This window comes from Hordeum vulgare, chromosome 2H (genome assembly GCF_904849725.1).
Source record: "Hordeum vulgare subsp. vulgare chromosome 2H, MorexV3_pseudomolecules_assembly, whole genome shotgun sequence".
NCBI classification, from domain to species: domain Eukaryota; kingdom Viridiplantae; phylum Streptophyta; class Magnoliopsida; order Poales; family Poaceae; genus Hordeum; species Hordeum vulgare.
In genome coordinates this window covers 601,780,164-601,851,896 of record NC_058519.1, presented here as the reverse complement: position 1 = coordinate 601,851,896, position 71,733 = coordinate 601,780,164, and the positions used below count along the sequence as shown (strand labels likewise).

The 71,733-nt window shown below is 46.6% G+C and overlaps 4 protein-coding genes and 1 pseudogene across 6 annotated transcripts; 2 read left to right on the top strand and 3 right to left on the bottom strand.

The window, feature by feature from the left end:
- Nucleotides 1-10,131: 10,131 nt before the first annotated feature.
- LOC123428718 lies at nt 10,132-11,835 on the bottom strand (annotated as a pseudogene).
- A 2,832-nt stretch (nt 11,836-14,667) lies between these two features.
- Nucleotides 14,668-25,144, top strand: LOC123427634 (ent-kaur-16-ene synthase, chloroplastic). Of its 3 annotated transcripts, none has more exons than XM_045111716.1 (14): nt 14,668-14,942; nt 20,836-20,891; nt 20,984-21,260; nt 21,369-21,549; nt 21,854-22,071; nt 22,156-22,276; nt 22,388-22,485; nt 22,583-22,794; nt 22,883-22,995; nt 23,085-23,180; nt 23,255-23,470; nt 23,562-23,703; nt 23,774-24,019; nt 24,528-25,144. In XM_045111716.1, exons 2-14 carry the CDS (start codon nt 20,889-20,891, stop codon nt 24,861-24,863), a joined length of 2,259 nt encoding a protein of 752 aa, XP_044967651.1. In that variant the 5' UTR covers nt 14,668-14,942; nt 20,836-20,888; the 3' UTR covers nt 24,864-25,144. The 3 variants fall into 3 exon arrangements, with proteins under 3 accessions (XP_044967651.1, XP_044967652.1, XP_044967650.1); XM_045111717.1 differs by lacking the exon at nt 14,668-14,942 and adding an exon at nt 20,198-20,557 and having other exon boundaries at nt 22,583-22,767; XM_045111715.1 differs by lacking the exon at nt 14,668-14,942 and adding an exon at nt 20,198-20,557.
- Nucleotides 25,145-25,632: 488 nt separating this feature from the next.
- LOC123430718 (translation initiation factor IF-2-like) lies at nt 25,633-27,668 on the bottom strand. The gene is made up of 3 exons (XM_045114564.1): nt 27,162-27,668; nt 26,047-26,991; nt 25,633-25,922 (listed from the first exon to the last, which is right to left on the bottom strand). The coding sequence occupies exons 1-3, from the start codon at nt 27,247-27,249 to the stop codon at nt 25,891-25,893; spliced, it is 1,065 nt and encodes a 354-aa protein (XP_044970499.1). The 5' UTR covers nt 27,250-27,668; the 3' UTR covers nt 25,633-25,890.
- Nucleotides 27,669-29,256: 1,588 nt separating this feature from the next.
- Nucleotides 29,257-32,122, bottom strand: LOC123427633 (ribosome maturation protein SBDS). Its single transcript, XM_045111714.1, has 4 exons — nt 31,706-32,122; nt 31,394-31,594; nt 30,429-30,602; nt 29,257-30,044 (listed from the first exon to the last, which is right to left on the bottom strand). Exons 1-4 carry the CDS (start codon nt 31,967-31,969, stop codon nt 29,592-29,594), a joined length of 1,092 nt encoding a protein of 363 aa, XP_044967649.1. The 5' UTR covers nt 31,970-32,122; the 3' UTR covers nt 29,257-29,591.
- Nucleotides 32,123-43,333: 11,211 nt separating this feature from the next.
- Nucleotides 43,334-45,574, top strand: LOC123427631 (vegetative cell wall protein gp1-like). Its single transcript, XM_045111712.1, has one exon. The coding sequence runs from the start codon at nt 43,465-43,467 to the stop codon at nt 45,298-45,300; it is 1,836 nt and encodes a 611-aa protein (XP_044967647.1). The 5' UTR covers nt 43,334-43,464; the 3' UTR covers nt 45,301-45,574.
- The last annotated feature ends 26,159 nt before the right edge of the window (nt 45,575-71,733 follow it).

Genomic DNA, 71,733 nt, shown 5'->3' with positions numbered 1-71,733 from the left:
AAGAAATACTTACTGCTCCTGTGCTGCATCACCCTTTCCTCTTCAAGGGAAAAACAAAGGCAAGCTCAAGAGGCAGCAAGGGGCGGCACACCGAGTGGTGCATCAAGGACATAAGCCTTCCGTGCAGCAATGAGGACAATCCTTAGTTTATGGAACCAGTCCGTATAATTGCTACTATCATCTTTCAACTTAGTTTTCTCTAGAAACATGTCAAAAATATAGGGGAGCTAGAACGCGAGCTATTGTTCTACAACATACTTTGCAAAGACAACTTAGACTATGTTCATGATAATGCGTTCAATTAATCATATTACTTAAGAACTCCCACTCAAATCAACATCCCTCTGGTTGTTCGAGTGTGACATGATCCAAATCCACCAACCCAAGTTCGATCATCATGTGAGATGAGGTGGTTTCAATGGCGAACATCCCCATGTTGATCATATCTACTATGTGACTCACGCTCGTCCTTTCGGTCTCCTATGTTCCGAGGCCATGTGTGTACATGCTAGGCTTGTCAATTTTAACCCAAGTGTTATGCATGTGCAAAACTGGCTTACACTTGTTGTATGCGAACGTAGAGTCTATCGCACCCGATCATCACGTGGTGCCTCGAAACGACGAACCTTCGCAACAGTGCACACTTGGGGAGAACACAATTTAATCTTGAAACATTAGTGAGGGATCATTTTATAATGGTACCGTTGTCCTAATAAAAAGAAGATGCATAAAAGGATTAACATCACATGCAAATCATAATAGTGACATGATATGGCCATCGTCATCTTGTGCTTTTGATCTCCATATCCAAAGCACCGACATGAAATCCATCATTACCGGCATGACACCATGATCTCCATCATCGTGTCGCCATTGAGTTTGTCGCGCCAACTATGCTTCTACCACCATTGATAGCTCATAGCAATCAAGTAAAGCAAAAGGTATAAATAATTAAAGACAACCCTATGGCTCCTGTCGGTTGCCGTACTCATCGACATCAAGTCATGATAATTCTATACAAAACATGATCATCTCATACATCACATATATCACATCATGTCATTGGCCATATCATATCACAACATACCCTCCAAAAACAAGTTAGACGTCCTCTACTTTTTGTTGCATGTTTGACGTGGCTGCTATGGGTAACTAGCAAGAACCGTTCTTACCTACGCAAAGCCACCAGGATGATATTGAAGTTGCTATTTAACCTTCTACAAGTACCCCGTGTGTCGAAGCTGATTCAATTAAAGTGAGAGAGACAGACACCCGCCAACCATCTTTATGCAACAAGTTGCATGTTAGTCGATGGAACCGTTCTCTCATACGTGGACGAGTAAGGTTGCTCCGGGACGCTTCATCCCGGAATACCGCTGAATCAAAAGAAGACTATGGAAGTGAGCAATTTGAACATCAATGCCCACAAACTCTTTTGTGTTCTACTCGTGCATGTTATCTACGCATAGACCTTGCTCATGATGACACTGTTGGGGAATGTTGCATGGGAAACAAAGAAATTTCCCACGCTCACCAAGATCAATATAGGAGTTGAACATCTACGAGAGGAGATATTGCATCTACCTACCCTTGTAGATCGCTAAGCGGAAGCGTATATAACGCGGTTGATATAGTTGAACGTCTTTGCGATCAAATCACGATCCGTCCAGCGATCCTACCACGATCTGTCCCGATCTAGCACTGAACGGACGGCACCTCCGCGTTCAGCACATGTACAACCCGATGACGTCTCCGCCTCCTTGATCCAGCAAGCAAGGGCGGAGAGGTAGATGAGTTCTCTCGCAGCATGATGGCGTGGCAGTGGTGGTGGTGGGGCTGCCCCGGTAGGGCTTCGCCAAGCGCTACCGCGATGATCTAGAGGAGAAACTAATCTCGAGGGAGAGGGAGAGGCTGCGCCGTGGCTTATGGTGCGGCTGCCCTCTCTCCTCTCCACTATATATAGGGGGAAGGGAGGAGGGGTGGTGCCCTAGGGTTTCCCCCAGGGTCGGTGGCCAAGGAGGTGTCCACCTTCTACAAGGGAGGTGGGGCGCACCCTAGGGACGAGCCTCTCTCCTGTAGGACTCCTCCCACCTACCACCATTGGGGCGCATGGGCCCTTAGGGTCGGTTGCCTAGCCCACCAGGGGCTGGTGCGCCACCTCTTCACCCCATGTGCCCCTGGATGGGTGGGCCTCTCCCGGTGGACCCGCGGAACCCTTTCGGCACTCCCGATATAATACCTAGAACACCTGGAACCTTTCCGAAACCCGAATACCTCTTTCTCATATATCAATCTTTGTCTCTGGGCCATTCCGGAACTCCTCCTGATGTCCGGGATCTCATCCGAGACAACAACTTTCGGTCTCCATCATACATAAATCATTAACACCAAATCTTCATTGAACCATAAGTGTGCAGACCCTGTGGTTCGAGAACTATGCAGACATGACAGAGACACTCTCCAATCAATAACCAATAGCGGGAGCTAGATGCCCATATTGTTTCCTACATATTCTACGAAGATCTTTATCGATTGAACCACGATGTCATGGATTCAATCAATCACGTATGCAATTCCCTTTGTCCATCAGTATGTTACTTCCCCGAGATTCGATCGTTGGTGTCTCCATACCTAGTTCAATCTCATTACCGGAAAGTCTCTTTAATCGTTCCATAATACAAGATCACGTGACTAACTTCTTAGTCACATTGGATGCAAGATTCTTGTGATGTTGTATTACCGTGTGGGCCTAGATATACCTCTTTGTTATATGGAGCGACAAATCCTAGTTTTGATCCATGCCAACACAACAGACACCCTCGGAGATACCTGTAGAACACCTTTAGTCACCCAGTTACGTTGTGACGTTCGATACACACAAGGCATTCCTCCGGTGTCAGTGAGTTGCATGATCTCATGGTCGTATGAATAGATACTTGACATGAATAAAGCAGTAGCAATAAACTCACAGGATCATATGCTATGCTTACGATTGGACCTTGTCCATCACATCATTCTCCTAATGATGTGATCCCGTTATCGAATGACAACTCATGTGTATGGCTAGGAAACCTTAGCCATCTTTGATCAACGAGCTAGTCTACTAGAAGCTTACTAGGGACACTGTGTTTGTCTATGTATCCACACATGTATCTGAGTTTCCAATCAATACAATTATAGCATGGATAATAAACGATTATCATGAACAAAGAAATATGATAATAACTAATTTATTATTGCCTCTCGGGCATATTTCCAACATTGTCTTCATAGCATGTATAGAATTGTATTAGTGAGATTTCGATCGAATCTATAGAAGTTTCAAATGTACGAAAGCATTATGTTGCAAATTTTCAGAATTATAAATTGGTACATCTCATTATGTAATTTGCATAAGCAACGCGTTCTATGTAGCGTTAGATACTAATGCAAAAACACACATATATATAGTATGGGGTGTCGTATGTGGGTGGATAATGACAACATATATGCAAGATAAGTGCAGTGATATCTGTATGAAATGTGTATATATAAAAATTAATTAAAATTGTAAAAGGTTATATTTAGCATATTTTGAATTGTACAATGCTTTACGGAGTAATATATTGCGTGAACAAATCATGAAATGTAGTTGCATGTATGTTCGATATGAAGTGCAGTTTGCATAAGTTGTATTCACACCCTTTTTAGTACATAAGTGACCACATAACTAGTAAGGGATCATCCTCAACTAACTAACAAAGCATGCATCTAATGATTAAGAACTGGAGAATTAGTTCAAGGTTATTGTCATTTCTCTACAATATTCTAGAAGGATGAGGCATAAGATGTTGTTCTCCAAAGCATGCACAACCCTCTGACGTCATAATTGACTAGGCACTCCACATACAAATTGTCCATTCAAGAGAAAATAACCATTGGACACTCATTTGAACGAGATTAAACGGGATACATAGAAATTTACCTCGACTTCATCCTGTGCGCGTTAAGCTCCATTGGGGTTCTCTCGCCTAGGACGAGTGGGGATGGCAACAATAGACATAGATACACAGTAGGTGCGGTGGGTGATGATCATTGCAGGCCCACATATGCGTGGACTAGGGCATCATCGTTCTGTATGAGTTTGAAGAGATCGAATCTGAGATGAGTGGCAACAAAGACCCTGAGCAAAAAAGAGTCGAGACAAATAAGTTCGTGCGCGAGGCAAGTGGACTTGTCATTACAGAAGTAAATGCCACGTAACCCTTGAAGAAATGACGTGTGTGATGGGCGTAGAAAAAAAGGTAAATAGCAATTTAAGTAGCAAACAACGAAACTCGCGAAGACTCTTCTCACGTGGTAACTTTGAAAGAACAAAACTTGATATGTACATATGTTTGTATGACACAAGTTTCTGACATATACATAACTTCAAAGACAAGCATAAGTTGGAAAGAAAGAAAACACATGTTTTGTTGAATGAAATTTGAGAAAACAAGACCTACAAGGTTGGCGTTGAGGGAAAAATTAAATGGCAAAGAAACAAATGTAGCTGGAAGAATGAGATCATAACGATATTTGTCTGTAAGAAAAAAAAAGTATACATTAATGAAGGAACATGTGCAAAATGGCTTATGTGTTGCAATGGGAAGAAGGATGTTGATCATAAGCTTGGAGTTAACACAGACATGTATTAGAGCAACTCCAACGGGTCGACCCAAACGGACAGCGATTTCACCCGCTTTTTGTCTGTTTTGGTCGGCTGCCCGCCCGGCGTCCGCCCTGTTTTAGATATGGGTCGGCAGCACGCCCAACGCGCCGACCCATATGTATCGTCGTGGCCGGCTGGCCGCCCTATTTTGCATGATTTTCATAGTTTGAATCAAATAACATAATTTGGACCGAAAATAGCATAGTTATTACAAGACGAATAAAAATAAAAATGTCTCACATAGTTTTGCTAACGAATAAAAGAAGATAAATCTATTGGTTGCCAACATGAGCCCACATATGCTCAACCAAATCATTTTGCAGTTGCACGTGAGTTTCTCAATCACGCATGTCTTGATGAAATTGGATGAACTGTTCAAACGTTGCTGCTCCTCCATGCTCAGGCACAACATTCTCACCCTGAAACTGAAACCCTTGATCGTACACACGTTCCGGGCGCTCGTTTTCTACGATCATATTATGCATGATCACACAAGCAGTCATCACCTCCCACAGTGTCTGCGTGCTCCAGGTCAGGGACGGCCCTGTGTTTCGGGATGCCCTAGGCGAACTCAACAACATGGGCCCTATGTCCTAAGATCATATATTTTTACTTTAAAATTTAACTATAATAATTGACTCATTCCATCGACAATAATAATAATAATAAAATTTAATTCTTCAGAAAAAGTTTCTTCGGGCGTTTCTTGATGCAAAGTCATTAAGGGCACAATCAAGATCAACATTGTCCAAGATATCCTTCTCAATGCAGCACATATCCAAGCCATCCAATCTATCTTGTAACATAGTAGACCTCAAATAATTTTTCAGTAGTTTCAGTTTAGAGAAACTTCTTTCAGCTGAGGCTATAATCACAGGCACTGTTAAGAGGATCCGATATGCAACAGACATTTGGATAGCAATCTACAGCCATAAAAAACTGGAGAATCTCAAGCGCTGACATCAAACCATCTGGCAAAGTTGCCTGCAACACTTTTAACTCACAAACAAAATCATCAAGATCAACATCACATGAGTTATCATCAGAAAAAGCTTTTGCAAAAGTAGTGCAACAATTCCGCAAATTGGTATCATCCAAGGACTTCAGATTTTTTGAATTGAATAAGAAACCAAATAACTTTTCAAATTTCTTCAGCTGATCAAAGCGAGTGGTCAATGAAAGAATTGGCTTGTCAACAATGACTAGTAAGTAAGTAACTCTGAAGGATTCCATAGCTGACAACTTTAATTCCTCATCTTGATCATTGGTTTCATCATAATGCCTCTTTCTTTTCCTTTGACGTTTTGTAGGAAATTCTGGCTCTATGTCCATATCAGATGCAATGGCTTTTGCTATCTCAATACTAGCTTGAAACCCTTCATCTCTATACTTCTGAAAATATGATATGAGACCTTGAATGTGTTTTATAGTAGCATCAATGCATACCATCTTTTCCTGCAACTTTTGGCTCACGATATTTACAGACAACAAAACATCATGCCAAATAACCATGCCAACTAAACTTTCAAAATTCTCAAGTGCAATAACCAAAGATTGAGCATCACTTACAGCTGCTGGGTCATCAGTAGAAGTCTCCTCCAGTTCCTTCAAAGCTGATCTTACATGGATAGCTTGGTACCTAATAGGTTGCACATTCTTTATTCGACTCTCCCAACGATTATTGGACAAAGGTTTGAGAGTTCGTTTTGTTCCTTTTGGAAGATTTTCAAGAAAAATATTCCACCTTTTAGTAGAACGTGGAAACAATACATATATTCGTTATATAATACCAAAGAATGTAATAGCATGTTTGCAAGATTTTGCCATATCACAAAGAGTTGACCTCAACATCTGAATTTGGGCCATCTTCATTGACCTCAACATCTGAATCGACATGCTCGGGATTACTTATTTTCCCTTGTTGTTCTCTCGCACTACCTATTTAAAGAAGGGAGCCCTTTAAAGAACCCTTCAATGGTTGAATTTTCAGCTCACTTTCTTTCTTTCTTTTTATTTTTTCAGCACCCGATAATTGCTTCTTCTTAGGCAACATGGCAGATCCTAAAATTATGAAGAAAAGAGGAATAGAAAATACAAAGAATTAGAAATTTATGCATCAAATGATTGAAACCCTAGGCATACATGGAAAAAGTACTTGAATTACTATTTACTAAATAAAAATGATGGATGGAGTACGTACGTACTAGTGTTGAATTCCGATGTTCATACTCTTCTAATACTGAATTTTGATGAATGGATGGACAGGGTCCAAGGCTCCAAGCCAAAGAAGCCGTGATAGTCCTGCTCAAATTCTCATGTTCATGCTCAACGGTGAAAAATTGGTCGTTAATGTTTCCTTTTGACTGACCAGAAAATCGGCTCGATGGATGTTGGGATGGATGGCTGTTGTTGTTTCGGATACGAGAGCCAAGACTGAATCGGACGTATTCTGCATTGGATACAAGGAGTTGTTGCTTTCATCAGTTGATACTTAGAGGGTGTTTGGTTACATGGACTTATTAGGGACTTAGAACTTATAAATTCCTTTAAATCCCATCTAAACCAAACAGAAGGGACTTATAGGGACTTAAAGTAGGCATTTGTGACTTATGAAATAAGACTCACAGGGAGGAACTTATAGAGACTTATAGTTGTAATATGGTCTTTTAGTCCATGTTAAGTCCTAGGAACCAAACAGATAGGAACTTTTTAGGGACTTACAACTTATAAGTTAGGACTAAAAAAAGTCTTAGGACTTATGAACCAAACAGGGCCTTAGATGATAGATCGATCGAGGGCCAAGACGAAGACGCCGCTCGCTGCAATACCTGCTGCTGATGCCTGATGGCCGGACTGCCAAGGACAAGCCGGCTGAGGCGCCGTATGGGTATGGCTGAGGTGTCGTATGGGTATGGCCGAGGCGCCGTATGGGTATGGCCGAGGCGCCGTAGGGCAGCGCGCCAGCGCCGAAGCGGAGACGAGGCGTCGAGGGCTCGAATAGGTTTCTGTTGTGAAGTTTTTGGTCGGGCCTAGCCATCTAAGTCTTCTTTTTTGTAACTTTTTTGCATATTTTCTAATGGGTTATATTGCATATACATATTATATTATGGGCCCCCTTCCTGCGTGGTCCCTAGGCCGTCACTCCACCGGCCATACGCTAGGGCCGGCCCTGCTCCAAGTATTAGCAGGATATCGAACGATGCCCCATCGAGATTGCAAAACATCAAAAGCACACTCGACATCCTTCCTAGCACTCTCTTGCTCTTGGGAAAATCTTTTCCTATTCTCTCCGACAGGGTCGGGTATTGTCTTGACAATAGTGGTCCACTGAGGATAGATACCGTCACACAGGTAGTATCCTTTGTCGTAGTTGCGACCGTCGATAGTAAAGTTCACCGGTGGCCTGTTGCCTTCGGCAAGCCTAGCAAACACCGGCGAGCGCTGAAGCACGTTGATATCATTGTGTGATCCGGCCATGCCAAAGAAAGAGTGCCAGATCCAGAGATCTTCAGATGCCACAGACTCTAGTATGACAGTGCAAGCCCTGACATGGCCCTTATACTGCCCTTGCCAAGCAGAAGGGCAGTTTTTCCACTCCTAGTGCATGCAGTATATGCTACCAAGCATCCCTGGGAAGCCCCTGCTGGCATCCATCGCCAACAAACGGGCTGTATCTTCAGCAGTCGGCTCTCTCAAGTACTCAGGACCAAACACAACAATAACAGCCCTGTAGAACTTATAAAGGACTCTAGGCAAGTAGACTCGCTCATACGGACGTACTCGTCAATGAGATCACCGGGCACTCCGTATGTAAGCATTCGGATGGCGGCAGTGCATTTCTGATAAGAGGAAAAACCTATCTTGCCAACGGCATCCGCTTTGCACTCGAAATAGTCATCATAGCCGACCACTCCCTCTCTAATACAGTTGAAAACATGCCTACTCTTACGGAAACGGTGGTGGAATTGTTGATGTTTGAACAACGGGTTTGCTGTACCAAAATAGTCCTTCCAAAGAAGGAAATGTCCACTCTCTCGGTTGCGATTCAACGCCGGAAGGTGGTCCGGAATGGAGCCACAGAACAATGGCCGCTGGCTGTTGAGGTGGTGATGGACCAACACGGCAGCCAACATCTCCTCCTCGTCATCGGACGACGAATCATCGGAGTTGCAAAGGAAATTGTGAAAAAGAACTCATCGGCGGTGTCCATTTTCCTTTACCTTGGCAAACTGTCGAACAGCTTGCGGGCGTCGACGAAGAAGACGGTCGGCGAAGGGAGTCGCGGCCCGCACGGACCAGCTAGTTGCCGTGCCGGCGTCCAACGAGTGGGCCGCGCCGGTGAGGATCTGTCCGGGCGGCGATGCGGCTTCTTGGTCGGGGGCGTGGGGGTGGGAAGCAGTTGGCTCCCCAACGACAAGACGACGGCGGCGGACGACGTGGGAGTGGGCGGCGTTGCTGAGAGCGGGCGGATGTGGGCGGCGTTACTGAGAGTGGGCAGGTGGCAGAGTCGCCGGCAAAAATGGGCGGTGGCATCGGCGACGAAGGAGGCGGGCGAGGGTTGATGTTGGATGGGGGGAGGCCAATGTGCCACCGACCAGCATGACCGGGGGGAGGAGAAGACGAGCGTGGGCGGGTCCGTCGCGTATCCGCGCCGACGCAAATCCGGCTCAAAAATGAATCGGGAACGGGTCGCCCGCGGATGAAAAACGAACATGCGTCCGTTTGGATCGACGCGTTGGGCCGCCTTTTGTGTTCGTACCGATCCAAACGGACGACGGCGCACGAAATAGGTCGCCTCATTAGAGTTGCTCTTAGGGACAGAACAACGCAAAGCGATGGATTGAGAAAAAGAATAAGGAGAGAATTCGAGGGACGTAAACTGAATTGAGAAAGAATAAGATGAAAGGATTGCAAGGAATAACACGCAGATGACGCAGAAGGGAAGGGTGATGAAAGGTAAGAGCGCAACGAGTAAACCAAGGAAGAAGATGAACAGTACATTAGATGGATCACTATTGACAAGAAGAACCGGTTTTTATAATAAAGAATGCAATGAAAAGGACGGAAAGGTATAGAGAGCACATACACGAAATGAACATGTTGGTATAACACACCCACGGCTACAGGATTCAAACCACCACAAATGGACTAACTCACAGCATCTTCAGCCGTTTGGCCCTAGCGCACCCCGATGAAAGCTTTTTTGGCGCTGCGCCGACGCTATTTTCGTTTTGGGGCGAACGAGTTTCTAGCTGCGCTCTTAGGTTTCGGTCCCCAGACGTCAACTTTTAAAAAAAAATTCTTTTTCGCTGTCAAAAAGACGTCACGAGTTCGGCGATCATCATGCCACAAGTCAACGAATAGCATGCCATAGTTTGGCGGTCAAACACATCAAATAGTTCGGCGATCAAAAGGAAGGGATAAAATAGGGATGAAACGGATCAAACGGCCAGCTCAACGTGGTGTGGCTCCTCTGCCGCGGGACTAGCCGGGTCCGTCGGCGACGTAGTGGGGCTTATCGTCGGTGTGGTTTCTGCGCTCGGGTTGGGAGTCATCGTTGGCGTTGCCCGTCGTGGTCGTCGTTGTGGTCGCTGCCGGCGCGGGCATCTGGCTTAAGATGAGGTCGCGCTGCACTATGTACCACGCCTTCAACTTCTCGTCCATCGTCGATGTGTCTGCCCCCATCAAGAACTCCAAGTCGGTGTTCCTCTTCTTCGAAGTGACATTGATCATCAACGCCGACCAACACGCGTCGAATTTCTTCTCTCTCCTAGCAACGCTGCTCTTGACGTCGGCGATGCATTGCTTGATCGAAGCTTGCAGCCGTTCGGCAGCGGGTGCCGCGTCCCTCGCCGCCCTCGCTTTTTTGGTGCCATTTGGGTGCCCTTCTGCCGCAGCCGGGGCAGGCGCGTCCGGGTTGTAGGTCTCCTTGGCCTTGTCGAGAGCGAGCAGAACTTCCCTTCACTTCTTGCACGACTCGATCCTGGATAAAACGTGATGGAACCTGAATTCTTGGTGCTCATTGTTGGCGCGATACATGGCAAACATCCAAATCATCTGCACAACCGCGGACAAAACATGTTGACAAAGTACATGGCGACGCGGTGAGCTAGGGTCGGCAAACTTTGTCCATACCTGACCCTCGACATTGACGTCGCTTTCTGGGCGAGCAGCGACCTCCTCGACGATCCCATGTCACTTGTTGCAGGCCGTCTGGATCATCAACCAGCGGTTCGACATGGCCTTCTCGCCGCGATCCATGTGGATGTTGGCGAAGTCGGGGTCGACCAGCTTGCGTTCGTCGAACGCCGTTTTGATTCTCCTCGAGTATGTGTCGGTGTTCTGATTCGCGTCGGTGATTGGGTCGATACTGACGGTCTTCCATGCTTCGGCAAGGCACTCGCCTTCCTTTGACATCCACTTGACGTGTGGCTCGGCTGGCTTGGCGTGCACCGCCCGCTTTCTCTTTGATCCCTTCTTCTTCGGCACTGGCTCCGGTTCCACCTCCACCGCCTCCTCCTCGGCGTCATCGAGCTCGTCATCAATGTCGTCGGTGGTGTCCATTGTTTCATCCTGCACGCCGAACTCCGAATGCGACGCGACAGCGACGGAGCCGCTCGTGATGATCTCGTCCACGTCGGCATCAACGTAGTTAAACTGCAGCGACGAAGTGGGCGCGAATGGAAGGACACCACGGCGCAAAGACGACGCAGACGAGGCCGCTGACGAGTATGCCGACGGCGAGTAGCTGTACTAGGTGTTGAGGCCGGTGTTGAACGCGGGTTGTGGCCGAAGCCGGTGGGAGAGGAACGCCGCGGCGCGCCATGCGGAAAGGTGGTGTTGGGATTGAAGCATCCATGCGCGTCACCCTCGGAGTAGCCAGGCGAGAGCACATACCCCGAGGGCGGCATCGACGGCGAGAGGTTGGCTGGCGACGCAACACCCTGATGACCCCTCCATGCGGCCTAAGGGTTGCGGCCGAGCGGATTCATCATCCCCGCGCGGGACGCCTCTTCCTGATCGACCGCCACCGTGTCCCTGATCTTCTTGACGTCGAGCCTCCTCTGTCGGTCTGTTGTGACCGCCTCTCGGCCTTGGACATCCGCCCTCCACTCGGCCTCCGAAATGCCCGCCGGCCTAGGCATCGGCTTCCTCGGCTTCCTCTGCTTCGTTGGCTGGAATTGGCAGCGGTGGCGGAGCGAGGGAAGATGTACTTCTTCTTCGGGGGCATGGCGGCCGGATGGCGGGAGCGGGAGAAGAATGACGGAAGGAGGCGGAGAAATGAAGGAAAAAGGAGGAGGAAGGGGGAGAAAATGACGGGAATAGGCCCGGCTGCCGCCAATAGAGCGGACCCGCTTGGCTTTTCGCTTCGACCGGCGCTCCGAGACGCCCTCCGGGAGGCTGGGTTTGGCTCAGCGCCGACTATTATTTTGATCTAAACTGATGCTGAACGAGGAGTTGAAGAGGCGACTAGGCCGATTTTACACAGCCGGCGCTAAATTGGCTGCCGGCTTGGCACTCCCTTCTATGATTTCGATACATCACTCTTGACGTATCCCTTGAAAAAATTGCGCGGTATAAACAGGATTCCAAATCTTCCATCTATTTTTCAGGCAATTTTCTCCGAAACACATTTCTACATCACCACACAGAAGTTATACGGGGCTGCGTGGTCGCGTACCCCGCACGCGCCCTTGCGAATTTCTCACTTACTGATAGGTCTCATACATCAGAGTAGAGAATTGGAGTGGCACACGAATGGACTACTTGGTATCGCCGGCCACACAGGAGCCGGCCGGGACAAAACAAATTCCCACCTTTCAAGGATCTCCCCCGTAGCGACATCGAATATACTACCAGTATGTACGTTCCACCCCCAAACATAATACTCCTACTTGCTTCATGGACCCGGTACGAGCATCATCGTCGCTAGCTAAGCTCGATTCGGTCATGGTCGCGTGTGTAACCAAGAGAAGACGCCCGCGCGTCGTACCATATGGACGGCGGAGGTACGCCGTACGCACCAGCCCTGTTTCTTTGATGCGGCTTGTCACAATGTCACGAGGTCGATATGCATGGCATTATCGACGACGTCACCTAATTTGCTGGAGAACGCTCACATGGCGACGTGCATGCAGTCCAAAGCACAACACGCCATGCTTTCCTACTGGGAAGTGATCTGCGCCGGCCGAAATTTTAGACCGGTCACACGCAGGCCGCACGATCCATCAACCCCACGCGTCCGCACCGTTGAATCTTCATGCAACATTTTTTATCCGATGCAGCAAAAAATGTTCCTACTCTTCCCATGTCGAGCTTCTGTCATCTCACATGCCCTACTCTTCCTTGTCGGAGCTCGTAACTCGGACGATGCCAGTCGACGTGAGGTCGATAACGGATCCTTCCTGAAAGGAGCCGACGTCCACCACCACGCGGTTGCGTCGACCGCAGTGTTGCACCCTACGGGGTGCTGGAGAGTGTGACTCCGCCTCTCCAACATCTGCCGCCGCGAGAGACTCCGTCACGTCCGTGCCCACTGCCTCGCCCGGCGGGCACGGCGCGCCATTACATTGTCCGAGGTCGGCCATGCTTCGTGCTCGGCGCGCCAACGGAGGGATTGCGCTTCTGCTACGGCGTTCGGACACCAGATGGATCGCACCGCCTTTGGTGAGGCAGCAACGCCGGATCCAACCACCGATTGGGCGGACGCAATGGATTTCCGGTGTTGCGAGCCCGAGCGTTGCCGTCGTGCCAACGCTTCCCGGGAGCGGCGGAACGCAACCCAGACGGCCATCTCCTCCTCGGGGTCGCGTGGGATGAGCTCATGGTCGACGGATCTGGAGGTGAAGGACTCCGATCTGCTGCCAGCCATGCCAGATGTGAGCTTGGGTGGCGGACGGGAGTGGAGGGGAGTGGAGTGAAGTAGCTAGGGTTTGGTCCGGCGAGCGGATGGGGACGGATATTTATGGGGTAGATGCGGGCCACGCGGGCGTGTCCGGGCTCCCCCATATCGACCCCATATTTGACTGAAAATGGAGGTGCGAGTCAGCCCGAGCGTTTGAGGCCAGTTTGAGAGGCCCGTCTGGGTCGATTTTTTATGATCGGGCGGCCTGTCCGAGCGTTTGAGGAGGGCTTGAGGGGTCCGGCTGTAGATGCTCTAAAAGCATAGTTTCGGTCTCATATGACTTTACGGTTGCCACAGTCTACAACCTTCTCCGTCGACATAGGCATAGTTTCGGTCTCATATGACTTTACGGTTGCCACTTTGTCGTTTTATAATCTTTGTGAGACTGTTTGTTTGATGACTGTGTGCATCTTAGCTATGCAGAGTTCGAGGGTTTTTTTCTGTTTTGTATCCGCTCGATGCTATATCTTAAGTTAATAAAGCACCCTCTATCGAAAAAGAGCATCTACAACCGAAAGTCTCAAACGACCTCTCGTACACTTATGGACACACCCGGTCAGTGATCGAACAAGAGAAAGAGTGAAAAAAGTGATACAACTGAATCCCATGTCATTTATATACGTCCGGATTGTCCCAAAACCCTCGTAGTAAGAACAAATATAGGAGGGATATGAACGCTCGCGGACGCGTTCACGCACGTCCGATCAGTCCGTCACGTAGAACGCGACCCATCACGGGTCATCCTTTTTTTATTCATTCATTCATTTCTTTCTTTTTCTCTCCGTTAATCACAACCGGAAATATGAAAAAGAAAATGAAAATTGTGTCTCCATAAGAACAAATAAAGAACACGTTTGATCGCTGGCCGGACACGTTCACAGCCGTTTAGAGTGTCATACTTGCTATACCCTGTTGTAGATGCTATAATATACATGCATACATACAGTCTATCTAAATCTGGCACGCTGAAGCGCGTACGGCGATCTCGTGCTGCCTATAGTAGTAAGCATCAATATACATATACAAAGATCTATGCTGGTTCGGGTGATATTCTTCCCATGTCGAACACGAAAGCAGCTAGGCCCTCTTCCGTGCTCCCGGCGCATGGCCGGTTCAAGGCGGGGAGTCACGCTCTCTTCCTCCCTGCCGCTTCTGCCTTCGTGTCAAGGACTTCTTGCTCGCACAGCCATGGCCAACGTAGCCCTCTTCGCCGCCGCGGCCTCGCGCGCGCCGCCGAGCACGTCCCCGGGATTAATGATTCCAGCTCCAGCGAAGCGCGCCGCCTCCGACTCTTCTCCGGTGGTCATCGTCCTCCTCCCCGGACTCGGGCAGCTTCTTCCTGTTTCGGTAAGGATTGAGCCTGGCTGCTTGCTTGATTGTTTTTATTAGATGCATATGGTGATGACTGATATGTGTAAGTGTGACCCTTAAATTCCCTAAAAAAATTCTCGCATCCGTCAGGGAACCGGTCCTCAAACATGAATATAGGAGGCCACTATATATCCAATCATAACCGCATATGTTTTAAATTATTTTTCAATAAATCAGATGAAATTCGTGCAAACACAATTGAATTTCATATAAATACAATGGATTTCATACTAACACCACGAATTTTCATTACATTTCGAACATTTAGAAAGAAAAATACGATCTGATCCTAAACCTATCCAACGGCGACGATTTACAGCGTCCAAGCCCATGTCGTCCTCCATCCGCCTTCACCATGAACACCGGTAATAAGACTCATAAAGTGAAGGTGTAGTCTCTGGTAAGGAAGAGGAGAACACGGGAGACGGGCCGGTCACATGGGACACAAGGCCCTGCCGCCTCCCGTGTCGTACTCATCCTCGAAGGAATCCGCGCCCTGTCTGTCGCCGGTGGACATGAGGTCCACGAGGAAAATGGTGGCGCCGACGCTGTCGTTGTTCCACCGGGCCGCCTCATGCTTCGTCGGCGTCGCATAGGAGGCGCAACTGGCATTGTTCTCCTCCACGATCACCTACAACTACGCCTCCACGACTTCCGCTTCCTGGTGAGCGGTGACTTGAGCGTGGATTGCATCGCGTGCAACTGGTCCTCCTCGCTCATGCGTTGGTCATCGATCTGGCCCAACGCGAGCCGATGCTGCTCCATCGCCCGCTCTAACGCCGACATAGGTTGTCCCTCCGCCATGGCGGTGTTCTAGTGCGACTGTGCCTGCTCCATGGTGAAGCCGCGGTGCATAGGAGGCGCGGGAGCCGGTGCGGTGTCGTCGGAGCCCATCTCCATCTTGGTGTTGTCCTTGTCATCAGAGACGTCGGACGAGCTGGCTGGCAAGCAGGCGTCCATCCTCCTGGCACCCTCCTGACACGATCACCACTAAAAAAACCCTATAGGCATATCACTAGTACTGGCGCAGGGTAGGAAACCGGTGCAACTGTCACTCAGCAGTACGAGGTCCTATGGCACGCACTGAACCTACGTTTTAGCAATAGCACGGCGCTTAGTACACCACGCTACTGCGAAGTGGTACCTCGCCGTGTCTCCCGAGCAGGCCATAGTAGCAATTGTGGGTGTAAAACAAGCGCTACAACTAACTTTGTAGTAGCAGTGTTGGCTGGCTACCCAGGGTTGCTACTGTATATACACGGGCCAGCAGGTGGACATCTCTTAGCAGCAGTGATGGCCCTTTGATCCATGCTACAACTATGAGCTTAACAATAGCGATGGACCAGTGACCCGCGCTGCTGCTAAGCGATCCTTATCCTTTCTGTGGGCCGCCCGTTATTCATTCCCTCTTCTCACTCTTTCTCTGTTGCTTCGGCTCCTCCTCCCATCATCGCCATCGTCTTCGCCTCCTCCTGTCGTCTTCATCGTCCTCATCTCTTCCGTCGTCGTCCTCCTCCCGTGTTGCCTCCTCCTACCATCTCTGCAGTCCTCGTCTGCTCTTGTTATCGCCGTCATCCCCGCCTTCCTCCCACCGTCGCCACTATCACATTGACTAGCCTCGCCTCGTCCGCCCCGCCATCCGCCATCTCGTGGCTCGCCACACCACGCACCATGAGCTCCTCTACCTCTCACCTCATTATTCTGTTCATTAGTTGCCAGATGGATGATTGAATGTTGGTTAGATGGATGGATGGATCATGGATATTGAACGGATTGATGGATTACTTTTGTGCTAAATGTTGATTACATATAATTTTGTGATAAATGTGATGATACAACTTTTTTCAAAGAATTCACATTTTATCATCACAAAAAAGAATTTATTTATTGCCAAAATGAAAATAATAAGAAAACACCTATGTGCATTGGAGACAGTGATGTGGCAATGCATGGGGTAGGATCGCTAATCGTGTAATTGTGTATGGACTTTGTGCTATGGCTATTTGAAAAAAATGCCTAAGTGCGTGTCTCTGTTGCTGTGTACGTGGTGCTACAGATGAACACATTTGTCTCTTTTTATTTCAGGGAACTCCGAGTGGCCTATGTTTTGCTTAAAGACGAAGAAATTTCATCTAAGGACAAAGCATGGTTTTATTATTTAGGCTAAACTCTAAATTTCACCTAAAGACGAAGCATAGTTTCATCATTAAAGTGGATGGATGTAAATGATCAAGTCATATGATGACACACAATTGTCAATGAAGGCAATGCCAATCAATGTAAATTGGACTTGATAGGCATTGTCTTCATTTGGCACTTGCGTGTCGTTCCAACATCATATTTTCCTACTAATTTAACTTGGTCATTTGGGGATCCATCCATTTTAATCTAATCTTTTTTTCTTTCACAACCACTTGGATCCATTCAATTTGTAGTATAAATACTAATGAACAGAATAATGAGGTGAGAGGTAGAGGAGCTCATGGTGTGTGCTGCGACGAGCCACGAGACAGCGGACGAGGCGAGGCTAGTCCATGTGATAGCGGCAACGGTGGAAGGAAGGAGGGGATGATGGCGACAACAAGAGCTGACGAGGACCGCAGAGATGGCAGGACGAGGCGACCGGGGAGGACGATGACGACGGGAGGAGATGAGGACGACGGAGACGGGAGGAGGAGGCGGAGACGGCGGCGACGATGGGAGGAGGAGCCAAAGCGACGAATAGAGAGTGAGAGAGTGTGAGAAGAGGGAATGAATAACAGACGGCCCACATAAAGGATAAGGATGCTAAGCGGCGGGAACTGGTCCATCGCTATTGTTAAGCTCATAGTTGTACCACGGATCAGAGGGCCAGCGCTGCCGCTAAGAGATGTCCACCTGCTCGCCCGTGTATATACAGTAGCAGCGCTTGGTAGCTAGCCAACACTACTACTAAAAAGTTAGTTGTAGCACTTGTTTTACACCCACGGCTGCTACTATGGCCTGCTCGGGAGACACGGTGAGGGACCACTTCGCAGTAGCGTGGTGTACTAAGTGCGAGATCACATGCCCAATCACATGTAAAAAAAGGTCAGAATGCTTAAGTTTTTACATGCCCGATGAGAAAAGAATATCCGTCCGGTTGTCCATGCAAAAAAATTGAGTTTTTTTCCTATCTGACCGACAATCCGATCCTCTTCCACGCTCAAGGTGTCATCGCCGCCGTGTATGCAGCCTCTATCTCCGCCGCCTTCTCCTCCTCCTTATCTGCCGCCTCCAGCTCCTCATGTTGCCGCTATAACATCTTGTCCCGAACAACATGCACGATCATTCTTGCGTCGGCATCTAAAGACTCCACCTTCAAGGACAACATCAAACACAAACCCTACCTACGAATAGCATGTACACTAAGCATGAACGCATTGTACCTACATATCATGCAAGAACCAATATATCCTGCCTATGAAAAGGATGAACACTAAGCTAGAACACGCACTGATCGAATCGAAGCATGAGTACTATCCTGCCTATGAACAACAATAGTAACACACAAGAAGGAATCGATTGGGTTCGAATCGATTAGATTGGAAACAAATCAAATCAAATCCAATCGATTCCTTGTCATGCCTAATGATGAAAACCCTAATCTACATCTACGAGGAGATGAGAGATTTGTAATTTACCGGGGTGGGTGGAGTTGGGGCATACGCCGGTAGGGGAGAAAACCCCAGCGGGAAGGATGGCGGGCGAAGGAGGAGGAGTCGGCAATGCCAACGACCGACGACATTGCCCGTGTGTTCGTGGCCACGGGCACGGTCGAGGAGGAGCGAGCCGTCGTTCATGGGACTGTCGCGCTGCTAGGAGAAACCCCTCAAATGGGGGTTAAAATACGGCCAGACGGGTTCCGCCCCCTTCGGCGACGCAACCAAACCCAGGACCAAGAGGTTCGAATACGGCACGAAACTAGAGTAGTCGGCACCCGCATTGGCCGGACAAGTGGTCCTGGAGCAGAAAGGTGACGACGAGCGGAGGGCCCTCATCAGATCGACCGTGGAGTTCGTGATGCCGACAACCTTTCGCTCTTGGATGCGGTTGCTGTAGGCGCTGATGGGGGTGAGCGGACGGCGGGCAAGACATCGGAGGAAAGGAGAGCAACGGGCGATAAGGAAAGTGAGGAAGCATGGTGTGAAAGGAGAGTGGATGGTGGCACAAGAGATTGGGGGGGGGTGTTATGAGACATCTCATTCCCGCGCTCTCCGAGTTGTGACACGCGTATCCGCGTTGAGCCTGGCCGCAAAGAAATTGTCGATTATGCAATAGCTCGCGGGACTGATGCAGACAACAAAACATCTTATTTTCGTCTCGCGTGGGTCTAATTGGGTCAAATGGTAGCAACCAAATGCGCCCTTATGGCATCTCGGAACCAAACAGCCGGACCCCTCATATCCTCCTCAAATGCCCGGACAGGCCGCCCAATCACTGGAAGATCATGATGTCGGGCCTCTCAAACCGGCCTCAAACGCTCGGGCTGGCCGACACCCCTCATATCCATCCCAAATAGGACGGATATGAGAGAGCCCGGGCATATCCTCCTGGCCTGTACTGACCCGCATTGACCCATATATATTCGTCATCATTCGTTCACCGGACCAAACCCTAGCCATTTCACTGCACTCCCATCCGCCACCCTATCTCACCTTCGGCGATCTTCGGCCTTATCCGGCATGGAGGGCAGCGGATCCGACTCCGACCAGCCCGCGCCCATGTGGAAGACGCATCTACGCGCGCATTTTGAAGAAACGGTAGCGGAGGAACACGTGTGCCCTCGCCCGCGAGCAGAATCGGGCGGTCCGTGAAATGGCCATACTACCATCGAAGGAGGAGGAGGAGGAGGAGGAGAAAGTGAGTGACGGCGAGGACAACTCCGATGATGAGTAGATCCGGTTCGATCCGTACTGCATCTTCGATCGGTACTTCGGTGAGAAGGGCAACAAGGCTCGGAAAGGCAAGGGCACTGACATCCATCATAGCCAAACATATCAAATTTTGATAGTCCAATGGTATATTAATAGTGATGGAGGAGCCCAAACGATGTGTATAATGCATTGATGTATTATTAGTTGCATGATGATCTGTATGAATTTAAGATATAAAATTTAAGATATCCGGCTATAGAATGCATTATTTAAAACGTGATCTATCAATATCCGTCGATGAAAGCGTTTACGAGTATTTGAGAGGCCGAATTTGCTAGTTGCGGGTAGGTGCTCTTGGTTCACTCTATCCTCCGTAGACCTCGGTAGCGTCGTCGTCGCCTCCGAAACCCTCGTCGCAGCCGCCGCCGTCAAAATGTCCTCGACGTCCACTCCCCCCGCAACAATTGGTACCAATCCCTCGCCCTCCCCTCTCAAATTGACGACCATGGTTAGCCCTTGTGGCGGCGCGCGGCCGGTGGTCCGGAGGCGGCAGCGCGGCACCATGGGTTCAGACCCGCGGCCGGAAGCGCATGCTTCACGGAAGCAGCAGCGGTGGCGGCACTAGGATTGCTTGAGCATTTTTTAGGGGAAGAATAGCTCGAGCTTTCCTTCATCCCGTTCTCCATGAAGAGAGAGGCAAGTCTAATTATACAACTTAGCATCCAACTAATTAACCTCAGTTAGCTGCACATGTATGAAAATACACTTAAAAAAATTAGCGCTGGTTTAACGCCATATTTGTATGTCTGAGAGTGAGAGTAGTACCGTCTATGGTATTTACACAGGTAATGTCCCTGGTCAGAAAAAAATAAATAACACTAGTGATGTCCCAATTTCCTCAAGCCTTCTTTTTTATAAAAAAGATGAATTTTGAGATGTGCCAATGATATGTGAAGTACACATCTCCTATGCAGAAACAGAATATGCAGAGAGGGGATCTGCCGGAGAAAATACAAGCCTGCAAAACATGGTATGTAATGTAGTATGTCCATCACTACCGATCCTTGTTTCAGATAGATGCTTGAGGGTCTTGTCACATGACTCCTGTCTCATCAAAATCAGGAACGGAAGGCTAGAATAAGGAAGCAGCTCCTGGAACCTGAGTTGTTGCCATCTTCCTACGACACCGCGTGGGTGGCTATGGTGCCCTTGCCGAGCTCTCCTCGAGTTCCATGCTTCCCACAGTGTGTTGAGTGGATACTACAAAACCAGCAGAGCAATGGATCTTGGGGTCTCGTCCAAATGGACTCCTCCGTCAACAAGGATGTCCACTCGTCCACATTGGCTTGTGTGCTGGCACTTAAGAGGTGGAATGTTGGGAGGGAGCATATCAGGAGAGGTATGAAACAAAGATGAATTTACCTACCATTTAATGTTGTTTGACTGTTGTATTTTCATGTTTTACCAAATCAATGTGACCTTGATGTGATGAAAATGGTACTGACAGGACTACGTTTTATCGGAAGAAATTTCTCCATTGTTACGAATGAGCAGATTGCTGCTCCTATAGGCTTTAATATCACATTTTCGGGTATGTTTAGCCTTGGGACTGAGATGGGTTTGGAATTTCCGGTTGGACAAAATGATCTTGATAGGATTCTTCACCTCCGGGAGGTGGAACTCAAAAGGTTCGTCTATGACAGTTCTGGCATGAAAATTGTGTTGTATTTCCTTTCTGATCATGTTTACACTTCAGGGATAGCTGATTCTGAAAGCCTCAAAAGGGTTTTTAGACTGGCTGAACATTTTTCAGTACGAAGTTATATTTTTAATGATTTTCTAAGAACCATGATTTCAAGGGGAAAAGGGCCACATGTCATTCACATTTGTATTTTCCTTAATGAAATTGGCAACCAGAATGTGAGTGTGACATGTATTACCTGTGATTATTATTTAAAAAATCCATATCTTATACATATGGACTTGATTCAGACTTGTTGGGGATAAATCTGATGGGAGAAAAGCATATATGGCTTATGCTGCTGAAGGGCTAGGAAACCTGCTGGACTGGAACCAAGTTATGAAGTTCCAGAGGAAGAATGGGTCGTTGTTCAACTCTCCTTCCACAACTGCTGCTGCACTTATCCACAATTTTGATGATAAAGCCCTTCAGTACCTTAATTTGCTTGTCAGTAAATTTGGCAATTCAGGTGGGTCCAGCTACCTTTCTTTGTCAGGAATTTGTAAGGTCTTGGACTGTGGCTAAATAACTAATGATTTTTAGACATTTGCAGTGCCAACAGTTTATCCAACAAACATATATTCTCAGCTTTCATTGGTAGATTCTCTTGAAAACATCGGGATATCTCATCATTTTTCTAGTGAGATAAAGAGCATCCTGGACATGGCATACAGGTAATGGTTGTGAATAAAGTTCTAATATTTATATTTCGTATCTTGTAAACTTCATTCTATCCATTTTGCTATCTTTCGTATCTTGTAAACTTCATTCTATCCATTTTGCAGTTTCTGGTTACAGAGAGATGAGGAAATCATGCTAGATGTAGCAGCATGCGCAATGGCCTTCCGTCTTTTGCGAATGAATGGATATGATGTTTCCTCGGGTACTTCCTTTGGGTGTGAATTTCCAACCATACAAATGTTATCTTTCTGTTTTTTGTGTATTTGTTAATTTAACTCGCTAATTTCAATATAATGCAGATGATCTGTATCATATTGATGAATCCACTTTCCATCATTCACTTCACGGATATTTAAATGATACAAAATCTATATTGGAATTGTACAAAGCCTCGAAAGTCAGTGTATCAGAAAACGAATTTATCCTAGATAACATAGGCTACTGGTCAGGAAAGTTATTGACAGAAAAGTTGTTCTCCGATCAGGTGCAAACAACACCAATCTTTGAAGAGGTCCTTGCATGAAATTTAAATATCAGAAAGTGGACTAATTCTAGCTTTTATTGGGTGTTTACTGTTTCTATGTTTTTTGTAATTTCAGGTTGAGTATGCTCTTAACTTTCCCTTTTATGCCACAATGGAACGTATAGGCCACAAGAGGAACATTGAACACTTTGATGTTTGTGGTTCTCAGATGCTAAAAACAGAACATCTGTAAGATTCTCATTTCTCGAAAAGAATAGTGTGTAAAATCATATAAATAAGGATGTTAGACACCAATTCTAGACATTTTGGTGAATCAGGCCATGTCATGTCAACCAAGATTTCCTGGCTTTGGCTGTTGAAGATTTCAATTTTTCTCAATCTATTTACCAGGATGAACTCCTGCATCTTGAAAGGTAATGTAACATTTATGCTCTCTGGCCTTATTAACTTTCTTTCTTAGATATTTTAAAAATAATTGTGGCAACAGTTGGGCGAAAGGAAACCGGCTGGACCAGTTACAGTTTGCACGACAGAAGCTGACATATTGTTATCTTGCTGCTGCTGCTACCATATTTCCTCCTGAACTGTCTGATGCTCGCATGTCGTGGGCCAAAAATGGTGTGCTCACCACTGTTGTTGATGATTTCTTCGATGTTGGAGGATCAAAAGAAGAACATGAAAACCTCATAACATTAGTTGAGAAGTAACCCCCTCGGTCCTTCATTTTGTAAGTAGTTGGTGTCTCGCGCATTGCTAACAAGTCATGATCCCTGATTTGCTAATGCTTGTGTCAGGTGGGATGAGCACTCCAAAGATGAGTTCTACTCTGAGCAAGTGAAGATATTGTTTTCTGCTATCTATACTACAGTCAACCAGCTTGGAGCAGTAGCTTCTGCAATACAAAACCGTGATGTTCGAAAGCACCTGATAGAATTAGTGAGTTTCCATTGTGTTTGCCTGTTTCTCGAAAAAAAGTTCAGCATTGATATGTTGAGTCCATCTGCAGTGGCTACAGCTGTTGAGGTCTATGATGTCTGAGGCAGAATGGCGGATGAGAAAACATGTGCCAACAGTTGAGCAATACATGTCAAATGCAATTGTTTCTTTCACACTGGGGCCCGTTGTGCTCACGTCGTTGTACTTTGTTGGGCCAAAGCTCTCGCGATGTGTTGTCAACGATCAAGAATACAACGAGTTATTTAGGCTGACGAGCACTATTGGTCGTCTCCTCAACGATATCCGAGGTCTTGAGGTATTTGGGTTACTTTTATGCTCAACTTCATATCTACGCACGTCACATTCCCATATGTATTCTATATTTAGTATAGCTGCATAAACATATGTTATTTTAAACACAAGAGGCAAATTCCTTTCACCTTAATATAAATATAAACATGGTTACCCGAACAAACTGTAAAGAAATATCTTGTGAGATTGAGACACTATAGTAATCACCGAGGACTGCAAGTTCTAAGAAACATCAAGATTTGCAGTCATTCATGATCTTGTCAAGAATTTGTTCTTGTAAAGCACACATCTAAATGCTTGTATGGCATTTTTAGGAGTTCCAAACGACGGTAGAAGACGCACTGATGTCTTCTCTTAGAAGCTAGAATTCATTTAGTAGTAGTGTATCCTGTTGTTTTATACTAATAATAAAGAGAATTAGTAATTACTCATCAGTGTTGTCATGTACTCCAGTTTAGACCTGGAACCTGTAATTTGGTTACTCTGACAATCTTTTGATCTATTTGTTACAGAGGGAGAGCAGGGAGGGGAACCTGGATTATATCTCACTACTTGTTCTCCACAGTGGTGGTTCTATGTCCGTTGAAACGGCTAAAGAGACGATATGGAAGGCCATAGCCTCATGTAGAAAAGGCTTGCTGAAGCTGGTTCTTAGGGAGAACACGGTTGTTCCTAGGCCTTGCAAGGAGCTGTTCTGGAAGATGTGCAAGATAGTTCACTTGTTCTACTCCCAGACCGATGGGTTTACCTCGCCAAACGAAATGGTGAGCGCAGTTAATGCAGTTATCTACGAGCCGCTAAAACTCCAGACCAGCAGTCCATCTGTGCCCGTGCAATCAGAAAAATAAGGGTCTCGTGTATTTTTTTGCCGTGTTCTGATGGATCAACCAATCAGGAGATGCTCTCTTGAAAGAAAAAACATGTATCAAAGTGTATCAAATACAATATCCGTCCCAAATTACTCGGTCTTGGATTCTAAGACAAGTAATTTAGGACGGAGGGAGTACTATATTTGATTTTGTATGGCGTTGATGTGAAGCTTGGTGTGTGTTCTGTGGTGTTTCCTGTGTAAACCTTATGCAAGTCTCCCGGCATATATTGCTACTTGTTGGCGCACTTTCTCCCTTGATGCAAATTTGTGCTGGTCGCATGTTCTATAGAAGATGGCAGGCCTGTCAACTGATAACAGAACAGGCCTGTTTATACGGGTCTTGCCTGTTCTGTTATCAGTTACTAACAGTTGACAGGCTCTGCTGCATCTTTGAAAGTCGTTAGCTCTTTGTATTTTATTATCAGTGCTCCCATATGGACTTCCTGCATTTTGTCCTGTGATTACGGAGCCGTTTTACCGTGATCTTGTATTTGCACCCTTTCTAACCTTCACACATATTTTTATCTTTTTTTCCAAGAAGGATAGCACTCTGGCCTCTGCATCACAAGATGCACACATGTTTTTCATCTGCATATGCTCAGTTCGATCTCCTCTTAAGAGCTGATGAACGAGCCGTCGAGCTTGTGCGCAGACAGAATCCGACTTTCTAGCACTACTTGGGGCTAGCTAGCGTGAACACCAAGTTAGGCATATGCGGTTGGCTTAAACTAATTTGGTCAAGAAGGTTTAAAGTTATAAGACTGCAAGAGGGGCACGATCAAGCATCTTCCTGCTGCCCAAGAAGCTAGCATAATGCACATGTCAAGGAATCGCCTTTACACGGTATCAGTCTTGCCATGATCAAAATCACACTAATCTCAGCTACCTACTAAACCTGCGGTGCTGTGTGGCCTCGATAAAAATGGAACGTGAATATGACCCCAAGAAAAGATGCTCCTCATGCATGATAGCTGAAATTTGGCTCGCCGATGCGTACGTATCCCTCATACAAGGTTGAACGCGCAACTGTCGTAGCCTGCAGAGATCGTGACGGATAGAAACCCATGGTAAGAAATCAAGATCGATCATGAGGAACAATTGAGGATGCATGCATGGATGGATGATGGTTCATGTGTATTGCATTGGCACGCAGATCTTACTTGGGTCGCTGGTGACGATGGTGGCCGTGCCGCCGAAGTCGCAGGTGCCGCCGGTGGCCCTGGTCATCTGCCAGTAGCTGTTGAAGGCGTAGGAGGCGTGGGCGAGCACCGTGTCCGGCTGGGAGCAGGCGCCGGACGGCTGGATGGACCGGCACTCGGCGCCCGAGCCGCACGCGTAGTCCATGGCCTCCTGGAGGATCGGGTCCGGCACCGTCGGCTTCGCCACGCACCACAGCGCCTGCCCGGCTCCCGGCGCCATTGGAGGGGCCAGCGGCGGCGGGTAGATGATCGGCGGCATGAACCCGCCTCCTCCTCCTCCCCCTCCGCCACCTCCTCCTTCTCCTCCACCACCACCTCCTCCTCCACCACCACCACCACTTCCTCCTCCTCCTCCTTGTCCTCCTCCTAGGCCTCCTCCTTGCCCACCTCCTCCTCCGCTGCCGCCCGAGCCTGGGCCGAATTCGTCAGGCGGGCTCGGCACGACGACGATCGGGCTGGGCGGTGCAGTTCCAGGCGGGCTCGGGGCGAACTGCGGCGGGTTGATCGGCGTGGGCGTGGACGCCGGTGTGCCCAGACCCGGACTGGAGGAGCCCGGGGTGGCGCCACCACCGCCGCCGGCCGGCGGGCTGGGCTCGAATGACGGCGGGACGGGCGTGATCGGCGGCAGCTGGTCCGGGACGGAAGGCGTGGTTGAGGACGGCGCCGTGGAGGTGAAGGGGGGCGTGGAAGACGACGACGACGACGGGGGAGCGTCGGGAGGGTTGACGCAGAACGGGGCTTCGACGGCGGCGAGGCTCGCGCTCGCGGCGTCGCTGCCAGCGCTGGCGTCGAGCGACGAGGGAGGGGGCGGTTGCGCCTGCGTCGGCTCCACCGCCCTGGCGAAGTTGAGCTTGAAGAGCACGTTCATCAGGGCGTTCTTCTTGCTCTGCCTCAGAGCTCTCGCCTCTGCTCCACCAACACGGAGGGCTCGAGTTAGTTAGCACAATGCAGGTTAACGGACAGAGCTGGGGTCACTGAGATTCGACACTGTTTTCACTCCACTCCACTCAAACCGCAGAGCAGAAGAAACGAAAACGTATTATTTTTTTAAATGACTGCCGTTATAGTAAGCTTACCACAGTGCGTGGTGGTGCAGAGCGTGAGGAGCAGGAAGAAGAGCAGCGACGGCGGCGGCAAGCCGCTGATTCTGCAGTTGCGCGCCATGATCTCCACGGTCCGGTTGCTTCCTCTGCCCTCTACTCCACTGACAGTCGGACACTCGGAGTCTCGGACTGACGCTGGTAGCCACTAACTAGTGCAGTACTGCGCCACTGGAGGAGGAGGAGGCGCTTGTTATATTGCAGCTGAGCTGAGGCCAGTGGCCACTGAAGAAGAAGAAGAGGAAGCGTGGATCGGAGGAGCGGCCATCGACGGGAAAGAAAGAAAGCAGTGGAAAAGCCGGCGGCAGAAAGAGGAAAAAGGACAGATCGATGATCCATGTATGTAGATGTGGATGTAGTGAGGTGTAGTGGCGTGGAGACGATGATCCTGCCTGCTGTTGAGCCAACTCTTTTTGCTTTCGGGAGGAAACGTCCCGGCCACTTGCATCCTACTGACAAGTGTGCGCTGCAACTGATGCTCTCCTGCCTTTCTCGCCGCTTAGTTTTGGTATCTGTGCTTAGCTTGCCACCGGGGCAAACACAAACCACCAAGCCAACTCAAGGATGGATGTCTGCCCTTTCTTCACTTGCTCCGGGAACGGAAAGCACGCCCTGTTTCTCATCGTCAGCGACCATGGACTGAGGTTTCTACATGGAGAAAAGGGTTTTCCCGCTTCGTATTACAAAGCAAACAACTGATATATCCATCTCGCTGGAGCCACAGCACAAAAAAGCCACAAATAAAAAATAAAAGAAAGAAAAGGAAAGCAAATGCCGACATCGGCAGATTGACAAGGAGAAGAAGATCGACAAATGTTGCACCCGCCGAAGAAGTACCACCATGTCCCAGCAGTCCGAAGGGTCGCGCACTAAACAACACCTCCAAGAAAGAATGAGACGATGCCGCCGCTGTTGCCTGAACAAGTCCTAGGATTTCCCCCGGTACGCAAAGGGTAGTGGAGGAGGGGTATCCCCGACGCCCTTCAGGAAGGTCGGCGACGCCCGCAGGCGTCACCGCGTCGATGTCGGGCAACCCGCCAGGGATTTCTCCCGATCCGCAACCACCACCACCACCATCCCAGACACTTTGTCGCGCACCACCCACTAAACCGCCCACCAGTTTGTGCCACCACGATTACCGGACCACCCTCGTCGTCTCACTAGAGCTCCCAACACGAGGCCTGGAGGAGAAAAGGATGCAATGGCCACAAATGCAGCCACAACTCGATCGGAGGGAGGGGACAACCTCCACCACCAACGCGGAGCCGACCGGACGCGACGACGAGGACTTGCCAGGCCCTACGGCCCGGTCGGCCACACTTAGGCCCGGACAGTCCTTATCCCGCGCTGCAGCTCGCCGACCGACGAGGTAAACACCGCCGCAGCCTCGTCCCACCACCATGGAGCGGAACCACCGAGCGCCGAGCTACCGCCTGCCTAAACCTAGATGGGGCCCAAACGGGCCCAAATCTAGGTCTGGCGGGCGTCACTGGCCGCCAGCGCCATCGTGCCACCCCACGACCAACGGTCGTGCCGCCGCGTCGAGAGCCACCGTGGCACTGCCTCCAACAGGCCACACCGCCGCCGGCCAAAGCGCACCGCCCGACCAGGGGAACCGCGCGCGGGAGGAAGGACAGACCCGCCGCCGCCTGCACCACACGGGCAGGGCCCGGCAGCGCGCTGACGGCGGCAGGGGGAGGAGCCCCCGGCCGCCTCGCTCGGGGAGACGACGCGGCCACGCAGGGGAGCGCTGGAAGGCAATGCTCGGGAATCCGGCAGACTGAGGTTTCTACATGACTTCAGTGTTCGACATTACATCGCTGCTCTCTTTCACGTCCTCTCTACTTTGCTTCTGATTAGTGCATGTGATCCTCTTTCCTACCTAGTGAGATATGTCATCATCTTGCACGCTTTTACATGCCTTACCAACGCACAGAACCAACTGACTCATACCAGCCATATCTGCCTTGTTGTTTTCAACAACATCAGGCCAACAGCCAATGCACAACAACCACAGAATTTATATATCAGGGTCAAAGCAACATCGAGTTGCAGAAACGATACACATATGTTGCGTTAAGTTGGTTCACATCCATAGCAGGCGCATACCCAATGGCGCATCATATAGCATCCCGTTACAGCACATGCCGCATAACTGCCAAAAGTGTACACAGCCAACTACACATGACCCAGGTTCTACTACCTTCACAGTTCACATTCAGCAACCCCATTACATTTTATAAACTCCATAGCGTATCGCAAAACTCGTTCCCCACTTCATACCAGCATTTACCCAATGATGACCATGTCCTCGGAAACAAGACTGCAAACTTCATGTCTTGCACATGCCGTTCATCGGCCTCGGAGGCGTGGTGAGAGGAGGTGTCAGACAAAACAGGACTCACCTCAGAAATCATAGTCCTTCAGACCCCTCTGGGACTCTGCCATCTCCATTTCCATCAAGCACTCCTCTTGGCTGAGCGGAGGAAGCCCATTCTTGTGGCGTGTGTAGTTGTGCTTGTGCCACCCCGATTTGCAGTGGTCTCTGTACAGCTTGTCCTCCATGAATATGCTGCACTCTTTGCATCTTTTCTGCGGCTTGCCTGGTGCCTGACCCTGGCTTTCCACTTCACTTGAAAGGCTCTGTTTCTGCATGGTCTCACTTAGCTGAGTGACAGTACCAGACTCCTTCGCAGGAACGGCCTGTGCCTTCTCCACATTGTCCTCCACATTGTCATATTGGTCTGTAGAAGAGCCACCTTCTGCGCGTGCCGACACCGAGAGTACTTCCACCCTCCCTTGCACATCCTTCAGTTTCTCTTCACAAGAGTGCAGAATAGATGGTTCAATCTCACATACCTGCAATATGTTATTCAGAGTCAAGTATAATACACTGACTAATAGGGTGAAACATGACATGAAGATATCGTGATTTTGGAGAATAATTGCATCAGTGTCACAAAGGAGAGAGACACAAAGCAGTCTACGTAGGCTTGAATGTTGAGACAATTGTGACTGAATGGTACAAAAGGAGGCAACGGGCAAGCTTCTCAGTAATAGAACTCTCACTAAATGATAGCATAAACCATTCACCAGCTGTATAGCATTTTTGGGAGGACCAGACTGAGTACAGCATCCTATAATAACTTAGGAAACACAAGTTCAATGGGGAACTCACATGATAGAAAAATCATAATCAGGCAACACATTAATGGCTTGGAAAAATTAATCCAAAAGACTTACAACGGAAGACTGATCAGCAGATTCATCCTTTGAAAGAACAATTGCATTCCACCCATCAAGCTTCTCCATAAGGCCAGCAAGATTGGACTTAGGTGCAATGAACCGCACTGTCAATGGTGCACGCTTTATCTTGTACTTAGGGTTCTCAATTAGTTTCTTAATAACTCTCAGTGCCTGAAATATCGATGAAAATACGAATGAAAAGAGGAAACGGGAGTAGACAAGTGGATAACAAGTCTACACAGATGTAGCTATAACAATATTAGTATATTACAACCTCTGGCACATTGTCCAAAGTGCAGGTAATAATAACCAAGGTAAAAGTATAAACACAGGAACCATCGGTACTGTCACAAAGAATTCCTAATTCCTTCTGTATTTTTATTTATATATCACATTGTGTCAGTGCAAGGTATAGGCATTGAGTGACTCTACCAAAAAATAGGTTAACTAGGGTAGCCCAAACAATGACCATCGATTGAAAAGAAAAAGAAAGAGAGATTCAACAAAACTGATACACAATGCCAGGTGCATAACAAACAGAATAGCCTCTATAGTATGGAATATGAGTGAATATCTCCAGAAAGATTATTCATATGCACGTACTTGCAACTGAAGTTGCTGTCCCGGCAAGGACTTGTACATGACATCAATACTGAATTTCTTCCAATTGGGACCAATGCAGATAATTAGATTGCTTACAGTAAGATATCATCACTTCAGGGAAACTATTCTAAGCTAGCATGGCAATTTGGCAATACTCCTGTAATACATGAATCAGAAGGTCCGCTATTTGTAACGTGTACAATAATTTGGCCTAAAGCAACATTTCTTTAAAGGAAATGCACTGCAGGTGATGAATGCAAATGACGGATGCTAAACAAATCGTGATCCTCCATTGGATTAAAAGAAGAAGAAAATATACACTAAGGGCATTATATCCAGAGCAGAGGGCAGGCAGCTACCTGTTCCTTGGAGGTAAGGTTTGGATCGACGGCAAAGTGTATCTCGTGCATGATGCTCTCGATCATTTTCATGGTGAAGGGGTGCCGGGTCTCGGTACTGATAGTCTTCTCCATCACGATGGTGGCGATGTCCCGGAACTGGGAGGACAGCTGCGCCTCCCTCTCCTTGCCAGAAACCTGGAGCTCCCCTTTCTCCAAAATCTGACAACAGCAGCAGCAAAAACAAGCAATCGAGCCGGAAATCAGCAGCCCATCCAATCCAATCCACTGCAAGGGTCAGGGGAGGAGGGGGCGTGCGGTCGTGGCGCGTACCTCGAGGCAGATTTCGGTGAGGTCGTCGGTGCCGAAGGTCCTGATGAGGTCCTTGGACTTGGCGAGGACGCCCTTGGAGACGTTGGAGTAGACGGTGTGGGACTGGAGCACCTCGTCGAGGTCCTTCTCGACGCGCTCGCGCCAGGAGATGACCTTGTTGGGGAAGCAGGCGATCTCGAACCGCTGGCCGCCCTTGCGCAGCCGCACCACGGCCACGTTGGTCAGCCGCTTCTGCCCCACCGGCTGCACCAGCGTGCGGGACATCTCCGGCGACCGGTCGGCGAGGCGATGGCGAGGCGGGGCGCGCTCGGGGGGGTTGAGGCCTCGATTTTTGTCAGGGAGGAAGCAAAACCCTAGACGGAAAGGGGGGGATTGGAAGAAGAAGATGGAGGCGGCGAGGGTGTGGGGTGGGGTGGGTGGAGGAAGGGGGAGAAAGGAGGAGGAAACGGGGCGCGCAAGAAAGCTGGTCACGGCCTGTTCGCGAAGGCAGAAGACAGTTGGCTGCTGGCAGCCCAGTAGGCATGGATGTGGGCCGGTGGCGAGTGACAAAGTTGGCATTTCAGCCTGGTCGTCGCTCGGGTAAGGCCCCTCCCTGAGCTGAGAGCAACTAGTTAGCGACACTTCTTCGCAAGTATCCAGCGATCACTCTCACGTGTCGTCATTTGGCGCATTCTCAGCTGTCGTCACACGTCGTGCTCTCTGAACTTTCCTTTTATATTTTGTTTTTTAATTTTTCACACGTGTTTTTGGTTTTTTAAAGTGGATTTTTCTTGAATTTTTTTATGTTTCAGTTTTTCATCGATCTTTCATAATTTTGGACGGAAAAAATCATTTTTTAGAAAAAACAAGATTTCTGTTTTTTTCGGAAAAAACACGTTTCTGTTTTTTTAAGGCACGGTTTTACTTCCGCGAGAGGCACCGTTTTGCCTTCACGAGAGGCACGGGCGTGCCTCTCGGAAAGAGAGAAAAAAACGTGTTTTCTGTTTTTTTTTTTTTGCGAGAGGCACGGTTTTGCATTCGCGAAAAGCACAGTTTTGCCTTCGCGAGAGGCACGCTCGTGTCTCTCTCTTCTTGGTATAACAAGTTTTAAGCAATCCAATATATAAAGGTTGTTGGAGATGATCTAAAGCTATGTTATTTCCTCAATGAAAGTAAGATCTACGATATTTCCTCGTTCTTGTGGATATGTTCAGTACTTACTTTCTAGACTCCATTCAAATCATTGAATACATTTCCATGTACTTATTTTACTGTGTCTTGCAGAATATTATGTACTTTCTCTATACCTAACTAATTGTAGTTGGGGTGAACTAAACCAATTATTTTCAACTAGAATTATTTAGAAACGGAGGGAGTATTTGAGTACATGCCACAAAATTTTCATCCTACTTAATGGCTAAGCCATTTAATACACTCAACACGTCACTTAGGTACAAGTGCATTGGCAGCCTAAGGTTGCTCATAGTGGGGAGTAACATATAGTAGTATCATGCATATGTTATTATTGTATAATACTACCTTCATAACGCATAGTATCATAAAACTAGTATTATAGGTGATCTCATTTATTAACATGCATGACACATAGTAGCATAGCATTTAACATGATACGGTATCTACCTATGTTACTCTAACCCTCTCTCTTTTCTTTAATTACTTGCCACATCACCATGTTTGCTAGTCTCAAGACTATGATACTAGTTATGATACCCCTACTATGATCAACCTAAGGGCAACTTATAGGGATCGATTATGTCTTGTCGCATCGTCTGACGCGATGTAGTAATGGGCCGGCCATCGGCACTGTTTGTTCGTTTGCTTCGTTAGTTTGGTCCTCGATTTATTTATTTTCATTTTATATATTTTAAAAAGTAGAATGCATTTATTTTAAAAATAATACTCCCTTCATTACCTTATACAAGACCACAAACTCATATTACAGGTATCAAGATAAAAATTAATGATTGTTTGTAACTAATTTTTTTCATTAATCGGGATCATTAATACGTCATATGCATGCAGGGAAGAAATGAGAAGGAAAAAAGCTAAGTGTCATTATGACTACATGCATGCAAGTATTAAATAAGTTACTACAAAAAAATATAATTACTTTTTGCCTCGATTACTATTGATGGCCTTATATAGATGTAAAATGTATTTTCCATAATGACCTTGTATAAGAGAATGAAGGGAGTACTTAAGTTTGAAGTGAGGTGTTAAAAAATGTTGGTGCAACTTTTAAAAGATATTGGTAGCATTTGAAAAAAATGTTCAAGATGTATTTGAAAAAAAATGCTTAACACATATTCGAACAACAATGTTCAAAAACACGTGTTAAACAACATGTACAAGGTGTATGAAAACAAGTAGGCATCAAATATATATATGTTAAACCTGCATTTGAAAAGGTTAACCATGTATTTAAAAGATGTTCCTGGTGTATAAGAAAAATGTACGACGTGTATGAAAAAATTGACATGAAAAATATGTTTGAAAAAATATTAATCATGTAGTTGAAAAGTATTAAATGTATATTAAAATAATTAATACGGAGTACATGTATACCAAAAATGTTTAATGTGCATGAAAAATAAAATAAGCATCAAAACATATATTTGCTAGGATCGACGAGTCATTTTGCTCGGGCTGATAAGTAGGAGCTGCAACATGGGCGAAACCATCTTTTTGTTGGAGCATACGACTACCAAAGCTACAACTCGGACCGGTGAATGATTTTTAGGTCTGACGAACATTTTTTATGGGATCGAGACTACCGGAGCTACAACCGACAAGCAATGCTGCTACTAGGAGAGGGTTTCGCTGGGACCGACTAACACGGGAGCTGCAACCAGAGATGCGGCATGCTGGAACTGTCACGGTGAAGCTGCAATCTAAGATAATTTTTTTGCTAATCCAGCTACTAGCAGAGCTGCAACCGACGATGTGGGGCGCTGGAACTGTTGCCGTGAGGCAACAACTGAAGACAATTTTTACTCGGACCGACTACTACCAGAGCTACAACAAGTGACGCGGGATGCTGGAATCGCTGTCGGCGAAGCTGCAACCGCACACGACTGCGGGGTGAAGGAGCTGCGGGGTGATATTGCAACCATGGGAAGCGGAGTTGTAACTGTCACGAGTGGTTCTCTGGCAGTGGGGGCAGTTTTTCGGTGTGTGCTGCAACCCCTTGATGATGGAGCTGCGGCCATGGACACCATGACGTCGGGAGGGAGGGGGAGGGGAGGGGAGGGGAGAGTTGTGATCGGTGACGAGGGCGGCGAGGTCGGTGCCCGAGGGAGCCTGTCCACAAAGGATGGTGGTCGGGCGGACGTCCAATATACGCAGGATGATGCCGGTGCGTCTGAACATGAACCGAGGTATGGTAAGGCAAAAGACAGATGCGGGAGGAAGGCAACGTAAATCCGACGGCCAGAGCTGGCCCAACCGGACGACACTGAACCCCCACCGATGGAGATCTCAGACGGTTGATGGTCGACTAAGGGCAACCGCTCTACGCTGCTGCACACCAAATGGTTGGTGTGTAGTAGCGTCCATTTAGAAAATGTAATAACTTGGTCATAGAAATTTCCTAATACTCTCTTCATCATACCATAAACTAAACTAGAGTAGTTCTTTCTAACTACATTTAATATGATATATAGAGGGAATACATAGTAGTCGGCAGGGATGACGGATAAGGACATAGTAGAATTTTCCAAATACTACACATGGTAGTCGGCGTAGAAGTTTTGGACTGACACTAGTAGAAAACAGGGCATTGAGCCAACCACATTGGACCCGGATTGGATATAAACCGGTTTTAAAGGGTCTGTCCGCTGGGCCCCCTCCCTGCAGCAAATGGCCGCAAGGCCTTTAGGACCGGTTTGTAACACAAACCGGTCCTAAAGGGTTTTGGACCGTTTGCTGTAGGGAGGGGGGCCCAGTGGACCGACCCTTTAGAACCGGTTTGTATTACAAACCGGTGCTAAAGTTTTTCTCATTTTTGCAGCAACTGCGGGGCCCCGCTGTCAGACCCTTTAGCACCGGTTTTTAACACAAACCGGTCCTAAAGCCCTCCCCTATATTCCACTCCGAGCTCAGCTCCATTTTTTCCAGCTCGAGCTCAACTCCATTTTTGCTCTCTCCTTCCTCTTGGGAGCTCTAATCCATCCCCATTTTTCTTCACCATTTGTTAAGATTGTTGGCACCCATCGGTCCTACGGTTAGCATCAACATTCCATCTTCCGGCATTGCAAGTTTTGCTCGTTTTCTTGCTCATTTCATTTTTGTTGTGCTAGCTAGGTGTTTGATGAAATGCCTAAGCTAGAGAGAGTTCATCATTTTTTATGTATACATATGTAATTTGAGCTCAAATTTAATTATGATTTGTGGTTTTTTTTAGTGTCGCGCGCCTTGTCCCCTTCCTCACCGCCGTCGATCGCCCCGTCACCGACACAACCTTGGTGAGCCTATTGTTTTTATTTACCAAAACAAATTTTGATTTGTATGATTTACATATTTACTTGTATATAATTTTCTTATTGTGTAAGATTTTTTTTATATGTATAGCGCTATGGTTTTGATATCCGTCCCCGTTGGCCAGTCTATGATTCGGATGTGGTATATTATCTTTTATAACTACATATTTTCATTTCCTGATTATATGACAATTAATTACGCCGACCAACTTGACATAGATATTTTTATCTAGGAGGTAGTGGAACCGGAAATGCCAATCGACCCTATTGTTGAGAAGTTACACTTAGTTGAACAAGAAAATGTTGGCCTGAAAGAAAGATTGAAAAAAACTGAAGAAAGGTTGGAAAAAACTGAAAGAGAGAAGATGACCTTGGAAAAGGTTCTTGCCGGTGTCGTCGATGGTCACAAGAGCGAGATGGACGCAATGCGCCTGAAGATTAGAAAGATTAGAAAATATGCAATTAGTAAAGAGGCTTGGTATCATTATGCTGTCGGGTCAATTGTTACCTTTGTTGCGATTTTGATCGCATTTGTTGTTGTTTTTAAATGCATTAATTAGAGAGAGTTTTTATGGTTGGTTTCAGTGTGTATTTTTATGAGAACTATATATGTATGGTCACTACGCTACGTTGGTTTTAACGTGTGATGAACTTTTTGTATTAATTAATTAATTTAGTCATGATGATTTAGCATAATGGTTTTTGATAAATTTATATAATGCAGATGAACCGGCAATGGATGTACAGTGATCTACGTCGTCCCGAATTCCTTAATGGCATGCATAGTTTTCTCAATGTGGCTGAGAAAAACAGGCAGAATGGATTTATTTTTTGTCCATGTAAAAAATGCCAGAATAAGAGAAATTTCCCTAACTCAAGAACCATACACACCCACCTGTTGCAAGAAGGCTTCATGTCCAGTTATTTTTGTTGGACCAAGCACGAAGAAAGAGGGGTTGTAATGAAAGACAATGAAGAAGAAGAGGATAATGATAACTATCCTATGTTCGGTGAACACGGTGATACTGAAATGGGGGAAGACGAGCCTGAACTTGAGGACATTGTTGATGAGTGTGATGATGATCTTCGTCAGGTCATTCGTGAAGAACAGATAAACTGCGAAAGTGAAAACGAGGGGTTAAAGTTGAGCGCATGTTAGAAGATCACAAAAAATTGTTGTACCCAAATTGCGAAGATGGCCACAAAAAGCTAGGCACCACCCTGGAATTGCTGCAATGGAAGGCAGAGAATGGAATATCTGACAAGGGATTTGAAAAGCTGCTGAAAATAATGAAGAAGATGCTTACAAGAGATAACGTGCTGCCCTGCAGTACGTACGAAGCAAAGAAGGTTATCTGCCCTCTAGGATTGGAAGTGCATAAGATACATGCATGCATCAATGACTGCATCCTCTACCGCGGTCAGCACGAGAATTTAAATGCCTGCCCGGTATGCGGTGCATTTCGGTATAAGATCAGGCGAGATGACCCTGGTGATGTTGAGGGCGACGATCGCTGATGTGGTATATAAATATAAACCCGAGCACCCTCTGGTCGAAAATCCTAGTGCTCTAACAACCCAACTATGGAATTTACATGTTTGGTACTTGGAGGCCGCAAGGCAAAAGAGAGACTGTATCATGACGGCAGTTCAGGATCAACACTACTTCGGAGAGTACGGTGTGGAGGTTGGGTTCGATGATTTTTTCCAGATGTACAATCAACGTGCCCTCGACAAAGCTATCGTCAGCTGCTACTGTTTGTAAGTGATTTATTTGTGTAATTTAATTATTTAGTTAAGCTCGCGTTCATTGCCCGTATAATTATCACTCACGAGACATTCTTTTTATACGCTACTATGCAGAATGAAGATTCGTGAATGCAGGCTGGCAGGAATCTGGGACTTTGGGTTCATTGACCCGTATTCGTTTCATCAAGAGACAATAGAAAAGTTCAACAAGGATACACCGGATGATTTGCTAAGGTTTTTGAAGCGACAAAGTACCAAAAAAGAAATACTTTGGCCCTACGGATTCAAGTGAGTGTTACTGTCTTGTACACATTCCATTTTGCTTACGTGATGTTAAGTGTAATTGATGAGTATGCATGACTGCGTGTGTACACGTGCGCAGGTCCCACTTCATATTGTTCATCATTAGAATCGATCAAGGACAAGTTGAAGTCTGGGACCCGTTAACCTGGGACGCTGACACATGGAAGAGCGCGCGTCAGATGCTTCAAAGGTATATATATATCGGCCTCTTTCGTTCATCGGCCTCTTTTTCGTTCATTTCCTGATATCAAGTAAGTAATAATTAACTCTTCTATTCATTTTTCTTTGTCGGACAGGGTTTGGCAAATGTTCATCAAGGAAGAACCCGGTACATGGGCAGACAAGCTCCACTTTCAGATTAACAAAGTAAGTAGTACTACGTACCCTGGTTTCAATACCATTACCATTCTCTTGATTATTATTAATTTGACTGAATTATGTTCTCGTATATAGGGCGTCCCGCAACAACCACAGGGCACTGATTATTGTGGATACTATGTTTGCGAGTACATTCACAGGATTATCAATGAGAAATCCCGTACTTCCAGAAATCTAGAGGTACGTAACCGGATCTTCACAACTTTATTTATGTTGCCATCAATTTTGTTTAGTTTTGTTCATAACTTAATTGTTTTCATCTACTTCTTTTAAAGCTGCAACGAAAGCGGGCGATGCTCAGACCAATCCAACGTTGCAAGGCAGTTGCAGAGGAATTGGCAGGATTTCTCCTCACGCAAGTCATAGATGAAGGCGGAGAATTTTTCCATCCTATGAACCAATAGCCAGCTCCCTTCTCTATGCAAGTATACAGCTATAGGAAACGAACTTCAAATTATGTAATGATAATCGGTCCAGTACTTCGTGTTACATGTATATATGTACTTTTATTTGGTGCATCAACATTTAACCGCAAACACGGAATCGGAAACACTTAACCGCAAACACGGAATCGGTGTTTCCGGATACGTGATTTCCGATTCCGTGTTCGTAAAAAACGGAACACGGACACACGGAATCGGAAACACGGAATCGGAAAGACGTAAACGGAAATACGGAACCGAAAACACGTAAACGAAAACCCTGAAAATACGGAACACGGAAACACCGAAATACGGAATCGGAAACCCTGAAAAGAAAAGGAAAAAAAAAGAAAAAAAAAGCATTAGGATCGGTTGGTGTTACCAACCGGTTCTAAAGGTCCTCCGCCTGCGCGCACTCTTCGGCGCCCACGTGGAGGCCTTTAGCACCGGTTTGTAAGAGACCGGTGCTAAGGAGGGGGGGGGGGGGGCTTTAGTCCCGGATACGTAGCACCGGATGTGTATCCGGGTCCAAAGGCCCTTACCAATCGGTTCTAATACCCCTTTCTCCACTAGTGTGATTGCATTTTTGTTAATAGCTAGCTTACCAAGCTAACCACTTGGTGTAGAAGTTTGGCATTGTACACGGCACATGCAATACCCACAGCGGGTTCTTCGGGCTTGTCACGGATCGGACAAAATCCATGCATGGCAGGCAAATGGGTGCAGCTGGCTGGCCGTTGAAGCATGCATGCATGCAAGCGTATGTGAGTGTGTGATGTGTGCTGGTCCACTCGTGCTGGCACCATGGACACGTACGTACGTACGCGCACACCCGTGCATGGCGCCGTTGCGTGTCCGGCCGCGTGCAATACAGTAGCCCGTCGTAGCCCCCGCCATTGCTATTCCTTCACGCCCGAATAGGTTGAACACGGGGCGGGCCGTGCATGCATACCCGGCCGGCCGCGCGCAATCGTTTGTATTCCTGCAAGTTTTTGCCATATCTTCCCAATTTTCCTTGACCCCGAAACAGTTGGAAAGGCTCCCACTGCAATCATACGTTTCAACTGTGTGCATGCAATCAAGCAACCTTGAAAACCTACGCACATGGAACCGATTTAGGCACATATCAGCACAAAAGATTGAGCCGACTGAGAAATAATAAAAATCTACTCCCTCCGTTCCTAAATATAAGTCTTTTTAGAGGTTTCACTATAGAACTACATACGGATGTATTTAGACATACCTTAGAGTATAGATTCACTCATTTTTCTTTGTATATAGTCTCTTAGTGAAATCTCTTAAAAGACTTATATTTAGGAATGGAAAGAGTACAACTTAATAAAACCCTAGAAGCAAACCAACCTGTGGTTGGGTGGGATTGTGGTATCCCCGCCCATCAGGGTTTAAATCCTGATACTTGCATTATTGCTGGATTTATTTCAAAATTTTCGCGATACGCTTTCAGTGGGAAGGAGACGTTTTCGTCGACCACGAGGCGCCTACGATGACTCCGTAAATCTCAAGATGATATGTCGGCTCAGTCTCTAGAAGGTACTCATAAGGATAAAATGTGTGTGTGTACGTTCATAAGATGAGTATATGTGCGTGTATAAGGATAGAATGTGCATGTGTACGTTCATAAGGATAGAAATTCTTGAAGTCTCATTTGACTTGTATGTCATGTGTACAAAGTTTAGTCACGTATAGCGAGCGACGGAGAAAAGGGCACCAACATACAATATGTTTTTGTTATATTTCTCCTTGTAGCACGGGAAAGAGGGCAATATGTGCACTCACTCGCTTGCCTCGACACATCAAACTCGTTCGCTCGCCATGGTTCATGGTAGAGATGAGCTAGTTTTACAGTGGCAGAACTTACACAAAATGCTAGGCGGGCTGAGTGGGCCACACTGTAAAGGATTACCACAAAATTTCAAACCCAGACCAATATATGTTGCTCGAGAAACGAAAAAGACAAATTTAGCATTGATAGTTTTAACTGGCCAAATTCACAACCCACTTTGAAGTGTCTAGACAACTGACTTGTATTTTTCATTTCACGTGTCATGCTTTAACTTTGGATACAAATTTTGTGATGTGATTGATACACAACGTATCTATGCATTTAATTTCTCTTGGATTTTTGTGTGACTTTTACGATGAAGTTTTTGGATTACACGAGGGGGTACAGGATACTATGTCCTCCATGTATGACTAGATATGCTTGCACACTTGCCATGATATTATTCTTAACTAAACTTATTTTTTTTCTCATCAGACCAGCAATAACTTTGTTATCTCCCTCCTTTATTTCGGATGAATTTCTTATTTCAAGCAGATGTATTCATCTTCTCTTTCACTACTATATAAAATCAAATTTACATTTGAAATTTTGTGTCAATGCATTGATATCGATGGTGCTGATGCACCAAATATTTCCATAACAACAAGTGTGATGCTCCTTTTGAAGGATTACCAGGTTCGGGGCAGACAATTAAAAGGAAAAAAGAAGAGTTGGAGCACCATAGATAGGTAACGTATCATAATAAATGTTATCCTACTACGTGTCATACATGACAATAAATAACATCAATTATGATACTAATTTATGTAATAATATGAACTACTTCATCTGTTTCTAAATATAAGTCTTTTTAGATATTTCACTACAGAATACATACGAAACAAAATAAATGAATTGGTACTCTAAAGTATGTCTATATACATTCGTATGTAGTTCATAGTGAAATCTTTAGAAACCTTATATTTAAGACAGAGGAAGTATGAATATATCATATGTATGATAATATGATACTAGCCTTAGGGATTACTAAGCTTCCGGTAGTGTGAATAAGCACTCATGATTCATGAACCCTCCCAAACAGGGCGCCCGCTAGTTTCCCAATCGATCACTGGCATGTAGCGGCCTCCACGCTACGATCCAAGGACCGATCCATCCGGTTAGCTGCAGGGTGTGAAGGCGGACAGACGGACAGATAGCTACGCCTAGGTCGGCACGGGAAGGCGCCAAGCCTTCCCGTGTATGGCGCGTCGTGATTTGAACGGCCCGGGACAAAGCATTTGCAGCTTGCATCTACACGGGCTACCTCTAGCGTAGCTAGGCAGCTTGCAGGATTTGTAAGCAAGTTGCAGGTATACGGGGCAACTCTGCTTGCCTCTAGCAATCATGCATGCATCGTGCCTTTTGTTAGCTTGTGTGCGTGTGTGTGTAAAATGTAATCCATGGGTCCATGGATGTGTGGGTGGAGCTGGCACACATGTATGCAAGTTATCTTGTCAAATATTATATCTGTGTGTAGTCTAGAAAATATCTGCTATAGCTGGCTAAGATTTGAGCATGTCAATTCATTCACTCTCCTGCTGGGTGAAAAGCTATGCCCTGGCCAATGTGGTTGGATTCCTTTCAACAGTTGCTCGTAGTTTCGGTATTGCCAACGACATGCTAGTTATTGCCTAGCGTTAGCTGGGCTGGCTGCAGGATTAGTTGCCAAGTTGCACCTACTATGGGCAACCGGCCTGCTGGCAATCATATCATGTCGAGCTAGCTAGTTTGTGTAAAATGTAATCGTTGGGGTTTTGTCTGTGGATGAAACTAGCACACATGCGCGCATGTTTTCTTGTCAAACGAGATCCGTGGAGTAGAATATCTGGATAGGGTGCTACATAGCTGGCTAAGACCGCATGCATCCATAGTTTTTCTTTCTAGTTTCTACGTCCAGATGCACGTGCCTACGTACGTAATCCAGCTCTCATGGCTGCCAATCATACATATGTACGTAATCTAATTCCCCTGATTATGATTTCTTTTGCATGGATTACTAAGATTTCAAGCGGCAATCATGTAATTGACCGTTGGAGGCTACGTACAGTGTAGGAGCATATACATTTTTCGATAAAGATAGGAGCAGGTACATGTCTCTATCTATGTATGTCTACACCTCAAAATTGATCACCAGAGGCTAAGAGCATGTTTAGCCCTGCCAACTAGCCGTCAACCCAGTTACTATTTGTTCCTCAAAGACAATAACATGCAGAAAGAAGGAAAGAAAAGAATCAGCAGAACGTGGAACGAGAGACAGTCGAACGTACGTCTGGCTCGCTCCGTAGTACTCCACTTGAATCAACCAAGTGGAGTACGTGTATACTATCATATGTCGACCACACGATCGATCTTCTCCTCACATACACATCTCATTGTTAATCCACGCCCGATAGTCCAGGGAACGTCGTCATGCATGTCGACCAAGACAGTGCACGAGAGCGGCTCCTCTCGTCGCTCCACCACCTCACGCTCGCTAGCTCGCCTATATAAGCACGCCCGCTTTCTTCTTCTTCCTCAGACATTGTGTTGGGCAAGAACAAGAAATTACATAGATCGAGCGGTGGCTAGCTACCAAGTACTCTTATTATGACATCAAGCTCCAAGAGCATGATGGCCCGGATTGCCCCGCTCCTGCTGGTGGCGCTGCTCTCCCTCGCCGTGCAGCCCACGCCGTCGGCGGCGTGCCCGTCCTGCCCCAAACCAATTCCTCCTCCGCCACCTCCGCGTAAGCTGACGCCTCCGTCGTCCGTGCCCTGCCCTCCGCCGCCGCACTCTCCTAAGCCTACACCGCCGCACAAGCCTACCCCCACGCCGAAACCGCCTCACACGCCACCGCACACCCCAACCCCCATGCCTACACCGCCGCACACGCCCACCCCCGTGCCCACGCCGCCTCACACGCCCACCCCTATGCCCACACCGCCCTCCCCAATCGCTCCTACGCCAACCCCAGTGACGCCGCCGTCTACACCGCCGCACACGCCCACCCCAGTGCCCACGCCGCCGCACACGCCCACCCCAGTGCCTACGCCGCCGCACACGCCCACCCCTATGCCCACACCGCCCTCCCCAATCGCTCCTACGCCAACCCCAGTGACGCCGCCGTCACCTATTGTTCCATCCCCGACACCGTCACCACCATCGGGCAAGTGCCCAGTGGACACGCTGAAGTTGTTGGGGTGTGTGGATGCGCTCAACGGGTTGGTGCACGCGGTGATCGGCAGCAGCGCAAGCGACACATGTTGCCCTCTACTCGCCGGTGTGGCCGGCGTTGACGCTGCACTCTGCCTCTGCACCACCATCAAGCTCAAGGCGCTCAACATCAACCTCGTGCTGCCCATCGCCATCCAGGTGCTTGTCAACCAGTGCGGCAAGACAGTGCCTAGCGACTTCCAATGTCCTGCCACGCCGCCATCCCCTGCCACCCCACCGCCTGCCCCTGTTACTCCTTCGCCTACACCGGTAACGCCGCCATCTCCTGTGATTCCATCACCGCCTGTAACACCACCAACTCCTGTCACTCCTTCGCCTACACCGGTAACGCCGCCATCTCCCGTGATTCCATCACCGCCTGTAACACCACCAACTCCTGTCACCCCTTCACCTACACCAGTAACACCGCCATCTCCTATCACTCCACCACCGACTCCGGTAACACCTCCATCTCCTGTGGCCCCTACCCCAGTGCCAGTTACACCGCCACCATCACCTCCGATGGGCAAATGCCCAGTTGACACACTCAAGTTGCTGGGGTGCGTGGACGCACTCAATGGGCTGGTGCACACGGTGATCGGCAGCAGTGCCAGCGACAGTTGTTGCCCGCTCTTGTCCGGTGTGGCCGGCCTCGACGCCGCGCTCTGCCTCTGCACCACCATCGAGCTCAAGGCGCTCAACATCAACCTCGTGCTTCCAATTGCCATCCAAGTGCTCGTCAACCAATGCGGCAAGACAGTGCCGAGCGACTTCCAATGCCCTGCAACGTCGCCGCCATCGCCGACACCGGTAACACCACCATCCCCACCAATAATGCCGCCCACCCCTGTTACACCGGTAACTCCGCCGTCACCCACGCCAAAAATGCCACCAACACCGGTTACGCCGCCGTCTCCTGTGGCGCCGGCCCCAGTCCCAGCGACGCCGCCGCCATCATCGTCAACAGGCAAGTGCCCCATCGACACCCTGAAACTGTTGGGGTGCGTGGACGCGCTCGACGGGCTGCTGCACGCGCTAATCGGCAGCAATGCCAGCGACAAATGTTGCCCGCTGTTATCCGGCGTGGCTGACCTCGACGCAGCGCTCTGCCTCTGCACCACCATCAAGCTCAAGGCGCTCAACATCAACCTCGTGCTGCCCATTGCCATCGAGGTGCTCGTCAACCAATGTGGCAAGACAGTGCCCGACGACTTCAAGTGCCCTAGTTAAGCTCCATCAAGTACTATATATAGTGCTATGAGCATCACCTTCATCTGCAAGCGATACACCCATTAAATCTCTTGTGAGGTCACTTATGTAATAATATGTACATGTGCAGCTCTAACTACTTGTGATGTGGAGCTGTGGAACATGCATGCATTTTGTTAGTGTAATTGTCTATCAAATAGTAACCGTGTAATGTTTTATCAACTGAGGTCTTCCATTGGTTTGTAGCGTGTTTTTTTTCTTTTAAATAAATAATACGTTTTGCACTGTGTAAAAACTCCTGTTTCGACGCAAAAAAAATGTATGCATGCCTCGTTTCTGTGTTGGGGAAAGTATCAGCCCCAAAGATTCACTCGCATTTCATTCTTATCAACAAGTTGATAGGAATGCTCCAAATCCATATGGTCAAAACGGACAAGAGAGATATGCATTTTTGATCTCCCAAATCGTATCATTTTTCCTCCTGCTTGGAAAGAAGCGATATGAAATAATTAACTAAGACTTGATTTCATTCCACTTTGCTAGTATTTCTCAACAACTTTTTTTTTCTTGCCAGGGTATTTCTCAACAACTTGTCTTGAGATTGCAGCAACCATCACAGAACACAAAAAATATGGAAAACATGGAGATGAGATGTGACACGCTATGGGTTCCTAGACGATATCGGCAATGTGGAATTTAAGTTGAGTTCAACTAATTGGTCACACAAATATATGGATGAGGAGATAATTAGAATTACCCAGTGGCACCGGGAGAGGCCCGAGCACCTCGGCAGGAAACTGGTTAACTGGACGGAGAGGCGGCGGCGGCGGACAGGAGAGTTGTTTTTTCTGAGAAGAGGTTTTTTTTGGAGCGGTTTTGAGAGCTGGGGCGGCAGCATGTGCGGTCATGGTCCGCTGCTTGGCAGGTTGCATGCGAGCGACTCGTCCAACAAGGTTTTTCTTGGGCTTCAGGCCTTTGTGGGCTGCTGCTAGGCAGGCTGGACCGCAGGCCAAATCTGAAAACTGAATGAACTTTTTTTTTTTGAGGATAAAAAAGAAAAACTGAATGAACTAAGTGCCCCTGGTCAGCCATCTTCTATTCGTGGACGATAGTCTGCTGCTTTTCAAGTCTAGTAATGTGAGAAAGTTATCGCGATATCAAACCTGTTGAAAACATATTACAATGCATCATGGCAAAGAGTGAACCTCGCAGACTCATCTATTTTCTTTAGCAAGGGTTGTTCGCAATAGTTGAGAGACAACATCAAGGGAACTTTTAACGTCCATAATGAATCATTAAGTGAACGGTATTTAGGCATGCCTACTGAGGTGTGTCAATCCAAGATGTGCATGTTCAAGTACTTAAGGGACAAGGCATGTGAGAAGGTGAAGGGATGGATGGAGAAGCTCTTATCAGCCGCATGCAAAGAGGTCCTGATCAAAGCCGTAGCCCAGGCAGTGCCAGTCTACTCCATGGCCTGCTTTAGACTGCCTAGGAGACTTTGTGACAATATAACATCTATAATCCGAAAGTTCTGGTGGGCGAGCAAGGCTGGTAAGCGCAAACCTAGATGGGTGGCATGGGAGGTATTGACGTTGCCGAAACACCTTGGCGGACTTGGTTTTCGTGATATGGAAATGTTCAATCTCGCTCTACTTGCAAGGCATGCTTGGAGAGTTTTACCGAAAAAGGCTTTCGCCCCGCTTTATAAATAAAGCAAACCGCCATATCACAACATAGGACACAAGTTCAACACACGCACACGCACACACATAAGTTGCACAAGACACCAGCAAAGGGTCCTGCTGAGGGCACATCTCAACAAGCCCTAAGAAACATACACACCCACACCCAAACCCAACATCGGGAGGATGCCAAAGCCACGTCAGGCTAATTTGGCTCTAGAGGTGGCGGTGGAAGTGGGGGCATCAAGCGGAGAGCCATCAGACGAAGGTTGGTGATGATGTTGTTGATGGCGTCTCGGTCGGAGGAGCGGCTAAGCGGTCGCCAGAGCTGCAGGAAATCACACATTTTAAAAATTACGTCAGTGGCACGTCGAAGGGACACACGCTGGATGACAAGCTTGTTGCGAACAGTTCAGAGAGTCCACGTGAGCACCCGATGGTCAGTCACCTAATGTGGCAGGCCGACAAGGGGATGGAGTGAATCTCCGTGAACATGTCAGGTACATTGGTACTGCACCATTGACCGCCGACGATTTCACGAAAGCAACTCCAGAGGAATTGAGCAGTGACGCAAGTGAAGAAGATGTGATTGGAGTCCTCCTACACGTCGCACACGGGGCAAATCCCGTCTCCACGGCCATTATGTTTGAGCACCTCTACCCCAGAGGGAACCCAACACCGGATCCATTGCCACATGAAGATTCTGATCTTTAGAGGTAACCTAATGCTCCACACATCGGTGAGGGCCTCCGGGGCAGACGACGGGGCGATGGCCCGTATAGAGACCGAGCGGAGAAGCAGCCCGAGGGTTCCAGGCACCAGGACATGAGGTCTGCGGCGTTGCCGATGTCGGGCAAGTGGAGGGTGATGCACTCCAGCATCTCATCCCAGTCCGCCAGCTGAGGCGGCCCGAAAGGGCTGCGGAACGCAAGGCGCCTAAGATCCATAAGGGCGACCTCAACCGAGGTCCTAGGCTCCACCGGGATGGAGAATAAGACCAGGAATCGGACAATGCACGGCGATTCACCGCCCATCGATCAAACCAAAACAGTGTAGCGGACCCGGATCCAATTGAGATGGAAGATCCAACGCGAAGGACACGGAGCAACTCGATGATCGATTGCTAGAACTGCGAGCCTCCGAAGTGTTGGCAGAATGTCCGCGGCTGGCCCTGAAGGTACTTACTCCTAATGATGTCAATCTAGAGGCCACCGTCACCATTAGCAATCCTCCAAAGCCACTTAGTCAGCAAGGCGATGTTCATGCGCTTGGATGACATGATCCCTAGACCACCCTCGTCGTGGGGCTTGCAGATGTCAGGTCAGCTGACCATGTGGTATTTCTACTTATCGCCCTCGCCAACCCAGTAAAATATAGACTAGTACTTGGCAATCTCGTGATGCAAAGTCTCATGAAGACTGTAGAAGCTCATCACGAAAATGAGAAGGCTGGACATGGAGGAGTTGATGAGCACGGTTCTGGCCGCCTTGGACAACCATCAACCTTGCCACAGTTCGATCCGGTGTTGGAGCTTAGACACCATAGGCCACATGTGAGAGATAGAGAGGCATGAGTCACTAATGGGTACCCCCAGATAGGAGGAGGGGAAGTACCCAAGCTGGCAGTTAAGGCGGTCGGCGATCTAGAGAGTTTTAAGCATACCAACATCTTTGAGCTCACGTATTCTGAAGGCAGCATATTTCCCTGAAGCAGGGTTTCTGGATTCCGAGCTTGGCAGCAGACTGTCACAAATTTGGCGTGCCATTCTTGATGAACGATATATATTGAGGCAAGGCATCATCCGCAGAATTGGGAACGGGAACACTATGGACATTTGGAGACACAACTGGCTGCCATGAACATGTATGATGAGACCTATATCATCACTGATTTCAAACCCACCGCACCTAGCATCCGAGTTGATAATTACATCAGAGACAACATACAACGAACAACTCGTACGCCAGGTATTCTTGCCAATTGACGCTGATTCGATTCTATCAATTCCGTTATGCACAAGAAACATAGAAGATTTCTGGTCATAGAGCGGTGAGAAATTGGGAACTTTTTCGGTGAGGTCTGCATACAAAATTATCTCGCATACAAAATTAATAAGGAAGAATTGGATAGATGAAAGAGAATGTTCATCGAGCAATGGCCATGAAAGCAATGAATGGACACATATGTGGGGCGTTGATGTTCCTTCCAAGGTTAAACTGTTTTTGTGGAGTCTTGTGCAAAGCTCTATACCCACCTCAGACCTGCTCCACCACAGAAACGGGCATGTAGGTTATTTGGAGCGAGGGACTCATGGAGGCATGCTTTGATCGATTGTTCGACAACAAGTGTCTGGGCATTGGCGGATGAGGAGCTTGTTGAAAAGATGTGCCAACATGATATGGACAATGCAAGGGATTGGATATTCATATTGATGAAACAACTGCCTCATCGTCTCTTTGTCCGTATGGTATGGTGATCACATTGTGAGATATTTGGGGCGCGAGGTGAAAGGCGATTTATGAAGATATATTTCAAAGCCCTATGTCAACGCATCTGTTTGTCGAGACTGTAACGAGATTGAAATCATGAAAAAAACCTAACATCTCTCGAGCCAGACAGCACAAAGACTAGTGGCTGGATTCCCCCACCCTTGGGCACGGTCAAGATTAATGTGGATGCAACAGTGGCCGGGAGAAGGGGCGTTGGATCGGTTGCTGTAGTGTGCAGGCACAGGGACGGAGGTTTTTGGGGGGCTTCGACAATTGTCTTTCGTGGCATCTCAGACCCGACTACATTGAAAGCTTTAGCAGTGAGAGAGTCTATGACACTTGCAGAGGACATGAACTTACAATTCATCTATGTGGCGTCCGATTGCAAAGTGGTGGTCGAAGACATCAAGAGAAAGAGCGGATCAGAATACGATGCAATTATACATGAAATAATACACCACTCTACTAGATTTTCTAGTTTTAGTTTTGTTCATGAATTTAAGAGCTTAAACATCGAGGCTCATAATCTAGTGAAACATGTTTCGAAACTAGGATGGAGTCGTCATGTTTGGTTAGACCACCTTGATGATCTTTCGTTCGTTCATGTAAATATTGTGATGACTTAATAAAGTTTGACGGATTGTCTAGAAAAAAGACTGAACTGACTGCGTTCGACTGACCGGTCGTTTCTCAAAAAGAAAAGAAATATCGGCTGCCCGGTCTTGTTTGTCCTCGGGACCAGCTGGCTTGCGGATGCAGTGCATGTGCATGCATGCAGATCGAGTTTGATTGACACGCAGGGCTAGCCTCGCTTGCCGATGAGAGGCATCACGTTCGACATCCCTGCTGAAGCCCGGCCGCGGCCGGTAATCCAATGGTGCGTGAACCGGTGCAGGTATGTCAACGACACTGCCGAGACGCACAGCAGATGCGACGATGCAGGCTCCCATCATCGTTGCAGCCGCCCGTTCAGGCACGCATACGCATGTGAGCATGCCCAGTAGGTGAGAGAACAAACAGACGAAAAATACCCTGAACCCGTGCGTGCACGGCATTCTGCTGGGCCGCCGTGCAACTGTGCGTGTGGGTATAGCCACAGCTTAAATGATCAAGCTGGAGGCAGGTTGTTCTTGGAGCCACCCGGCCCTGAGGCTGCAGAATGGGTTTACAACGTGGATGTCCCTGTTCATGGCCTACAACAACAACATGCTCGCATCCTTCTAAACTTGCACTGTTCAACCCACTGACCCGGACAGGGCCGTAAGATCCGGCCATATCTTCTGAATTTGTAATCATGTGAAAGTCGGTCCACGTAAAAATGCAGTGTGGCCATGCAATAATAGACGCTGAATCGTCAGGTCTTCGTCACAAGAACTGCACGTCTTGCACCTGTTTTCATATGCAGGGAAGTGAAATGGATTGAACTCCAGAAAGTACATACATGAAGAAGATTAAAAAGGTACTGAAATGTTTACAAGCTAATCTGAATCTAATGTAAATGTTTTCCAAATGTCGGAGCCTTCCAATTAGATTTCTTGAAATTTGCCATGAACGATTGGAAGTACGAGAGAGTGGGTTTTGGAAAGTTAAATCTGATTCTGCTCGGCAACTTGATAGTGTATTTTGGAATCTATTCTCCGCGTCAGTGCTATGTCAGGCCGACGTATATGCCCTATGCTTTTATCCTCCTGGTAGCCCGTCGTACACCGGACAATTAGTAGTATTACTCAGCAAGTCAGCAGGGTGTAAAGCCATGCATATAGCTAGCCACTGTAATAGTTTAGACTTAGACCCCTGGTTAGCCTGGCCGGTAAGCAGAGCCAACCAAAGGTGGGTCGGTCCGGTGGTGCGCAAGTGGGAAGACAGGAAGGATGTATGTCTTGTGTCGCATGCCCAAGGGATGATGAAGCGATAGACCTTCGACAGTTACCCCAATGTCGGCACGGGATGCCGCCAAAACCCTCCCAACGGACTCGCTGCGTACGTACTGCCCGATCGATGCTGCGTACAGTACATGCTGGAAATTGGACAGGAGCAGAGCACCCTGGTATTAACTACTCCCTCTGTACCATAATATTTGTTGCTGGGGAGAACTAATCTAGTTCTCCCCAACAACAAGTATTTAGGAACAGAGGGAGTAGCTGCTAAGCTGAGCTAATCTTGGAGGTGCATGCAAGTTGCACGCACGGGCAATGGTAATGTGTAAGCGATCCGTGGCGCATGCGGACTCGTGGGGCATGTATGTACCTCCATCATATCCTGTTTCCCTCCAACTTGGGCTCCCGATCTTCTGGCCATGATTTCGGCACCTCTCGCTTGCTTTAGGATGTTTTCACTTGATCCTTCTCTTCTCCAGCTGTTTGCACTTCTCCTGGCCAAGGTTTCACGATCGAGCTAGCTCGTGTAGCCTGGACTGGAGGAGTACTATACTAGTGGGGACGGGGCCTTTAGCCCCGATCCGTAAGGGGCTTTAGTCCCGGTTCATCAAACGGGACTAAAGGGGCGGGACTAAAGGCCTAACCTTTAGTCCCGGTCCTGTTCCAAGCCGGGACTAAAGGTGCTTCACGTGGGCGCCTCGTAGCGCCCTCAGGGGCAGGCCCTTTAGTCCCGGTTCTTTACACGGACCGGGACTAAAGAGTTTCAGATTTTGTTTATTTTTGGGTTTTAGGGTTTTAGGGTTTAGGTTTTCGGGAGATTAACGTGATGCCTCGTTTGGTGTTCGGGAATTAGTTTTCATATAATTCTAAATAGAAATAATTATGCACATATATATAAGATTAACTTATCTTACAAGCGAGCATATATATACAATTATATGGAGATCTGAATTATCGGGACTAGAGCCCGTCTATTCGATTACATGGACGAACTGTTGGAAATATGCCCTAGAGGCAATAATAAATTAGTTATTATTATATTTCTTAGTTCATGATAATCGTTTATTATCCATGCTATAATTGTATTGATTGAAAACACAATACTTGTGTGGATACATAGACAAAACACTGTCCCTAGTAAGCCTCTAGTTGACTAGCTCGTTGATCAAAGATGGTCAAGGTTTCCTGGCCATAGGCAAGTGTTGTTACTTGATAACGGGATCACATCATTAGGAGAATCATGTGATGGACTAGACCCAAAACTAATAGACGTGGCATGTTGATCGTGTCATTTTGTTGCTACTGTTTTCTGCGTGTCAAGTATTTGTTCCTATGACCATGAGATCATATAACTCACTGACACCGGAGGAATGCTTTGTGTGTATCAAACGTCGCAACGTAACTTGGTGACTATAAAGATGCTCTACAGGTATCTCCGAAGGTGTTCGTTAAGTTAGTATGGATCGAGACTGGGATTTGTCACTCCGTGTGACACGAAGAGGTATCTCGGGGCCCACTCGGTAATACAACATCACACACAAGCCTTGCAAGCAATGTGACTTAGTGTAAGTTGCGGGATCTTGTATTACGGAACGAGTAAAAGACTTGCCGGTAAACGAGATTGAAATAGGTATGCGAATACTGACGATCGAATCTCGGGCAAGTAACATACCGAAGGACAAAGGGAATGACATACGAGATTATATGAATCCTTGGCACTGAGGTTCAAATGATAAGATCTTCGTAGAATATGTGGGATCCAATATGGGCATCCAGGTCCCGCTATTGGATATTGACCGAGGAGTCACTCGGGTCATGTCTACATAGTTCTCGAACCCGCAGGGTCTGCACACTTAAGGTTCGACGTTGTTTTATGCGTATTTGAGTTATATGGTTGGTTACCGAATGTTGTTTGGAATCCCGGATGAGATCACGGACGTCACGAGGGTTTCCGGAATGATCCGGAAACGAAGATTGATATATAGGATGACCTCATTTGATTACCCGAAGGTTTTCAGACTTACCGGGAATGACGAATGGGTTCCGGGTGTTCACCGGGGGGGGGGGGGGGGGGGGCAACCCACCCCGGGGAAGCCCATAGGCCTTGGGGGTGGCGCACCAGCCCTTGGTGGGCTGGTGGGACAGCCCAAGAAGGTCCTATGCGCCAAGGATAGAAAATCAAAGGGAAAAGAAAAAAAAAAGAGGTGGGAAAGGAGAGAAGGACTCCACTTTCCAATCCTAGTTGGACTAGGATTGGAGGAGGACTCCTCCTCCCTTGGTGGCGCAGCCCTTGGGGCTCCTTGAGCCTCAAGGCAAGCCTCCCCTCCCTCCTCCTATATATATGGAGCAATTAGGGCTGATTTGAGACAACTTTTAAGGCAGCCCGACCACATACCTCCACGTTTTTACCTCTAGATCGCGTTTCTGCGGAGCTCGGGCGGAGCCCTGCTGAGATTAGATCACCACCAACCTCCGGAGCGCCGTCACGCTGCCGGAGAACTCATCTACCTCTCCATCTCTCTTGCTGGATCAAGAAGGCCGAGATCATCGTCGAGCTGTACGTGTGCTGAACGCGGAGGTGCCGTTCGTTCGGTACTAGATCGTGGGACGGATCGCGGGACGGTTCGTGGGATGGTTCGCGGGGCGGATCGAGGGACGTGAGGACTGTTGGGGAACGTCGCATGAGAAACAAAAATTTTGCTACGCGCACGAAGACCTATCATGGTGATGTCCATCTACGAGAGGGGATGTGTGATCTACGTACCCTTGTAGACCGTACAGCAGAAGCGTTAGTGAACGCGGTTGATGTAGTGGAACGTCCTCACGTCCCTCGATCCGCCCCGTGAACTATCCCGCGAACAGTCCCACGATCTAGTACCGAACGGACGGCACCTCCGCGTTCCGCACACGTACAGCTCGACGATGATCTCGGCCTTCTTGATCCAGCAAGAGAGACGGAGAGGTAGATGAGTTCTCCGACAGCGTGACGGCGCTCCGGAGGTTGGTGGTGATCTAATCTCAGTAGGGCTCCGCCCGAGCTCCGCAGAAACGCGATCTAGAGGTAAAACCGTGGAGGTATGTGGTCGGGCTGCCGTGGCAAAAGTTGTCTCAAATCAGCCCTAATACCTTAGTATATATAGGAGGGAGGGGGAGGGAAGAGGGAGCCTCAAACCCTCAAGGTTTGGCCGAAATTGGAGGTGGAGGAGTCCTACTCCAATCCTACTTGGAGTAGGATTCCACCTTCCCACTTGGAAACTCTTTCCACCTTGTGTTTTTTCCTTCTCAAACCTTATGGGCCTTAGTGGGAACTTATTCCAGCCCACTAGGGGCTGCTTTATCTCTTCCCATAGCCCATGAGACCCCTTGGGGCGTGACACCCCTCCCGATGGTCCCCGGCACCCCTCCCGGCACTCCCGGTACACTACCGATGAGCCCGAAACTTTTCCGGTGACCAAAACAGGACTTCCTATATATCAATCTTTACCTCCGGACCATTCCGGAGCTCCTCGTGACGTCCTGGATCTCATCCGGGACTCCGAACAATATTCAGTAACCAACCATATAACTCAAATACGCATAAAACAACGTCGAACCTTAAGTGTGCAGACCCTGCGGGTTCGAGAACTATGTAGACATGACCCGAGAGACTCCTCGGTCAATATCCAATAGCGGGACCTGGATGCCCATATTGGATGCTACATATTCTACGAAGATCTTATCGTTTGAACCTCAGTGCCAAGGATTCATATAATCCCGTATGTCATTCCCTTTGTCCTTTGGTATGTTACTTGCCCGAGATTCGATCGTCAACATCCGTATACCTATTTCAATCTCGTTTACCAACAAGTCTCTTTACTCGTTCCGTAATACAAGATCCCGCAACTTACACTAAGTTACATTGCTTGCAAGGCTTGTGTGTGATGTTGTATTACCGAGTGGGCCCCGAGATACCTCTCCGTCATACGGAGTGACAAATCCCAGTCTCGATCCATACTAACTCAACGAACACCTTCGGAGATACCTGTAGAGCATCTTTATAGTCACCCAGTTACGTTGCGACGTTTGATACACACAAAGTATTCCTCCGGTGTTAGTAAGTTATATGATCTCATGGTCATAGGAATAAATACTTGACACGCAGAAAACAGTAGCAACAAAATGACACGATCAACATGCTACGTCTATTAGTTTGGGTCTAGTCCATCACATGATTCTCCTAATGATGTGATCCCGTTATCAAGTGACAACACTTGCCTATGGCCAGGAAACCTTGACCCTCTTTGATCAACAAGCTAGTCAACTAGAGGCTTACTAGGGACAGTGTTTTGTCTATGTATCCACACAAGTATTGTGTTTCCAATCAATACAATTATAGCATGGATAATAAACGATTATCATGAACAAAGAAATATAATAATAACTAATTATTATTGCCTCTAGGGCATATTTCCAACAGTCTCCCACTTGCACTAGAGGCAATAATCTAGTTCACATCACCATGTGATTCCAACAAATCCAACACCCATATAGTTCTGGGGTCTGGTCACGTCTTGCTCGTGAGAGAGGTTTTAGTCAACGGTTCTGAAACTTTCAGATCCGTGCATTCTTTACACATCTTTATGTCATCTTATAGATGCTGCTACTACGTGCTATTCGGAAATGCTCCAAATATCTACTCTACTATATGAATCCGTTTCACTACTCATAGTTAATTGGATTAGTGTCAAAGCTTGCATCGACGTAACCCTTTATGACGAACTCTTTAACCACCTCCATAATCGAGAAAAATTCCTTAGCCCATTAGTTACTAAGGATAAATTTTGACCGCTGCTAGTGATTCAATCATGGATTACTCTCTGTACCTCTCAACATACTTTGAGTCAAGGCACACATCAGGTGCGGTACACAGCATGGCATACTTTAGATTCTACGGCTAAGGCATAGAAGACGACCTTCGTCTATTCTCTTTATTCTGCCGGGGTCGGGTTTTGAGTCTTACTCAAATTCACACCTCACAACGCAACCAAGAACTCCTTCTTTGCTGATCTATTTTGAACTCCTTCAAAAACTTGTCAAGGCATGTATCTTGTCGAAACTGTTGGAAATATGCCCTAGAGGCAATAATAAATTAGTTATTATTATATTTCTTAGTTCATGATAATCGTTTATTATCCATGCTATAATTGTATTGATTGGAAACACAATACTTGTGTGGATACATAGACAAAACACTGTCCCTAGTAAGCCTCTAGTTGACTAGCTCGTTGATCAAAGATGGTCAAGGTTTCCTGGCCATAGGCAAGTGTTGTCACTTGATAACGGGATCACATCATTAGGAGAATCATGTGATGGACTAGACCCAAACTAATAGACGTAGCATGTTGATCGTGTCATTTTGTTGCTACTGTTTTCTGCGTGTCAAGTATTTATTCCTATGACCATGAGATCATATAACTCACTGACACCGGAGGAATGCTTTGTGTGTATCAAACGTCGCAACGTAACTGGGTGACTATAAAGATGCTCTACAGGTATCTCCGAAGGTGTTAGTTGAGTTAGTATGGATCAAGACTGGGATTTGTCACTCCGTGTGAACGGAGAGGTATCTCGGGGCCCACTCGGTAATACAACATCACACACAAGCCTTGCAAGCAATGTAACTTAGTGTAAGTTGCGGGATCTTGTATTACGGAACGAGTAAAGAGACTTGCCAGTAAACGAGATTGAAATAGGTATACGGATACTGACGATCGAATCTCGGGCAAGTAACATACCGAAGGACAAAGGGAATGACATACGGGATTATATGAATCCTTGGCACTGAGGTTCAAACGATAAGATCTTCGTAGAATATGTAGGATACAATATGGGCATCCAGGTCCTGCTATTGGATATTGACTGAGGAGTCTCTCGGGTCATGTCTACATAGTTCTCGAACCCGCAGGGTCTGCACACTTAAGGTTCGACGTTGTTTTATGCGTATTTGAGTTATATGGTTGGTTACCGAATGTTGTTCGGAGTCCCGGATGAGATCACGGACGTCACGAGGGTTTCCGGAATGGTCCGGAAACGAAGATTGATATATAGGATGACCTCATTTGGTTACCGGAAGGTTTTCGTGCATTACCGGAAAGGTTTCGGGCTCATCGGTAGTGTACCGGGAGTGCCGGGAGGGGTGCCGGGGACCATCGGGAGGGGTGTCACGCCCCAAGGGGTCTCATGGGCTATGGGAAGAGATAAACCAGCCCCTGGTGGGCTGGAATAAGTTCCCACTAAGGCCCATAAGGTTTGAGAAGGAAAAAACACAAGGTGGAAAGAGTTTCCAAGTGGGAAGGTGGAATCCTACTCCAAGTAGGATTGGAGTAGGACTCCTCCACCTCCAATTTCGGCCAAACCTTTAGGTTTTGAGGCTGCCTCCTCCCCTCCCTCCCACCTATATATACTAAGGTTTTAGGGCTGATTTGAGACGACTTTCTCACGGCTGCCCGACCACATACCTCCATAGTTTTTCCTCTAGATCGCGTTTCTGCGGAGCTCGGGCGGAGCCCTGCTGAGACAAGATCATCACCAACCTCCGGAGCGCCGTCACGCTGCCGGAGAACTCTTCTACCTCTCCGTCTCTCTTGCTGGATCAAGAAGGCCGAGATCATCGTCGAGTTGTACGTGTGCTGAACGCGGAGGTGCCGTCCGTTCGGTACTAGATCGTGGGACTGATCGCGGGATAGTTCGCGGGGCAGATCGAGGGACGTGAGGACGTTCCACTACATCAACCGCGTTCACTAACGCTTCTGCTGTACGATCTACAAGGGTACGTAGATCACTCATCCCCTCTCGTAGATGGACATCACCATGATAGGTCTTCGTGCGCGTAGGAAATTTTTTGTTTCCCTTGCGACGTTCCCCAACAGAAACTTCCATTAAGCACTTTCGATCTATCTCCATAGATCTTTGATGCTCAACGTTCAAGTAGATCAATCCAGGTATTCCTTTGAAAACTCCTTTCAAACAACCTTATATGCTTTACAGAAATTCTACATTACTTCTGATCAACAATATGTGTACCACATACACTTATCAGAAATTCTACAGTGCTCCCACTCACCTCTTTGGAAATACAAGTTTCTCATAAACCTTGTACAAACCCAAAATCTTTGATCATCTCATCAAAGTGTATATTCCAACTCCGAGATGTTTGCACCAGTCCATTGAAGGATCGCTGGAGCTTGCATACTTGCTAGTATCTTTAGGATCGACAAAACCTTCTGGTTGTATCACATACAATGTTTGCTCAAGGAAACCGTCGAGGAAACAATGTTTTGACATCCTACGTGCAATATTTCATAAATAATGCATCAACTACTAACATAATTCTAACAGACTTTTAGCATCGCTACGAGTGAGAAAGTCAACTGTTTGATCTTGTCGAAAACATCTTTGCGACAAGTCGAGCTTTTCTTAACAGTGACTTATCACCATCATCGTCTGTCTTCCTTTAAAGATCCATTTTTACTCAATAGTCCTATGACCATCAAGTAGTTCTTCCAAAGTCTACACTTTGTTTTCATACATGGTTCCTCTCTCGGATTTCATGGCCTCAAGCCATTGTTCGGAATCCGGGCCCACCATTGCTTCTTCATAACTCGTAGGTTCACTGTTTCTCAACAACATGACCTCCAAGACAGGGTTACCGTACCACTCTGTAGTAGTACGCGACCTTGTCAACCTACGAGGCTTGTAGTAACTTGATCCGATGCTCGATAATCACCATCATCAGCTTTCACTTCAATTGGTGTAGGCGCCACAGGAACAACTTCCTGCGCCCTGCTACACACTGGTTGAAGTGATGGTTCAATAACCTCATCAAGTTCTACCACCCTCCCACTCAATTCTTTCGAGAGAAACTTTTCCTCGAGAAAGGATCCGTTTCTAGAAACAAACGCTTTGCTTTCGGATCTGAGATAGGAGATGTACCCAACTGTCTTGGATATCCTATGAAGATGCATTTATCCGCTTTGGGTTCGAGCTTATCAGACTGAAACTTTTTCACATAAGTGTCGAAGCCCCAAACTTTCAAGAAACGACAGTTTAGATTTCTCTAAACCTCAGTCTATACTGTGTCATCTCAACTGAAATACGCGGTGCCCTATTTAAAGTGAGTGCGGTTGTCTCTAATGCATAACCCATAAACGATAGTGGTAATTCGATAAGAGACATCATAGTATGCACCATACCAAATAGTGCGTGGCTATGACGTTCAGACACATCATCACACTATGATGTTCCAGGTGGCATGAACTGCGAAACAATTTCCACATTGTATTAACTGCGTACCAAAACTCGTAACTCAGATATTCATCTCCATGATCATATCGTAGACAGTTTATCCTCTTGTTACGACGAACTTCACTCTGAAACAGAATTGAACTTTTCAACATTTCAGACTTGTGATTCATTAAGTAAATACCCCTGTATCTACTCAAATCGTCAGTGAAATAAGAACATAATGATATCCACTGCGTGCCTCAGCACCCATTGGACTGCATACATCAAAATGTATCACTTCCAACAAGTTACTTTCTTATTTCATCTCAATGAAAACAAGGCCTTGCTCATGTGGTATTATTTGCATGTCACTAGTGATTCGAAATCAGGTGAGTACAAAGATCCATCAGCATGGAGCCTCTTCATGCAATTTATACTAACATGACTCAAGCGGCAGTGCCACAAGTAAGTGGTACTATCATCATTAACTCGTATCTTTTGGCACCAATATCATGAACATGTGTAACACTACGATCGAGATTCAATAAACCATTGAAGGTGAATATTCAAGAAAATAGAGTAACCATTATTCTCTTTAAATGAATAATCGTATTGCAATAAACACGATCCAATCATGTTCATGCTTAACGCAAGCACCAAATAACAATTATTTAGGTTTAACAGCAATCCCGATGGTAGAGGGAGTGTGCGGCATTTGATCATATCAACCTTGGAAACACTTCCAACACGTATCGTCACCTCGCCTTTAGCTAGTCTCCGTTTATGCCGTAGCTTTCATTTCGTGTTACTAATCACTTAGCAACCGAACCGGTATCTAATACCCTCATGCTACTAGGAGTACTAGTAAAGTACACATCAACATCATGTATATCAAATACACTTCTTTCGACTTTTGCCAGCCTTCTTATCTACCAAGTATCTAGAGTTGCTCCGCCTCAGTGACTGTTCCCCTCATTACAGAAGCACTTAGTCTCGGGTTTGGGTTTAATCTTGGGTCTCTTCATTAGTGCAGCAACTGCTTTGCCGTTTCACGAAGTATCCCTTCTAGCCCTTGCCTTTCTTGAAACTTAGTGGTTTTACAAACCATCAACTATTGATGCTCCTTCTTGATTTCTACTTTCGCAGTGTCAAACATCGTGAATCGCTCAAGGATCATTGTATATATCCTTGATATGTTATAGTTCATCACGAAGCTCTCAAAGCTTGGTGGCAGTGACTTTTGGAGAACCATCACTATCTCATCTGGAAGATTAACTCCCACTTGATTCAAGTGATTGTCGTACTCAGACAATCTGAGCACACGCTCAACGATTGAGCTTTTCTCCTTTACTTTGTGGACAAAGAATCTTGTTGGAGGTCTCGTACCTCTTAACAAGGGCACATGTATGAAATCACAATTTCATCTCTTTAGAACATCACTTATGTTCCGTGATGTTTTACAACATTTTCGGCGCCTTGCTTCTAAGCCATTAAGTATTTTGCACTGAACTATCGTGTAGTCATCAGAAACGTGTATGTCGGATGTTCATAGCATCCACAGATGATGCTCGAGGTGCAGCACACTGAGTGGTGCATTAAGGACATAAGCCTTCTGCACAGCAACGAGGACAATCCTCGGTTTTACAGACTTAGTCTGCAAAGTTTTCTACTATCAATTTTCAACTAAATTTTCTCTAGGAACATATAAAACAGTAGAGCTATAGCGCAAGCTACATCGTAATTCGCAAAGACCATTAGACTATGTTCATGACAATTAGTTCAATTAATCATATTACTTAAGAACTCCCACTCAAAAAGTACATCTCTCTAGTCATTTGAGTGGTACATGATCCAAATCCACTATTTCAAGTCCGATCATCACGCGAGTCGAGAATAGTTTCAGTGGTAAGCATCTCTATGCTAATCATATCAACTATACAATTCATGCTCGACCTTTCGGTCTCATGTGTTCCGAGGCCATGTCTGCACATGCTAGGCTCGTCAAGCTTAACCCGAGTGTTCCGTGTGCGCAACTGTTTTGCACCCGTTGTATGTGAACGTTGAGTGTATCACACCCGATCATCACGTGGTGTCTCAAAACGACGAACTGTAGCAACGGTGCACAGTCGGGGAGAACACAATTTCGTCTTGAAATTTTAGTGAGAGATCACCTCATAATGCTACCATCGTTCTAAGCAAAATAAGGTGCATAAAAGGATTAACATCACATGCAATTCATAAGTGACATGATATGGCCATCATCACGCGCTTCTTGATCTCCATCACCAAAGCACCGGCACGATCTTCTTGTCACCGGCGTCACACCATGATCTCCATCGTCATGATCTCCATCAACGTGTCGCCATCGGGGTTGTCGTGCTACTCATGCTATTACTACTAAAGCTACATCCTAGCAAAATAGTAAACGCATCTGCAAGCACAAACGTTAGTTCAAAGACAACCCTATGGCTCCTGCCGGTTGCCGTACCATCGACGTGCAAGTCGATATTATCTATTACAACATGATCATCTCATACATCCAATATATCACATCACATCGTTGGCCATATCACATCACAAGCATACCCTGCAAAAACAAGTTAGACGTCCTCTAATTTTGTTGTTGCATGTTTTACGTGGTGACCATGGGTATCTAGTAGGATCGCATCTTACTTACGCAAACACCACAACGGAGATATATGAGTTGCTATTTAACCTCATCCAAGGACCTCCTCGGTCAAATCCGATTCAACTAAAGTTGGAGAAACCGACACTTGCCAGTCACCTTTGAGCAACGGGGTTACTCGTAGCGATGAAACCAGTCTCTCGTAAGCGTACGAGTAATGTCGGTCCAAGCCGCTTCAATCCAACAATACCGCGGAATCAAGAAAATACTAAGGAGGGCAGCAAAACGCACATCACCGCCCACAAAAACTTTTGTGTTCTACTCGAGAAGACATCTACGCATGAACCTAGCTCATGATGCCACTGTTGGGGAACGTCGCATGAGAAACAAAAATTTTCCTACGCGCACGAAGACCTATCATGGTGATGTCCATCTACGAGAGGGGATGTGTGATCTACGTACCCTTGTAGACCGTACAGCAGAAGCGTTAGTGAACGCGGTTGATGTAGTGGAACGTCCTCACGTCCCTCGATCCGCCCCGCGAACTATCCCGCGAACAGTCCCACGATCTAGTACCGAACGGACGGCACCTCCGCGTTCCGCACACGTACAGCTCGACGATGATCTCGGCCTTCTTGATCCAGCAAGAGAGATGGAGAGGTAGATGAGTTCTCCGGCAGCGTGACGGTGCTCCGGAGGTTGGTGGTGATCTAATCTCAGTAGGGCTCCGCCCGAGTTCCGCAGAAACGCGATCTAGAGGTAAAACCGTGGAGGTATGTGGTCGGGCTGCCGTGGCAAACGTTGTCTAAAATCAGCCCTAATACATTAGTATATATAGGAGGGAGGGGAAGGGAAGAGGCAGCCTCAAACCCTCAAGGTTTGGCCGAAATTGGAGGTGGAGGAGTCCTACTCCAATCCTACTTGGAGTAGGATTCCACCTTCCCACTTGGAAACTCTTTCCACCTTGTGTTTTTTCCTTCTCAAACCTTATGGGCCTTAGTGGGAACTTATTACAGCCCACTAGGGGCTGGTTTATCTCTTCCCATAGCCCATGAGACCCCTTGGGGCGTGACACCCCTCCCGATGGTCCCCGGCACCCCTCCCGGCACTCCCGGTACACTACCGATGAGCCCGAAACTTTTCCGGTGACCAAAACAGGACTTCCTATATATCAATCTTTACCTCCGGACCATTCCGGAGCTCCTCGTGACGTCCTGGATCTCATCCGGGACTCCGAACAACATTCGGTAACCAACCATATAACTCAAATACGCATAAAACAACGTCGAACCTTAAGTGTGCAGACCCTGCGGGTTCGAGAACTATGTAGACATGACCCGAGAGACTCCTCGGTCAATATCCAATAGCGGGACCTGGATGCCCATATTGGATCCTACATATTCTACGAAGATCTTATCGTTTGAACCTCAGTGCCAAGGATTCATATAATCCCGTATGTCATTCCCTTTGTCCTTTGGTATGTTACTTGCCCGAGATTCGATCGTCAGCATCCGTATACCTATTTCAATCTCGTTTACCAGCAAGTCTCTTTACTCGTTCCGTAATACAAGATCCCGCAACTTACACTAAGTCACATTGCTTGCAAGGCTTGTGTGTGATGTTGTATTACCGAGTGGGCCCCGAGATACCTCTCCGTCATACGGAGTGACAAATCCCAGTCTCGATCCATACTAACTCAACGAACACCTTCGGAGATACCTGTAGAGCATCTTTATAGTCACCCAGTTACGTTGCGACGTTTGATACACACAAAGTATTCCTCCGGTGTTAGTAAGTTATATGATCTCATGGTCATAGGAATAAATACTTGACACGCAGAAAACAGTAGCAACAAAATGACACGATCAACATGCTATGTCTATTAGTTTGGGTCTAGTCCATCACATGATTCTCCTAATGATGTGATCCCGTTATCAAGTGACAACACTTGCCTATGGCCAGGAAACCTTGACCCTCTTTGATCAACAAGCTAGTCAACTAGAGGCTTACTAGGGACAGTGTTTTGTCTATGTATCCACACAAGTATTGTGTTTCCAATCAATACAATTATAGCATGGATAATAAACGATTATCATGAACAAAGAAATATAATAATAACTTATTATTATTGCCTCTAGGGCATATTTCCAACAAGGACGTTCCACTACATCAACCGCGTTCACTAACGCTTCTGCTGTGCGATCCACAAGGGTACGTAGATCGGAAATCCCCTCTCGTAGATGGACATCACCATGATAGGACTTCGTGGGCGTAGGAAATTTTTTGTTTCCCATGCGACGTTCCCAACAGTGGCATCATGAGCTAGGTTCATGCGTAGATGTCTTCTCGAGTAGAACACAAAAGTTTTTATGGGCGGTGATGTGCGTTTTGCTGCCCTCCTTAGTCTTTTCTTATTTCCGAGGCATTGTTGGATCGAAGCGGCTCGGACCGACATTACTCGTACGCTTACGAGAGACTGGTTTCATCGCTACGAGTAACTCCGTTGCTCAAAGATGACTGGCGGGTGTCGGTTTCTCCAACTTTAGTTGAATCGGATTTGACCGAGGAGGTCCTTGGATGAGGTTAAATAGCAATTCATACATCTCCGTTGTGGTGTTTGCGTAAGTAAGATGCGATCCTACTAGATACCCATGGTCACCACGTAAAACATGCAACAACAATTAGAGGACGTCTAACTTGTTTTTGCAGGGTATGCTTGTGATGTGATATGGCCAACGATGTGATGTGATATATTGGATCTATGAGATGATCATGTTGTAATAGTTAATATCGACTTGCAAGTCGATGGTACGGCAACCGGCAGGAGCCATAGGGTTGTCTTTAAACTAACATTTGTGCTTGCAGATGCGTTTACTATATTGCTAGGACGTAGCTTTAGTAGTAATAGCATGAGTAGCACGACAACCCCGATGGCGACACGTTGATGGAGATCATGATGATGGAGATCATGGTGTGACGCTGGTGACAAGAAGATCGTGTCGATGCTTTGGTGATGGAGATCAAGAAGCACATGATGATGGCCATATCATGTCACTTATGAATTGCATGTGATGTTAATCCTTTATGCACCTTATCTTGTTTAGAACGATGGTAGCATTATGAGGTGATCTCTCACTAAAATTTCAAGAAGAAATTGTGTGCTCCCCGACTGTGCACCGTTGCGACAGTTCTTCGTTTCGAGACACCACGTGATGATCGGGTGTGATAGACTCAACGTTCACATACAACGGGTGCAAAACAGTTGCACACGCGGAACACTCGGGTTAAGCTTGACGAGCCTAGCATGTGCAGACATGGCCTCGGAACAAATGAGACCGAAAGGTCGAGCATGAATCGTATAGTTGATATGATTAGCATAGAGATGCTTACCACTGAAACTATTCTCGACTCATGTGATGATCGGACTTGAGATAGTGGATTTGGATCATGTACCACTCAAATGACTAGGGAGATATACTTTTTGAGTGGGAGTTCTTAAGTAATATGATTAATTGAACTAATTTTCATGAACATACTCAAATGGTCTTTGCGAATAACGATGTATCTTGCCCTATAGCTCTACTATTTTTATATGTTCCTAGAGAAAATTTAGTTCAAAGTTGATAGTAGCAAACTTTGCACAGGATTGTCCTCGTTGCTGCGCAGAAGGCTTATGTCCTTAATGCACCACTCGGTGTGCTGCACCTCGAGCGTCGTCTGTGGATGATGTGAACATCCGACATACACGTTTCTGATGACTACACGATAGTTCAGTACAAAATACTTAATGGCTTAGAAGCAAGGCGCCGAAGACGTTTTGAAACGTCACGGAACATAAGAGATGTTCTAAAGAGATGAAATTGTGATTTCATGCTTGTGCCCTTGTTAAGAGGTACGAGACCTCTGACAAGATTCTTTGTCCACAAAGTAAGGGAGAAAAGCTCAATCGTTGAGCATGTGCTCAGATTATCTGAGTACGACAATCGCTTGAATCAAGTGGGAGTTAATCTTCCAGATGAGATAGTGATGGTTCTCCAAAGTCACTGCCACCAAGCTGTGAGAGCTTCGTGATGAACTATAACATATCAAGGATAGATACAATGATCCTTGAGAATTCGCGATGTTTGACACTGCGAAAGTAGAAATCAAGAAGGAGCATCAATAGTTGATGGTTAGTAAAAACCACTAAGTTTCAAGAAAGGCAAGGGCTAGAAGGGATACTTCGTGAAACGGCTAAACAATTGCTGCACTAATGAAGAGACCCAAGATTAAACCCAAACCCGAGACTAAGTGCTTCTGTAATGAGGGGAACAGTCACTGAGGCGGAGCAACTCTAGATACTTGGTAGATAAGAAGGCTGGCAAAAGTCGAAAGAAGTATATTTGATATACATGATGTTGATGTGTACTTTACTAGTACTCCTAGTAGCACGCGGGTATTGGATACCGGTTCGGTTGCTAAGTGATTAGTAACACGAAATGAAAGCTACGGCATAAACGGAGACTAGCTAAAGGCGAGGTGACGATACGTGTTGGAAGTGTTTCCAAGGTTGATATGATCAAACGTCGCACGCTCCCTCTACCATCGGGATTGGTGTTAAACCTAAATAATTGTTATTTGGTGCTTGCGTTAAGCATGAACATGATTGGATCGTGTTTATTGCAATAGGATTATTCATTTAAAGAGAATAATGGTTACTCTATTTGCTTGAATAATCACCTTCAATGGTTTATTGAATCTCGATTGTAGTGTTACACATGTTCATGATATTGGTGCCAAAAGATACGAGGTAATGATGATAGTACCACTTACTTGTGGCACTGCCGCTTGAGTCATGTTGGTATAAATTGCATGAAGAGGCTCCATGCTGATGGATCTTTATACTCACTTGATTTTGAATCACTAGTGACATGCAAATTACACCACATGAGCAAGGCCTTGTTTTCATTGAGATGAAACAAGATAGTAACTTGTTGGAAGTGATACATTTTGATGTATGCAGTCCAATGGGTGCTGAGGCACGCAGTGGATGTCATTATGTTCTTACTTCAATGACGATTTGAGTAGATACAAGAGTATTTACTTAATGAATCACAAGTCTGAAATATTGAAAAGTTCAATTCTGTTTCGGAGTGAAGTTCGTCGTAACAAGAGGATAAACTGTCTATGATATGATCATAGAAATGAATATCTGAGTTACGAGTTTTGGTATGCAATTAAGACAATGTGGAAATTGTTTCGCAGTTCATGCCACCTGGAACATCATAGTGTGATGATGTGTCTGAACGTCATAGCCACGCACTATTTGGTATGGTGCATGCTATGATGTCTCTTATCGAATTACCACTATCGTTTATGGGTTATGCATTAGAGACAACCGCATTCACTTTAGATAGGGCACCGCGTATTTCCGTTGAGATGACACAGTATAGACTGAGGTTTAGAGAAATCTAAACTGTCGTTTCTTGAAAGTTTGGGGCTTCCACACTTATGTGAAAAAGTTTCAGTCTGATAAGCTCGAACCCAAAGCGGATAAATGCATCTTCATAGGATATCCAAAACAGTTGGGTACATCTCCTATCTCAGATCCGAAAGCAAAGTGTTTGTTTCTAGAAACGGATCCTTTCTCGAGGAAAGGTTTCTCTCGAAAGAATTGAGTGGGAGGGTGGTAGAACTTGATAAGGTTATTGAACCATCACTTCAACTAGTGTGTAGCAGGGCGCAGGAAGTTGTTCCTGTGGCGCCTACACCAATTGAAGTGAAAGCTGATGATGGTGATCATCGAGCATCGAATCAAGTTACTACAAATTTCGTAGGTTGACAAGGTCGCGTACTACTGCAGAGTGGTATGGTAACCCTGTCTTGGAGGTCATGTTGTTGAGCAACAATGAACCTACGAGTTATGGAGAAAGCAATGGTGGGCCCGGATTCCGACAAATGGCTGGAGGCCATGAAATCCGAGAGAGGATCCATGTATGAAAACAAAGTGTAGACTTTGGAAGAACTACTTGATGGTCATAGGACTATTGAGTAAAGATGGATCTTTAAAAGGAAGACAGACGATGATGGTGATAAGTCACTATTAAGAAAAGCTCGACTTGTCGCAAAGATGTTTCTGACAAGATCAAACAGTTGACTATGATGAGACTTTCTTACTCATAGCGATGCTAAAAGTCTGTTAGAATTATGTTAGTAGTTGCTGCATTATTTATGAAATATTGCACATAGGATGTCAAAACATTGTTTCCTCAACGGTTCCCTTGAGCAAACATTGTATGTGATACAACCAGGAGGTTTTGTCGATCCTAAAGATACTAGCAAGTATGCAAGCTCCAGCAATCCTTCAATGGACTGGTGCAACCATCTCGGAGTTGGAATATACACTTTGATGATATGATCAAAGATTTTGGGTTTGTACAAGGTTTATGAGAAACTTGTATTTCCAAAGAAGTGAGTGGGAGCACTATAGAATTTCTGATAAGTATATGTGGTTGACATATTGTGGATCAGAAGTAATGTAGAATTTCTGTAAAGCATACAAGGTTGTTTGAAAGGAGTTTTCAAAGGAATACCTGGATTGCGCTACTTGAACGTTGAGCATCAAAGATCTATGAAGATAGATCGAAAGCGCTTAATAGAAGTTTCAACAAGATGCATGCCTTGACAAGTTTTTGAAGGAGTTCAAAATAGATCAGCAAAGAAGGAGTTCTTGGTTGCGTTGTGAGGTGTGATTTTGAGTAAGACTCAAAACCCGACCCCGGCAGAATAAAGAGAATAGACGAAGGTCGTCTTCTATGCCTTGGCCGTAGAATCTGAAGTATGCCATGCTGGGTACCGCACCTGATGAGTGCCTTGACTCAAAGTCTGTTGAGAGGTACAGAGAGTGATCCATGATTGAATCACTAGCAGCGGTCAAAATTTATCCTTAGTAACTGATGGACTAAGGAATTTTTCTCGATTATGGAGGTGGTTAAAGAGTTCGTCGTAAAGGGTTATGTCGATGCAAGCTTTGACACTAATCTGAATAACTATGAGTAGTGAAACAGATTCGTATAGTAGAGTAGATATTTGGAGTATTTCCGAATAGCACATAGTAGCAGCATCTATAACATGACATAAAGATTTGTAAAGAACACACGGATCTGAAAGTTTCAGAACGTTGATTAAAACCTCTCTCACGAGCAAAACGTGATCAGACCCCATAACTATATGGGTGTTGGATTCGTTGGAATCACATGGTGATGTGAACTAGATTATTGACTCTAGTGCAAGTGGGAGACTGTTGGAAATATGCCCTAGAGGCAATAATAAATTAGTAATTATTATATTTCTTAGTTCATGATAATCGTTTATTATCCATGCTATAATTGTATTGATTGGCAACACAATACTTGTGTGGATACATAGACAAAACACTGTCCCTAGTAAGCCTCTAGTTGACTAGCTCGTTGATCAAAGATGGTCAAGGTTTCCTGGCCATAGGCAAGTGTTGTTACTTGATAACGGGATCACATCATTAGGAGAATCATGTGATGGACTAGACCCAAAACTAATAGACGTAGCATGTTGATCGTGTCATTTTGTTGCTACTGTTTTCTGCGTGTCAAGTATTTGTTCCTATGACCATGAGATCATATAACTCACTGACACCTCAGGAATGCTTTGTGTGTATCAAATGTTGCAACGTAACTAGGTGACTATAAAGATGCTCTACAGGTATCTCCGAAGGTGTTCGTTGAGTTAGTATGGATCGAGACTGGGATTTGTCACTCCGTGTGATGGAGAAGTATCTCGGGGCCCACTCGGTAATACAACATCACACACAAGCCTTGCAAGCAATGTGACTTAGTGTAAGTTGCGGGATCTTGTATTACGGAACGAGTAAAGAGACTTGCCGGTAAACGAGATTGAAATAGGTATGCGGATACTGACGATCGAATCTCGGGCAAGTAACATACCGAAGGACAAAGGGAATGACATACGGGATTATATGAATCCTTGGCACTGAGGTCAAACGATAAGATCTTCGTAGAATATGTAGGATCCAATATGGGCTTCTAGGTCCCTCTATTGGATATTGACCGAGGAGTCACTCGGGTCATGTCTACATAGTTCTCGAACCCGCAGGGTCTGCACACTTAAGGTTCGACGTTGTTTTATGTGTATTTGAGTTATATGGTTGGTTACCGAATGTTGTTCGGAATCCCGGATGAGATCACGGACGTCACGAGGATTTCTGGAATGGTCCGGAAACAAAGATTGATATATAGGATGACCTCATTTGATTACCGGAAGGTTTTCGGAGTTACTGGGAATGTACCGGGAATGACGAATGGGTTCCGGGTGTTCACCCACCCCGGGGGGAGGGGGCAACCCACCCCGGGGAAGCCCATAGGCCTTGGGGGTGGCGCACCAGCCCTTGGTGGGCTGGTGGGACAGCCCAAGAAGGCCCTATGCGCCAAGGATAGAAAATCAAAGAGAAAAGAAAAAAAAAGAGGTGGGAAAGGAGAGAAGGACTCCACTTTCCAATCCTAGTTGGACTAGGATTGGAGGAGGACTCCTCCTCCCTTGGTGGCACAGCCCTTGGGGCTCCTTGAGCCTCAAGGCAAGCCTCCCCTCCCTCCTCCTATATATATGGAGCAATTAGGGCCGATTTGAGACAACTTTTAAGGCAGCCCGACCACATACCTCCACGGTTTTACCTCTAGATCGCGTTTCTGCGGAGCTCGGGCGGAGCCCTGCTGAGATTAGATCACCACCAACCTCCGGAGCGCCGTCACGCTGCCGGATAACTCATCTACCTCTCCGTTTCTCTTGCTGGATCAAGAAGGCCGAGATCATCGTCTTGCTGTACGTGTGCTGAACGCGGAGGTGCCGTCCGTTCGGCACTAGATCGTGGGACGGATCGCGGGACGGTTCGTGGGATGGTTCGCGGGGCGGATCGAGGGACGCGAGGACGTTCCACTACATCAACCGCGTTCACTAACGCTTCTGCTGTGCGATCTACAAGGGTACGTAGATCGGAAATCCCCTCTCGTAGATGGACATCACCATGATAGGACTTCGTGCGCGTAGGAAAATTTTTGTTTCCCATGCGACGTTCCCAACACGAACATCAGTAATGGCCCCTAGCTACACTAAATCGTCCTTTGTCATCTATAGCTTCCGTCCTCAGAAAGGTCGCAAGCTCCTCTGCAACAGCAATCACGCGTTGCTCTGGTAGGACCTTCTCCCTCATGGCCGTGTACTATATAAGAAGAGGAGATGAATATGAATATTAATCATGATAACAAAGAATGACGGGTAAAAATAGAGGTGTGAATGTTCATTGCTTACGTCGAATCTGTGATCCTTGTGCTCAGAGGTAAACGTGCGAATGGTCTCGCAAACATAGTATCCGCATAGATGCGTCCCCCGTGGCTGCTGGTCGCACTTTACGAGAATAGAATATATATAATCAAAATAATAATCTAGCATCATAAATGTATTGAAAATAGAAGTATATTATACTAGTA

Bases quoted from the DNA above. Each gene is read 5' to 3' on its own strand.
- LOC123427634 (XM_045111716.1), top strand. The intron at 21,261-21,368 runs GTATGAAACAAA...TGGTACTGACAG, and splicing joins GAGGGAGCATATCAGGAGAG to GACTACGTTTTATCGGAAGA. The intron at 24,020-24,527 runs GTATTTGGGTTA...TATTTGTTACAG, and splicing joins ACGATATCCGAGGTCTTGAG to AGGGAGAGCAGGGAGGGGAA.
- LOC123430718 (XM_045114564.1), bottom strand. From the start codon at position 27,249: ATGGCGCGCAACTGCAGAATCAGCGGCTTGCCGCCGCCGTCGCTGCTC. The intron at 26,992-27,161 runs GTAAGCTTACTA...TTGGTGGAGCAG, and splicing joins CTGCACCACCACGCACTGTG to AGGCGAGAGCTCTGAGGCAG. The intron at 25,923-26,046 runs GTAAGATCTGCG...CGATCTCTGCAG, and splicing joins CATCGTCACCAGCGACCCAA to GCTACGACAGTTGCGCGTTC.
- LOC123427633 (XM_045111714.1), bottom strand. From the start codon at position 31,969: ATGTCCCGCACGCTGGTGCAGCCGGTGGGGCAGAAGCGGCTGACCAAC. The intron at 31,595-31,705 runs GTACGCGCCACG...TGCTGTTGTCAG, and splicing joins TCACCGAAATCTGCCTCGAG to ATTTTGGAGAAAGGGGAGCT. The intron at 30,045-30,428 runs GTAAGTCTTTTG...AACATATTGCAG, and splicing joins CTGCTGATCAGTCTTCCGTT to GTATGTGAGATTGAACCATC.
- LOC123427631 (XM_045111712.1), top strand. From the start codon at position 43,465: ATGACATCAAGCTCCAAGAGCATGATGGCCCGGATTGCCCCGCTCCTG.